Source organism: Phyllobates terribilis, unplaced genomic scaffold (genome assembly GCF_046119375.1).
Source record: "Phyllobates terribilis strain yellow unplaced genomic scaffold, ASM4611937v1 Scaffold_5__5_contigs__length_657084704, whole genome shotgun sequence".
NCBI classification, from domain to species: domain Eukaryota; kingdom Metazoa; phylum Chordata; class Amphibia; order Anura; family Dendrobatidae; genus Phyllobates; species Phyllobates terribilis.
In genome coordinates, this window is record NW_027362765.1 from 355,483,258 (window position 1) to 355,555,346 (window position 72,089).

Consider the following 72,089-nt stretch of genomic DNA (forward strand, 5'->3'; position numbering starts at 1 on the left):
CTACATACAGATTTATACAGTCACCACTAGGGGGAGATCACTACATACATATTTATACAGCCACCACTAGGGGGAGCTCACTACATACAGATTTATACAGTCACCACTAGGGGGAGATCACTACATACAGATTTATACAGCCACTACTAGGGGGAGATCACTACATCCAGATTTATACAGCCACCACTAGGGGGAGCTCACTACATACAGATTTATACAGTCACCACTAGGGGTAGATCACTACATACAGATTTATACAGTCACCTCTAGGGGGAGATCACTACATACAGATTTATACAGTCACCACTAGGGGGAGATCACTACATACAGATTTATACCGCCACCACTAGGGAGAGATCACTACATACAGATTTATACAGTCACCACTAGGGGGAGATCACTACATACAGATTTATACAGTCACCACTAGGGGGAGATCACTACATACAGATTTATACAGCCACCACTAGGGGGAGCTCACTACATACAGATTTATACAGTCACCACTAGGGGGAGATCACTACCTACAGATTTATACAGCCACTACTAGGGGGAGATCACTACATACAGATTTATACAGCCACCACTAGGGGGAGCTCACTACATACAGATTTATACAGTCACCACTAGGGGTAGATCACTACATACAGATTTATACAGCCACTACTAGGGGGAGCTCACTACATACAGATTTATACTGTCACCACAAGGGAGAGATCACTACATACAGATTTATACAGTCACCACTAGAGGTAGCTCACTACATACAGATTTATACAGTCACCTCTAGGGGGAGCTCACTACATACAGATTTATACAGTCACCACTAGGGGGAGATCACTACATACAGATTTATACCGCCACCACTAGGGAGAGATCACTACATACAGATTTATACAGTCACCACTAGGGGGAGATCACTACATACAGATTTATACAGTCACCACTAGGGGGAGATCACTACATACAGATTTATACAGCCACCACTAGGGGGAGCTCACTACATACAGATTTATACAGTCACCACTAGGGGGAGATCACTACCTACAGATTTATACAGCCACTACTAGGGGGAGATCACTAAATACAGATTTATACAGCCACCACTAGGGGGAGCTCACTACATACAGATTTATAGTCACCACTAGGGGTAGATCACTACATACAGATTTATACAGCCACTACTAGGGGGAGCTCACTTCATACAGATTTATACTGTCACCACAAGGGAGAGATCACTACATACAGATTTATACAGTCACCACTAGGGGGAGCTCACTACATACAGATTTATACTGTCACCACAAGGGAGAGATCACTACATACAAATTTATACAGTCACCACTAGGGGGAGCTCACTACATACAGATTTATACTGTCTCCTCAAGGGAGAGCTCACTACATACAGATTTATACAGCCACCACTAGGGGGAGCTGAGTACATACAGATTTATACAGTCACCACTAATAGGAGCTCACTACATACAGATTTATACAGCCACCACTAGGGGGAGCTCACTACATTCAGATTTATACAGTCACCACTAGGGGGAGCTCACTACATACAGATTTATACAGCCACCACTAGGGGGAGCTCACTACAAACAGATTTATACAGTCACCACTAATAGGAGCTCACTACATACAGATTTATACAGCAACCACTAGGGGGAGCTCATTACATACAGATTTATACAGTCACCACTAGGGGGAGCTCACTACATACTGATTTATACAGCCACCACTAGGGGGAGCTCACTACATACAGATTTATACTGTCACCACAAGGGAGAGATCACTACATACAGATTTATACAGTCACCACTAGGAGGAGCTCACTACATACAGATTTATACTGTCACCACAAGGGAGAGATCACTACATACAGATTTATACAGTCACCACTAGGGGGAGCTCACTACATACAGATTTATACAGCCACCACTAGGGGGAGCTCACTACATACAGATTTATACAGTCACCACTAATAGGAGCTCACTACATACAGATTTATACAGCCACCACTAGGGGGAGCTCACTACATACAGATTTATACAGTCACCACTAATAGGAGCTCACTACATACAGATTTATACAGCCACCACTAGGGGGAGCTCACTACATACAGATTTATATAGCCGCCACTAGGGGGAGCTCACTACATACAGATTTATACAGCCACCACTAGGGGGAGCTCACTGCATACAGATTTATACAGCCACCACTAGGGGGAGCTCACTACATACAGATTTATACAGCCACCACTAGGGAGAGATCACTAGATACAGATTTATACAGTCACCACTAATAGGAGCTCACTACATACAGATTTATACAGCCACCACTAGGGGGAGCTCACTACATACAGATTTAACAGTCACCACTAATAGGAGCTCACTACATACAGATTTATACAGCCACCACTAGGGGGAGATCACTGCATACAGATTTATACAGTCACCACTAATAGGAGCTCGCTGTATGTAGTTTTATACAGCCACCACTAGAGTAAGTTCCATTTCAGAGATGCTCACTAGTGATGAGTAAGCACTAAAATGCTCGTTACTCGGGTTGAGTAAATCGTAATGCTCAGGTGCTCAATCCGAGTAATGAGCCCAATGTAAGTCAATGGGAAACCCGAGCATTTTTCCCGCGGCTTCCCTCCGGAGGTCTGGAGGGGCCCTAAAAATTGGTCAAATCGATGTAAACCGTGCTGAAATGACTGACATGGGAACAGCATGGGGAAGACCCCTGGAAGCATCTCTGACTCCCAGGTCACTGCTGCTGTGAACAATGTTGTTACACCACTTTTACTGTCCGACCATAAAACATACAAAAACGAAGCTAAAATTAATTTTCCTGGAAAAAAATGTTAAGGAACATTCTTTCCAGGGTAATGACGTGTATATAATGCAAAATAACCAAAGATAAAAATGCTTCTCCACACTTTGGGCTATGTTCACACGTAGTGTTTTTACACTATTGCGTTGCTTTCAACAGTGAAAAATACATTCACCAGTAAATGTAATTTTAACATTTTACTACCTTATCTGGCGATATGGTGTGTGAGTCATGATCAGACACATCTAGAATGAACACTCATTTCCAGCTGATAATACAATCTAGCACCTGTCCCTATTTTAAAAGCCGCTAACAGCGTTATCAATAGGGAATAGAATTTTTTTTCAGCTCGGAGTATAATACAATAATCCCTGACTAGATGCCTGTAAGACGCTATCCCAACTACTATAGGTCACCTGTACACGAATCTCAGATAAGAGAGCTAATAAAGAACGATAAAAAATAGAATTTAACTGGCTCCAAAGAGGTTTTTTTGATACTATGCACCACCAAACTGTGAAGGAGCGCAAGCAACCCTGTCTGCTTTCATCAATTTCTAATTACAGTATACCGTTAAAAATTATGAATTGCTAAACAAGTGCATGGAAAAAATCAATCAAGGTATGCACTGTGGAAGATAGGTATGTGACCAGAATATGAACATTTATTTCCAGCTGATGATACCTAGCACCTGTCCCTATTCTAAAAGCAGCTAACAGCGTTATCAGTAGGGAATAGATTTGTTTGCTTGCAGCAGCAATAATCCCTGCCTGGATGCGTGTAATATGGTATCCATAGTGTGATAGCTCACCTGTACACAAATTTCAGATAAGAGTTAATATTGGAGAATATAGAATTTATTTGAATTGTCCTTCCCATTATTTAGAAGTGGTTCTCCTATACTGTTACTGTGTATACAGGAAGTTCAAGAGCTGCCAAAAATTAGGACGCACTCCAATACCAATTTGAAGAGATGTAGTGGAGGGCCTCAGTAAAAAATATGTTTTCCATTATTAAGGAGTCGGTCTTCTAGACTGGTAATGTCCATGCATGGGCTGAAAACATTTAGCCCCGGGGGGGTATACATATATATTATATAGAATGTTAGAGGTAGGCCTCTAAAAAAAAGTTCCTACAGGCATCGTAAACAACCTTAAAAAAATTATGTGGGCGTTGCATGATGGTCACCCTGGTGATATGGAGGAGGACGACATAAAATAGAAGAAATCCTGAAGCGTATACCCATGTGTGGGTGTGAAGAGGTGCATGGGAATACACCTCCCAAGAAAAGACACTGGATTGGAGTACTGGTATGCATGGCACCTCTTGATTCCCCCATCCTGGTATGCATGGCACCCCTTGATCCTGGTATGCTTGGCACCCCTTGATTCCCCCATCCTGATATGCATAGCACCCCTTGATTCCCCCATCCTGGTATGCATGGCACCCCTTGATCCTGGTATGCTTGGCACCCCTTGATTCCCCCATCCTGGTATGCATGGCTCCCCAATCCTCCATCCTGGTGTGCATGGCACCCCTTGATCCTGGTACGCTTGGCACCCCTTGATCCCCCCCCCATCCGGTTATGCATGGCTCCTCTTTATTCCCCCATCCTGGTATGCATGGCACCCCTTGATTCCCCCATCCTGATATGAATAGCACCCCTTGATTCCCCCATCCTGATATGCATAGCACCCCTTGATTCCCCCGTCCTGGTATGCATAGCACCCCTTGATTCCCCCATCCTGGTATGCATGACACCTCTTGATTTCCCCCATCCTGGTATGCATGGCACCCCTTGATTCCCCCATCCTGGTATGCATGGCACCCATTGATTCCCCCATCCTGGTATGCATGGCACCCCTTGATCCTGGTATGCTTGGCACCCCTTGATTCCCCCATCCTGGTATGCATGGCTCCCCAATCCTCCATCCTGGTGTGCATGGCACCCCTTGATCCTGGTACGCTTGGCACCCCTTGATCCCCCCCCATCCGGTTATGCATGGCTCCTCTTTATTCCCCCATCCTGGTATGAATAGCACCCCTTGATTCCCCCATCCTGATATGCATAGCACCCCTTGATTCCCCCGTCCTGGTATGCATAGCACCCCTTGATTCCCCCATCCTGGTATGCATGACACCCCTTGATTTCCCCCATCCTGGTATGCATGGCACCCCTTGATTCCCCCATCCTGATATGCATAGCACCCCTTGATTCCCCCATCCTGGTATGCATGGCACCCATTGATTCCCCCATGCTGGTATGCATGGCACCCCTTGAGCCCCCATCCTGGTATGCATGGCACCCCTTGAGCCCCCATCCTGGTATGCATGGCACCCTCTGAGCCCCCATCCTGGTATGCATGCCCCCTTTGATTCCCCCATCCTGGTATGCATGGCACCCTCTGAGCCCCATCACGCTGCCCACAAAAAAAATAAACAATCATACTCACCTCCTCTCTCCAGCGCTGTCCCACTCTGCTGCCGACACTCACTGTGTGAGCCGCACATGGCGTCCCTGCCATGCGCCCTCACACAGTGAAGTGCTGTGCTGGAATAGTCTCTGCTCCCTGCTCCGGGACTGTGTGCATGGGGAGCAGTGACCATTCCGTCTCTTCAATAGCCGGCACACTGTAGCCGCAGCACGGCTCCTGCTGCCGCTCTGCGGTCAGTGTGCCCTTTATTAAAGACCATGAATATTCACTACAACCCATGTGAATGGGTTGTAGTGAATATTCATGTACTTTAATAGCGGGCACACAGACCGCAGAGCGGCAGCAGGAGCCGCGCTGCGGCTACAGTGTGCCAGCTATTAAGGAAAATGAATATTCCTTGCTCTCCACGCCCATGGGCGTGGGGAGCAGGAAATATTCATTTTCTTTAGCAGCGGGCACAGGGTAGGCTGCAGCAGGTGGCTGCTGCCTCATGTGCCCCGCTCATCCCCCGCTGCCGCTCCCCCCCAGCACCACCCACAGCCGAACATATGTTCGGACTATAAGACGCACCCCCCACTTTCCTCCAAAATTTTGGTGGAAAAAAGTGCGTCTTATAGTCTGAAAAATACGGTATAAGGCACAGAGGAATCACAGAGGACTTTGGTACGGTCGGCAGGGTACTCCTGCATCTTCCAAAACTTTTCCCTCCTTGTGAGAGTACCCCACGCCTCAGGGCCTGGGTGCTGGAAGGGTCTGAGAAAACTGTCCCAGAACTTTGACAGTGTTCCCCTGCCTCTGCTGGATTGGAGTTGTTTCTCTCTCGCCTGTACTCCTTGGTTGTCCAACGAAGTGTGCCCTCTGCCGCCAGCGTTTTCAGATGGGAATTTTTTTAATAGTTCCGCAACAAGGGCCTTCTGGTACTGCCCCATTTTATTAGACCTGTCCGCCTCAGGAATAAGAGATATAAAGTTCTCCTTGTAGCGTGGGTCTAGAAGTGTCACCAACCAGTAATGACTGTCACCCAAAATGTGTACAACGCGAGGGTCACGGGAAAGGCAGCGTAACATAAATTCAGCCATGTGTGCCAGACTGCTAACAGGCTAGACTTCCCTGTTCCCACCTAGAGGACGACTGACCAAGCTCTGGTCCTCGTCCTCCGCATCTTCAGGCCATCCACGCTGACCAGTATGAATGTGGTGTGGGTAGTACCTTCTGTAGCGCAGGAAACCAGCTCCTGTTCCTCCTCTTCCTCCTCATCATTGTCACCCAATTCATGTTGGGATGAGATGAGGCTTGGCTGTGTGTAATCACCCGGTATGGTTCCTTGCTCCATCTCATCGTGCTCCGCCTGCAATGCATCCTCTTTGATTGTGAGCAGAGAGCGTTTCAGAAGAAAGAGAAGCGGGATGGTAACGCTAATTATGGCGTCATCGCCGCTCACCATCTTGGTGGAGTCCTCAAAGTTTTGGAGGATGGTACAGATGTCTGACATCCATGTCCACTCCTGAGGTCTTATTTGTGGAGTCTGACCTGAATACCGGCGGCCTTGTTGATGCTGGTACTCAACAACTGCCCTCTGCTGCTCACAAATCCTTCCTGACATATGCAACGATGAGTTCCAACGCGTGGGGACATCACACACCAATCGGTTAGCTTGAAGCTGCAAATGCTGCTGAAGCACGGCAAAGGCGGCGGAAGATGTAGTTGATTTTCTAAAATGGGCACACACGCTGCATACTTTGACAAGCAGATCCGGCAGATCCATGTAGGTTTTGAGAAACCGCTGAACCACTAGGTTGAGCACATGGGCAGCCATTGTACGTGTGCGAGCTTGCCTCGCTTCAGAGCCGCCACCAGGTTCCGGCCATTGTCACACATGACCATGTCTGGCTGTAGGTTCAATGGTGAGAGCCACAGATCTTCCTGCTCTTTCAGAGCTGTCCACAACTCTTCAGCGGTGTGCGGTTTGTCACCTAAGCAAATTAGCTTCAGCACGTCCTGTTGCTGCTTGACCGAGGCAGTGCTGCAGTGCTTCCAGCTTGTGACTGATGTGGTCATTTTGGAGATGGAGGCTGAAGAGGAGGAGGAGGTGCTGGAGCTGTAGAATGTGGGGGCAACCCTGATTGACCCAGGGCTCACAATCCTTGGCGTCGGGAGGACGTGTTCCGTCCCAAGGTCCGACTGGGTCCCGGCTTCCACTATATTAATCCAGTGTGCCGTCAGCGAGATGTACCGTCCCTGCTCACAGGCACTTATCCACATGTCCGTGGTTAGGTGGACCTTCCCAGTAACTGCATTGGTGAGGGCACGGATAATGTTCTGGGACACGTGCTTGTCTAATGCGGGGACGGCACACCGGGAGAAATGGTGGCGGCTGGGGACAGAGTACCAAGGGACGACCGCCGCCATGAGGTTGCGAGAAGCTTCCGTCTCCACGAAATTAAAAGGCGATATTTCAAGAGCAAGCATTCTTGAAATGTGTGAGTTTAGTATTGTGGCCTATGGGTGGCTGGCTGCATATTTGCGCTTGGGTTTCAAGGACTGGTGTAGGGACAACTGAACGCTGCGCTGGGACAAGGATGTGTACGTGGTTGCTGACGGTGATGGTTGCAAGTGTGCAACGACAGGCGGAGGGCGGGAGGCATGTTCACCTGCATCATGGACGGAGGTTTGGCGTGCACGCACAACCGGTGAAGAAGCAGTGGTGTCACCCACAGACACTGTTTCTGGACCCTGGCGTTAGGCCCAACTAGTCGGGTGCTTTGCTGTCATGTGTCTGATCATGCTGATGGTGGTTAGGCTGCTAGTTTTGCTATCCCTGCTGATGGTGCAATTGGCCTTTTTGGGGTTATCTGGACAGTCTTTAAAAAACAGCTAGACTCAGGAAGACCTAACAGTTGTACTGGCAACTTCCCTCGTATTGGTGTTTTGGGGAACTCTTTCCCACCTTGTGTCTGCGGCCACCACACTGCTTCTTCCTGCCTGTTGGGGTGCTCTGCCTCCCTCCCCCTCTGTGCTGCTGTCCTCGCTCTGCATGTCCTCCTGCCAGGTTGGGTCAGTGACTTTATCGTCCACCACCTCGTCTTCCACTTCCCCGTACGCACCCTGGTCCTCCTCCTGACTTCCTAGCAATTGTGTCTCATCATCATCATCATCCACCTCTTGCGATAGTAATTGCACTTTCCCACCATTGTGTGACCGTGTCTGCTCAAATATTTGGGTATCGCTATACGTGTTCTCCTCTTGACCCTCTTGAAGCTGGCCGGGCGAGAGGCCCAAATCTACAAATGGAAAAGTGAACAGCTCTTCTGAGTGTCCAAGTGTGGGATCAGTTGTCTCTGGGTACTCGGCATGGAGGGAGGAAGGAGGATCAGGGTGAGGAATATGCGGTCCAGACTCACGGCTACTGAGACTTGACCGTGTGGAAGACAGGGTGGTGGTGGTGGTGGTGGTGGCGGCTAAGTGACTGGAAGCATTATCCGCTATCCAACCAACAACCTTTTCACACTGCTCTGGGTTCAATAGTGGTGTGCTGTGGTCCCCTAGATATTTGGACAGGAAGGTCGGGCGACAAGATGTGGGTGTTTGTAGTGGCACAATTTCAGCTTGCCCACGGCCTCGGCTTCTGCATGCACCATCACGTCCACTTCCCCGTCCCTTACCACATGCCTTGCCCATTTAAAATGGAGGATAATCTTTTACAACTTGCAAAAAAAAAAATCAGGATTAATATCGCAGTATTTGACCACGTCTGCTGACCAATTCTTTTGGGCAGTACCGGTATAGTAATGCTATTGGTCAGCGAACAAGTGTAAATATATTTTTGACACACAAGTAGCCGACTTTAAATGGAGTGTAATATTTTGCAGCTTCCCCAAAAAATCTGAATGAATACTGCAGTAATATGTGACCACCTGAGATGATGGACAAGTTTCTCTGCTTCCACAATACAGCAATGCTAGTCAAATCAACCAAATCTGGCTGTATGCTGCTAACAATCAAATGGAGCTGTAAAAATGGTGTATTATATTGCTTTTCACCAAAATTAACAGGATTAACAGCCAAAAGAATATTATTATTAGCCCTGATATCTAGAGCTATTGCTAGAAGTTCCAGCAGCAGAAAGAACCTGCAATGGACCCTATTCTGTACTATACTAGGTCTCCACAAACTCTGCCTAACTAGTTGTATCAGCAGGATTAATATTCATCAGAATTAGTCCTTACAAGGACTGTTAGAGTAGATTTATAATAATGGGGTGGAATCTCTGTTTAAAAGAACAGTCAATTCTCTCCCTCGCTCAGCAGCAGCTCTCCCTACACTGTCTGATCCGGAGTGACTGTGACGAGCATGGCGGCGCCAGGTCTGATATAGACCTGATGACGCTGTGCGGCCAGCCAATCACTGCAATGCCCACAACCAACATGGCTACGGCATTACAATGATTGTCACACAATCTCGGCATGGTAATTGGCAAATATGTGCCCAACATGCAGGGCGGGGACCCAAGCTCCCGCCCGAACATTCAAAAAATACTCGCCGAGTAACGAGCATTTCGAGCAGTGTGATGCTCGGGCGAGTAACGAGTAGTGACGAGCATGCTCGCTCATCACTGTAACATACCTGGCGGCGTCCTTGCATAGTGGTCCATCTCCCACTGTGCAAGAGCGCGCACTTGATCTCCAGTCCAGAATGTCTCTCTGGCTTCCCTCCATGCTGTCTGTTTGTGTCTGTTTCTGCTGCTTAAGGGCGGCGCCCGATCACTTCCTGCTTTTTGTACCTGCTGTGGGTCACACCCCTTGTGCGTCCTCAGCCTATTGCTGTCTGTCACCTGGTATATAACCCAGCTGCTCCAATCAATCCCTGCCTGAGCATTGTGCTTCATTCAGTGTGTGCTTGCACTCTGAAGGTGCCAGGTCCCGTTCTGTGTTTCTCTTGTCTGCCTATCCTGGAGGCTGTATTTCCAGGCCTGTTTGAACACGCTCCTAGCCTGTTCCCCCCGCCTTCTAGGGGCTGATTACCTAGACCCGCTCCTGTATCTTGTCTGTCCTGTCTGAACACGCTCCTAGCCTGTTCCTCCCGCCTTCTAGGGGCCGATTACCTAGACCCGCTCCTGTATCTTGTCTGTCCTGTCTGAACACGCTCCTTGCCTGTTCGTCCTGCCTCTCTGGGGGCCGTATTCCCAGACCCGCTCCTGTATTCCGCTGCAGTCGGTCTCCTCCGTATACTCAGTTCCAGTCTGTACTCTCTCCTATCCTTTACCTGTTTTGCCTCTATGTCCGTTCCCTTCCTTTTTCTGCAGAGTCTGAACTCGTACCTAACTCCTGCTTGTTGTCTCTGTACTCCCGTTTGTGGTCCACTCGCTACTTCACTGCAAGTACCCTGTGGGTATCTGGCTCTGCCTTTCCCTTCCTGTCTGTTCCGTGTGAACAGAGCCCTGTCCCCCCTGCTCAGCCTAGCCTGCTCTGACTCCTTTGCTCACCGCTCCGGCGGTTCTAGCCTGCTCTGACTCCTTTGCTCACCGCTCCGGCGGTTCTAGCCTGCTTTGACTCCTTTGCTCACCGCTCCGGCGGTTCTAGCCTGCTCTGACTCCTTTGCTCACCGCTCCGGCGGTTCTAGCCTGCTCTGACTCCTTTGCTCACCGCTCCGGCGGTTCTAGCCTGCTCTGACTCCTTTGCTCACCGCTCCGGTGGTTCTAGCCTGCTCTGACTCCTTTGCTCACCGCTCCGGCGGTTCTAGCCTGCTCTGACTCCTTTGCTCACCGCTCCGGCGGTTCTAGCCTGCTCTGACTCCTTTGCTCACCGCTCCGGCGGTTCTAGCCTGCTCTGACTCCTTTGCTCACCGCTCCGGCGGTTCTAGCCTGCTCTGACTCCTTTGCTTACCGTTCCGGCAGTTCTAGCCTGCTCTGACTCCTTTGCTCGCTGCTCCGGCAGCCTTGCTCCGCTCTGATCCTTTTGCTCACTGCTCCGGCAGTCTCGCTCCGCTCTTATCCTTTTGCTCACTGCTCCGGCAGTCTTGCTCCACTCTTGCTCACCGCTCCAGGCGGTCTCGTCCTGCTTTACTCTGGCTCACTGCTCCGGCAGTCTCGCTCAGCTCTGACCCTTTGCTCACCGCTCCTGGCGGCCTTGTCCTGCTCTACTCTTGCTCACCGCTCCAGGCGGCCTTGTCCTGCCCTGTTCTCGCTCACCTCTCTGGGCGGCCTCACTCTGCTGTGTTTGTCCGCCACATCTGTGGTTCTGTTCCTGAGTCCCAGTGTGTACTGGGTCCTATCCCGCCTGTGTTCCTACCTGCTAGTGTCTCCTTGTCTGCACTCTAGCTGTGCTTGCCTGTACCCCTCTGCCTGTATTGTTCCTGAGTCCCAGTGTGTACTGGGTCCTATCCCGCCAGTGTTCCTACCTGCTAGTGCCTCCCTGTCTGCACTCTAGCTGTGCTTGCCTGTACCCCCCTGCCTGCATACCCGCCTGCCTGCATACCAGTCGTGCCTGCCTATACCCACCACTCTGTGCGCCAGCCTAACCAGCCTGTTCCTGTATTCCCCTGTGTGGGTCAACAGCCGTGTCCGGGGTCTGTCCTGGAGTAGCACCTGGTCCCTCTGCTCGGTTCCTCCTTGGTGCACTGGCGTCGTATGCCGTCGTGCGACCCTGGTCGGATCGGGTGAATACCTAGTTACGCCCCTCCAGGCATTCACTCTCCGGCACGGTCCAGTGGAATCACACGCACACGCCGCTCAGCCCGGGCGTGTGCATTACAGCATGCTCAGGCCATGGTTCCCGTTGAGCCCCACGGCCTTCGCTCTCTGAGAAGTTTTCCAGCGAATACATGCATTAAAATAAATAAATACATATTTTTTTTCCCTTTAGCTGAGTTCCAGGCGAATTACGCACCCGTCCAGATGGATCTATCTGCTCTCGTTCCTGCGGATCCGCTACGTTATTATGGGGATCCAAGACAAAGTCGTGCATTTGTGGAGCAATGCATGCTACACTTCAAGTTCTACCCTCTATGTTTTCCCACCGATCGAGTTAAGGTGGCATTCATTATGTCTTACCTGGCGGGTGATGCCTTGGAATGGATCAACCCCCTATATGAAACACAGGATCCGATCCTCCTGGACCTAATGGCCTTCCTGGTGGCCTTTCTAATGGTCTTCGATGATCCTAACCCGGAGGCTCCTGCTGAAGCTTCACTTCCCAATATCCCGGAGCAGCCCCAATGGGTAATGTGTGTGGGTAGCGCAATAGTCCTCCAGCCCAATGAGACTACTGCCCACCCAGAATCCTCACAGGGTGACTACGCTTTCCGGAATACTTCTCCCAACCTCAAGAGGCAGTCCAGACATGCTAGACGTAGAGGCAAGCCGTCACGCCAGGGTCTGTCCTCCCTGAGACCTCCTGACCCCAACCTTGAAGTCCCTACTGAAGCTTCATCTCCCTGTATCCCGGAGAAGCCCCAACGGGTAATGTGCGTGGGTAGTGCACCAGTTCTCCTGCCCGAAGAGACTTCTGCCCATCCAGACTCCACACAGGGGAACTTCCTGCACCCGGCATCAGATGCTTCACCCACTTTAACCGGTGTGCATGTCCAAGGATGCTCCAAAGCTGTGGTTACCTCAGAGTCTGTGCACCTCTACTACCTGGCGGAGGACCCCCTGTTGCCTCCTGAATCCTCCGGGATACCACTCGATGACAAATGGAGAGAGACTTCTCTACACCCGGTACTCGATACTTTGTCCGCTTCGTCCTGTGAGCCTGACAATGGGTACCCCAAAGTGGTAGCTACCCCCGAGTCTCTACACCCCTCCGACCAGGCGGAGGACCTCCAGTTGTCTCCAGAACCCTTCGGGGTGTTACCTGGTAGCGAAAGGACAGAGACTCTCCTATACTCTGTACCTGATACCTCGCTTGCTTCGTCCAGTGAGTCCGACCTAGTGTACTCTGAAGCAGAGGTTACCCGTGAGTCTCTACACCCCTCTGACCAGGCGGAGGACTGCCAGTTGTCTCCAGAACCCTTCGGGGTGCCACCTGGTGGTGAATGGACAGAGACTTTCCTATACTCGGTACCCGATACCTCGCCTGCTTCGTCCAGTGAGTCCGACCTAGTGTACTCTGAAGCAGATGTTTTCTCTGAGCCTCTGCACTCTTCTGACCCGGCGGAGGACCTCCAGTTGTTTCCTGAATCCTCCGGGGTACCACCAGATAACAAAGAGACAGTGACTTTTCCTCACCCTGTACCTGATAACCCGTCTATTTCTTCCTGTGAGCTTGACAAGATGTACCTCGAAGCAGAGATTACCCCCAAGTCTCTGTCCCCCTCCAACCCGGTGGAGGACTTCCAGTTGTCTCCTGTACCCTCTGGGGTGCCACCTGAAAATATGTGGAGAGAGACTTCCTTGTGTGCTGTTCCTGGTACTCCACCCGTTTCGTCTGTTGCTAAGGGTGGCTGGATGGGAGGTAGCATCCTAGCTACCCAGAGGAGACCAGTTTTTCCGGTGGACAGTGGAAGTGATCTCTTCGAAGTGAAGAATTGGCCCTCGAATTCCCTGCGGAAGATTCTGGCAGGCCTGAAGAAGAGGGGGCGTAAGGGGGGGGGGTACTGTAACATACCTGGCGGCGTCCTTGCATAGTGGTCCATCTCCCACTGTGCAAGAGCGCGCACTTGATCTCCTGTCCAGAATGTCTCTCTGGCTTCCCTCCATGCTGTCTGTTTGTGTCTGTTTCTGCTGCTTAAGGGCGGCGCCCGATCACTTCCTGCTTTTTGTACCTGCTGTGGGTCACACCCCTTGTGCGTCCTCAGCCTATTGCTGTCTGTCACCTGGTATATAACCCAGCTGCTCCAATCAATCCCTGCCTGAGCATTGTGCTTCATTCAGTGTGTGCTTGCACTCTGAAGGTGCCAGGTCCCGTTCTGTGTTCTCTTGTCTGCCTATCCTGGAGGCTGTATTTCCAGGCCTGTCTGAACACGCTCCTAGCCTGTTCCTCCTGCCTTCTAGGGGCCGATTACCTAGACCCGCTCCTGTATCTTGTCTGTCCTGTCTGAACACGCTCCTTGCCTGTTCGTCCTGCCTCTCTGGGGGCCGTATTCCCAGACCCGCTCCTGTATTCCGCTGCAGTGTCGGTCTCCTCCGTACACTCAGTTCCAGTCTGAACTCTCTCCTATCCTTTACCTGTTTTGCCTCTAAGTCCGTTCCCTTCCTTTTTCTGCAGAGTCTGAACTCGTACCTAACTCCTGCTTGTTGTCTCTGTACTCCCGTTTGTGAGTTTGTGGTCCACTCGCTACTTCACTGCAAGTACCCTGTGGGTATCTGGCTCTGCCTTTCCCTTCCTGTCTGTTCCGTGTGAACAGAGCCCTGTCCCCCCTGCTCAGCCTAGCCTGCTCTGACTCCTTTGCTCACCGCTCCAGCGGTTCTAGCCTGCTCTGACTCCTTTGCTCACCGCTCCGGCGGTTCTAGCCTGCTCTGACTCCTTTGCTCACCGCTCCGGCGGTTCTAGCCTGCTCTGACTCCTTTGCTCACCGCTCCGGCGGTTCTAGCCTGCTCTGACTCCTTTGCTCACCGCTCCGGCGGTTCTAGCCTGCTCTGACTCCTTTGCTCACCGCTCCGGCGGTTCTAGCCTGCTCTGACTCCTTTGCTCACCGCTCCGGCGGTTCTAGCCTGCTCTGACTCCTTTGCTCACCGCTCCGGCGGTTCTAGCCTGCTCTGACTCCTTTGCTCACCGCTCCGGCGGTTCTAGCCTGCTCTGACTCCTTTGCTTACCGCTCCAGCGGTTCTAGCCTGCTCTGACTCCTTTGCTCGCTGCTCCGGCAGCCTTGCTCCGCTCTGACCCTTTTGCTCACTGCTCCGGCAGTCTCGCTCCGCTCTTATCCTTTTGCTCACTGCTCCGGCAGTCTTGCTCCACTCTTGCTCACCGCTCCAGGCGGTCTCGTCCTGCTTTACTCTTGCTCACTGCTCCGGCAGTCTCGCTCAGCTCTGACCCTTTGCTCACCGCTCCTGGCGGCCTTGTCCTGCTCTACTCTTGCTCACCGCTCCAGGCGGCCTTGTCCTGCCCTGTTCTCGCTCACCTCTCTGGGCGGCCTCACTCTGCTGTGTTTGTCCGCCACATCTGTGGTTCTATTCCTGAGTCCCAGTGTGTACTGGGTCCTATCCCGCCTGTGTTCCTACCTGCTAGTGCCTTCCTGTCTGCACTCTAGCTGTGCTTGCCTGTACCCCTCTGCCTGTATTGTTCCTGAGTCCCAGTGTGTACTGGGTCCTATCCCGCCAGTGTTCCTACCTGCTAGTGCCTCCCTGTCTGCACTCTAGCTGTGCTTGCCTGTACCCCCCTGCCTGCATACCCGCCTGCCTGCATCCCAGTCGTGCCTGCCTATACCCACCAGTCTGTGCGCCAGCCTAACCAGCCTGTTCCTGTATTCCCCTGTGTGGGTCAACAGCCGTGTCCGGGGTCTGTCCTGGAGTAGCACCTGGTCCCTCTGCTCGGTTCCTCCTTGGTGCACTGGCGTCGTATGCCGTTATGCGACCCTGGTCGGATCGGGTGAATACCTAGTTACGCCCCTCCAGGCATTCACTCTCCGGCACGGTCCAGTGGAATCACACGCACACGCCGCTCAGCCCGGGCGTGTGCATTACAATCACTAATGCTCACCTTTGTTTCTTCAGGAGTGCATTCTCTGCTCAGAGACAGATGAGCTGTGATTTACCAAGACTCGGAGGGAGAGGTGAAAGCGCACGCCCCCAGAAAAGACTGAAAAAACTCCTAGTTGGTCTGCTAGCAGAGATTTCACATACTGCGCTCCTGAAGAAACAAATGTGAATGTCTCTTGCAATGGAGCAACTCCGCGGAAAACAGAAAACAGCGGCAGAATCGGGTTGGTCAAGGTATTAAAACTAAAGTGTGAATGAGGCCTTAAGAGGTGCGTGTGTTATGTGTTTTCTGCAGATTTGGGCTTTCCATGTGCCATAACATGAAATGTTTTTGTGACCAGGGCTCATTTATGGCTGAAAAAGTTGCAAATTATCACAAAGTGCAAACTGAGAGACCGATGTCTTGGAATTGAAGGCGTCTTACATGATTGAGAAAGCGAAGCGCTGTTCAGTGCTCCTCGGAGAGACGGTGTATGGGCTCATACAATGTATGTGACCCCGTAAGCCTCCTCTTCCGTCCGGGTAGTGATTGGTGGAAGTCTGAACCAGAGATCAAAGTCTCTGAAAAGTCTCTATGATCCTGATTCGTTATTGCTTTGTCCCTTTTTTCTCTAGTTTCTTTGCGCTGTTTTATTTGTCTTTTATTCTTCTATATTTGTGTTTTCCTCTGGATGTTTTTTTCATGTTCGTCATTGTGGTAGCAATTTGGAGTTTCCGGATGTTTTTTGAGTTGATTCATTAATTGCAATTTTTTTTTAAAAAAAAGTCGCACATTTTTTTGCACATTGTACTCTAATCCACTGAGCGGAAATTTTGTCACATTTTACAGAACCTGCGACTTCTTGCAGATTAAAGGTGCAAAAAAGGTAAAAAAGTAAAAAAGCAAAAAATAAAGAGCATTGGAAAAGTCATGAACCATGTGCAAAATTTTGAAGAATTGGGTGCAAGAAAAGTCAATGAATACCACAAGACAAAAAAAGAAAAGGGATCAGTCCCTCGGGGTCCTGAATCGGAGGTACAGGATCAGCGGCTGCCATATGGCTTTGTTGCTGGTTATATTTTGGGGGTGCAGAGGAGGCTCCGAGCTGCTGTCACTTCTGCTCCTTCCTCCCGATGCATTTTCCCACGTTCACCAGAAGTTGTTTGGCCCAAAAGTTTTTTTTTATGTACGACAGTATTTTTTTTTTTTTTTTTTTACATACGATGCACAAAATTGTTGTCCCTTGGCTCAGAGACCGGGCGATGCACAGTTGATTTAAATAGGTGCATGTAGGAAGAGGACGGCATCTATGGTTGTCTGGCGTCATCTAGTGGACAGAGGCCAAACTTCACTTTACAAAGTTCCTTTATTTGCAAAATTATTTACTGTACAATAGATAAATAATATACAATATAACAATTTACAGCCACATCCTGGATACAGATGTATGTAATGGATCCTTTACACGAGAGTGGCCTATACCTTTCTATCACTCTTCTGTAGTAGAGAATATTTGATAATCCAGCACCCTCAATGTTCTGTTATTCTGGATTAAAGGGATTTTATGTGTGTCTATTTGCTTGTAGCAGTGTTCCCCAATCTGTGGGGGCAACTCTCATTTTATCATCTGATAATCCAGCACTGAAAAGGAGTTTAACAAGTCCCATTGTGCCCCGATGGCCTGCGTCATCTGATAATCCAGCATCCATAAGGATTTGTTAATGCTGGATTGTCCTAGTTATCTTGTTCCCCAATATATAGCGTTACAGCAGATGTAAAAATACAACTCTTATCGTCCCAGCGTCTGATTTGACGCTGAGTCGCTATTTTTTATAGTAAATTACTTTTATTCAGATCAATGGGACCAGATTCTAGACCATCAGATGGCTATAGAAATCAATATATATTTTCTGGATTGTTGGATGGCAGATTTCAAGTGTCCCACACCCTTATCACATATATAATATATTCTAGCAGGCTGCCCATCACTAGCCTTTACTATCGGCCGCAGAATGGTGCTGGATACATTGTAACATTCTATGCCATACATGGATATGTAACTGGTGACGGACGCAGGTGCCCGGTTCTGTATCTGTGCCCATCGTGTCCCACGCCCTTATCACATATATAATACATTCTAGCAGGCTGCCCATCACTAGCCTTTACTATCGGCCGCAGAATGGTGCTGGATACATTGTAACATTGTATACACATTCTATGCCATACCTGGGTATGTACTGGTGACGGACGCAGGTGCCCGGTTCTGTATCTGTGCCCATCGTGTCCCACGCCCTTATCACATATATAATACATTCTAGCAGGCTGCCCATCACTAGCCTTTACTATCGGCCGCAGAATGGTGCTGGATTCATTGTAACATTGTATACACATTCTATGCCATACCTGGGTATGTACTGGTGACGGACGCAGGTGCCCGGTTCTGTATCTGTCTGTGCTCATCGTGTCCCACGCCCTTATCACATATATAATACATTCTAGCAGGCTGCCCATCACTGGTCATTACTATCGGCCGCAGAATGGTGCTGGATACATTGTAACATTCTATACACATTCTATGCCATACATGGGTATGTACTGGTGAGGGACGCAGGTGCCCGGTTCTGTATCTGTGCCCATCGTGTCCCACGCCCTTATCACATATATAATACATTCTAGCAGGGTGCCCATCACTAGCCTTTACTATCGGCCGCAGAATGGTGCTGGATACATTGTAACATTGTATACACATTCTATGCCATACCTGGGTATGTACTGGTGACGGACGCAGGTGCCCGGTTCTGTATCTGTCTGTGCTCATCGTGTCCCACGCCCTTATCACATATATAATACATTCTAGCAGGGTGCTCATCACTGGTCATTACTATCGGCCGCAGGATGGTGCTGGATACATTGTAACATTCTATGCCATACATGGGTATGTACTGGTGACGGACGCAGGGGCTTGGTTCTGTATCTGTGCTCATGGCGTCTCATGCCCTTATCACATATATAATATATTCTAGCAGGGTGCCCATTACTGGTCATTACTATTGGCCGCAGGATGGTGCTGGATACATTGTAACATTCTATGCCATACATGGGTATGTACTGGTGACGGACGCAGGTGCCCGGTTCTGTATCTGTGCTCATGGCGTCTCATGCCCTTATCACATATATAATACATTCTAGCAGGGTGCCCATCACTGGTCATTACTATCGGCCGCAGGATGGTGCTGGATACATTGTAACATTCTATGCCATACATGGGTATGTACTGGTGACGGACGCAGGGGCTTGGTTCTGTATCTGTGCTCATGGCGTCTCATGCCCTTATCACATATATAATACATTCTAGCAGGGTGCCCATCACTGGCCTTTACTATCGGCCGCAGAATGGTGCTGGATTCATTGTAACATTGTATACACATTCTATGCCATACCTGGGTATGTACTGGTGACGGACGCAGGTGCCTGGTTCTGTATCTGTCTGTGCTCATCGTGTCCCACGCCCTTATCACATATATAATACATTCTAGCAGGCTGCCCATCACTGGTCATTACTATCGGCCGCAGAATGGTGCTGGATACATTGTAACATTCTATACACATTCTATGCCATACATGGGTATGTACTGGTGACGGACGCAGGTGCCCGGTTCTGTATCTGTGCCCATCGTGTCCCACGCCCTTATCACATATATAATACATTCTAGCAGGGTGCCCATCACTAGCCTTTACTATCGGCCGCAGAATGGTGCTGGATACATTGTAACATTGTATACACATTCTATGCCATACCTGGGTATGTACTGGTGACGGACGCAGGTGCCCGGTTCTGTATCTGTCTGTGCTCATCGTGTCCCACGCCCTTATCACATATATAATACATTCTAGCAGGGTGCTCATCACTGGTCATTACTATCGGCCGCAGGATGGTGCTGGATACATTGTAACATTCTATGCCATACATGGGTATGTACTGGTGACGGACGCAGGGGCTTGGTTCTGTATCTGTGCTCATGGCGTCTCATGCCCTTATCACATATATAATATATTCTAGCAGGGTGCCCATTACTGGTCATTACTATCGGCCGCAGAATGGTGCTGGATACATTGTAACATTCTATGCCATACATGGGTATGTAGTGGTGACGGACGCAGGTGCCCGGTTCTGTATCTGTGCTCATGGCGTCTCATGCCCTTATCACATATATAATACATTCTAGCAGGGTGCCCATCACTGGTCATTACTATCGGCCGCAGGATGGTGCTGGATACATTGTAACATTCTATGCCATACATGGGTATGTACTGGTGACGGACGCAGGGGCTTGGTTCTGTATCTGTGCTCATGGCGTCTCATGCCCTTATCACATATATAATACATTCTAGCAGGGTGCCCATCACTGGCCTTTACTATCGGCCGCAGGATGGTGCTGGATACATTGTAACATTCTATGCCATACATGGGTATGTACTGGTGACGGACGCAGGTGCCCGGTTCTGTATCTGTGCTCATCGTGTTTCTTGCTCGTGATCACAGGTAGATACATTGATTTGGCCATTACAATTGACCTTACAGACGGCCGCAGCGAGCGCGACTCTGAACCTAACAAGCCGTATACTATATAAGGTGCACGTGACACCTTTCTGCGCTGAGATTCTCTGCATCATCTTCTTTCTATGGCAGTGATTCGTCCACTGGGATTTTTGTGATCAAACCCCTAAAAACACAAAAAGAATCAATGAACATTGGCAAAATCTCTCTTTACATAGTAAAAGCTGTGAGATGACAAATACCGGGTTTATCAATGTGTAAAAGAGTCTGAAAGGCATGTGGCTGCTCATTCTACCTCCATCACTCGCTGTAGGTTGCAGTTTCGTGCTTGCTCTGGGGTTGCCATAGTAGCATCAGCTGTCTCTGTTCCGTGCAGGGTCATGTGACCTTCAATCACAAATGTATTGTTGAAAGTAGAGGTCACATGACAGGAGGTTCTATGAATCAGGGTTGGAGGAACCATGGCAACCCCAGAGCAAGCGGAATAGCATCCCCGCAGCGAGGAGATCCGGAGAAAGCGAGAAAGTAGCCCCAGGCCTTACACCGTCTACTGAGTGTGTGCAAGCGGTGACCAACACTTAGGGCAGACTATGGAGCAGTGCGCAGCAGTCACAACACCTGGTGGAAACATAGTCCTCCCCCCATTATTATCTCCTGCAGTAAATCCCGCTGCCGCCGAGTGAATATTCCTTCTATAGAAAGATGGAACTATCCATGGAGAGCGACTTTGCACCTTTCTTCCTGCAGGAGACGCTGTCATCACGAGCTGTCACAAGTGCAACCTTCCTGGTGAAAAACGGGGGTCTTCTTGTCCCGGATCAGCCTCAGATTCACCTGGAAGAGCAGAACGCGTCAGTGAATGTGGAGTAAAGGGCTCGTCTGATAATGGAGGGGCCGGAACTGAATCTGGGGCCATTTGTGCGGCGTGCAGTGAAACGGGCTCCTCTCTACATAAGTTGGCGCAGTTGGACCTGACGGTCGACACGAGACGTCTGTGCCGGTTACAGCAGGTGGAAATCAGCAGTAAAATAAAAAATATTGTGTAAAACTTCAAGTCTGCAGAACGTTGTGCTGAGAGGACGAGCGCTGGGATGTGTGAAGGGTAAAGGCACAGACGACCATAAATCCAGGGCGTCTGCCTCTGCTGGGGTCAGCGAATGGGAAGATGCTTATAGAATGCAACGCTGCGCTCACAGCTGAGGGTTTGTTACAGTGTATCAGTGAAGATGATCTTGGATCTCTGCAGCGTCTCCCATCCTAACACCACACACACACACACATATATATATATATATATATATATATATATATATATACACAATAGACCCCTGCAATTGCCAGAATAGGGGATCAGGATGGTGGTCGACAAAGTCGAGGTGGTGCCAGACTAGTCCGGGGGCTGGAGCCGTCACATGAGCCACGAGGGGCCGCAATTTACTGCAGGTCTCACCTCACTGGAAATGGAGAGACGCAACATCTGGAAGAACAAGTCCCCGCTGTCCGTGCGGAGCTCGTTAATGGACTGGATGACATCTCCATGATGAAACAAGCAGCCGATGTGCGCAGGACCCTTCCACTTTGACACCCTGTGGATGAGCATTACACGAGGTCAGACACTGGGGGCGCCGCAGAGCAGCTATATGTATCGTTATGTAAGAAACATGGCGGGTGATAGTAACGGCCGCATGTCCTAATAATGAACTACATCCCCGCCTGGTGTATAACCTCCGGATCCTCACCCCCTGGTGTATAACATCTGGCCCTCCGGACTCCCACCTCCGATATATAACCTCCGGCCCCCGCCCCAGGTGTATAACCTCCAGCACCCCGCCCTAGATGTATAACCTCCGGCCCCTGTCCCAGGTATATAATATCCGGACTCCCACCCCGATTTATAACCTGTGTCCCCTGCCCCAGGTGTATAACATCCGGACTCCCACTCCCGGCGTATGACCGGCCGCTCATTTACTTTCTCGTTGATCCTCACCTCAGTCGTTCTCCGATCTCCTCCAGTCCCAGGTATTTCTCCAGGTGATCTGTCGGCACCGAGACGCTTATCGATACTTGGTCGCTGCCATTGTGCGATTCACTGAGAAAATAAAAGCAGAAAGAAGAAAGAAGACATTAACACAAGTAAGATGTCCGAATATTCCCCTCAGACCCTGATACTTTCTTACTGCACATTAGGATAACACCACGACTGCATAGTATTAACTTTACAGCAGACGCCTGACTCTGAGCAGACGGGCACAATGCTGGCACTGCTGTGCTGGCACTATGCCACTCTGGACTGTAGGGGGCGGAGTGACGCCTCCACTAATGCTCCAGAGACCCCCGCTTCCTGCCAGCTGACCCCTGTAGCAGTATGTCATTGGTACGACTCGGAGGTTGTAGTCAGACATACTTACTACATCAGCTTCAGTATCTGAGCTTTCTTCAGGCGGCTTCCCTGGGTGTTGGTGTACCTGCTAATCGGCGGAAGATTGAAGCTGCGCGGCGGCTTCTGTGGCGAATTAATGGCCCTCACTCTGAAAACAAAAATAGGATTCATCAGTGGCGTCATCACTAGAGATCAGCGGCGACATCACCAGAGATCAGCGGCGACATCACTACAGATCAGCGGCGACATCACCACAGATCAGCGGCGACATCACTACAAATCAGCGGCGACATCACCACAGATCAGCGGCGACATCACCAGAGATCAGCGGTGACATCACTACAGATCAGCGGCGACATCACCACAGATCAGCGGTGACATCACTGAGACTCCGCCATGTAATGCAGTAGGGAGGAGGCCGGGGAGCAGCACGAGTCCCTTCCTTACATGGATTGCATGTCCTCGTACACATCGTCCCCGCTGCTGTCGTCGTCTGATTCGCTCGTTTCCTCTTGTTCGACTGCGGAGTCCTGAGATCCGGATTTATTCTACAGAGAAGAAAGGAGATGAGACTTGTGGGAGAAACAGTCTGCGCTGTGTGACCTATGACCAATGGGGGGGTATCCTAACGAGGACCGCTGCAACCCCTGTGACCCCTGCTCAGTAATGTCAGGCAGATGTATAGGAATACCCCTTTAAGTCTGACCAGTGAAGGGCACAGGGTGATTTCTGGAGGTATTTACCAGGCTGACGGGTCGGGGGACGTCATACACAGACTCGGTGTCAGACTTAGACTCAGATTCAGGCTCGGACTCCGGCTCCGGCTCCGATTCAGGCTCCGGCTCCGGCTCGCTGACATACGCGCGGTCTGTCAGGTCATCACTGGACCTGTTGTCCTCTGCATCACACTGAGAACAGAATATGGAAGAGATGAGCGATGAGATAAGTAACATTATAGGAGAACTGTACATGCTATCTTCAACTTCTAAGATCAGACATTTACTTCTTAACTCCTTAGAGATCAGTTTATCTGATACAAAGCTTTAAATCCTCTGCATGACACAGTTCTGGCAGAAGCCACTAGGGGGAGCTGACTATGTATCATCGTATCCATACTCAATATATAAAGTGTGTAGTATGAGCTCCCCCTAGTGGTGACTACAGACAGAATCTTATCATGTATCTCTGTATACAGGGAGCTCCCCCTAGCGGTGGCTGCAGACAGGTCTTATCATGTATCTCTGCATACAGGGAGCTCCCCTAGTGGTGGCTGCAGACAGAATCTTCTCATGTATCTGTGTATACAGGGAGCTCCCCCTAGTGGTGGCTGCAGACAGGATCTTATCATGTATCTCTGTATACAGAGAGCTCCCCCTAGTGGTGGCTGCAGACAGAATCTTATCATGTATCTCTGTATGCAGGGAGCTCCCCCTAGTGGTGGCTGCAGACAGAATCTTATCATGTATCTCTGTATACAGGGAGCTCCCCCTAGTGGTGGCTGCAGACAATCTTATCATGTATCTCTCTGTATACAGGGAGCTCCCCCTAGTGGTGGCTGCAGACAGGATCTTATCATGTGTCTCTGTATACAGGGAGCTCCCCGTAGTGGTGGCTGCAGACAGAATCTTATCATGTATCTCTGTATACAGGGAGCTCCCCCTAGTGGTGGATGCAGACAAGATCTTATCATGTATCTCTGTATACAGTGAGCTCCCCCTAGTGGTGGGTGCAGACAGAATCTTATCATGTATCTCTGTATACAGGGAGCTCCCCCTAGTGGTGGGTGCAGACAGAATCTTATCATGTATCTCTGTATACAGGGAGCTCCCCCTAGTGGTGGGTGCAGACAGAATCTTATCATGTATCTCTGTATACAGGGAGCTCCCCCTAGTGGTGGATGCAGACAAGATCTTATCATGTATCTCTGTATACAGGGAGCTCCCCCTAGTGGTGGCTGCAGACAGAATCTTATCATGTATCTCTGTATACAGGGAGCTCCCCCTAGTGGTGGCTGCAGACAGGATCTTATCATGTATCTCTGTATACAGGGAGCTCCCCCTAGTGGTGGCTGTAGGCCGAATCTTATCATGTATCTTTGTATACAGGGAGCTCCCCCTAGTGGTGGCTGTAGACAGGATCTTACCATGTATCTCTGTATACAGGGAGCTCCCCCTAGTGGTGGGTGCAGACAGAATCTTATCATGTATCTCTGTATACAGGGAGCTCCCCCTAGTGGTGGGTGCAGACAGAATCTTATCATGTATCTCTGTATACAGGGAGCTCCCCCTAGTGGTGGATGCAGACAAGATCTTATCATGTATCTCTGTATACAGGGAGCTCCCCCTAGTGGTGGCTGCAGACAGAATCTTATCATGTATCTCTGTATACAGGGAGCTCCCCCTAGTGGTGGCTGCAGACAGGATCTTATCATGTATCTCTGTGTACAGGGAGCTCACCCTAGTGGTGTCTGCAGACAGAATCTTCTGTATCTCTGTATACAGGGAGCTCCCCCTAGTGGTGACTGCAGACAGGATCTTATGTATCTCTGTATTCAGGGAGCTCCTCCTAGTGGTGGCTGCAGACAGGATCTCATCATGTATCTCTATATACAGGGAGCTCCCCCTAGTGGTGACTGCAGACAGGATCTTATCATGTATCTCTGTATACAGGGAGCTCCCCCTAATGCTGGCTGCAGACAGAATCTTATCATGTATCTGTATACAGGGAGCTCCCCCTAGTGGTGGCTGCAGACAGAATCTTATCATGTATCTCTGTATACAGGGAGCTCCCCCTAGTGGTGGCTGCAGACAGGATCTCATCATGTATCTCTATATACAGGGAGCTCCCCCTAGTGGTGACTGCAGACAGGATCTTATCATGTATCTCTGTATACAGGGAGCTCCCCCTAATGCTGGCTGCAGACAGGATCTTATCATGTATCTCTGTATACAGTGAGCTCCCCCTAGTGGTGGCTGCAGACAGAATCTTATCATGTATCTCTGTATACAGGGAGCTCCCCCTGGTGGTGGCTGCAGACAGGATCTTATCATGTATCTCTGTATACAGGGAGCTCCCCCTAGTGGTGGCTGCAGACAGAATCTTATCATGTATCTCTGTATACAGGGAGCTACCCCTAGTGGTGGCTGCAGACAGAATCTTATCATGTATCTCTGTATACAGGGAGCTCCCCCTAGTGGTGGCTGCAGACAGGATCTCATCATGTATCTCTATATACAGGGAGCTCCCCCTAGTGGTGACTGCAGACAGGATCTTATCATGTATCTCTGTATACAGGGAGCTCCTCCTAATGCTGGCTGCAGACAGGATCTTATCATGTATCTCTGTATACAGTGAGCTCCCCCTAGTGGTGGCTGCAGACAGAATCTTATCATGTATCTCTGTATACAGGGAGCTCCCCCTGGTGGTGGCTGCAGACAGGATCTTATCATGTATCTCTGTATACAGGGAGCTCCCTCTAGTGGTGGCTGCATTTAACCCTTGGTTTATGCAGGGGATTAGGAGCTGTGAATCAGATGGAGCTCTGCCTCTTCTGACTCCTATAAGGAATCTAATTAGCACAGACCTTTATCTTGAGTCTGGGTGTAGTTTTTACCTGTAGCGGCGCTGCTGATGAATGTCTTTTCGCTTTCTGATGATTGTTCTTGTCTGTTGGAATATGGCAGGGAGTTGACAGTGTGTTGCTGTGCTGCCGCTTGCAGGCTATGACCTGGATAAACACAGGACACAATTAGTGCTGCGTTATACGACTTTAGTTGTTAATTAGAATTCCAGCACCAATCTCATTAGAAGCTCAGGCTGCTGTTCTGCCTTTCCCCTATGCTTTACACTGCAGCTGAGCATGTTCAGAAGTAAGTCAGTGCGCCGCGAGCTGACGTTCTGTCCGCTGCTCTTACCTCCTCTATAGAAATAGTGTTTCTTGATTTTCTGCACTCGCTGGCGCTTTTCATGCTTCTCTTCAAGGTCACGGGGTCTGTGGCGGATCTCTGCCTGTTTGGATCCTGCAGACAAACATCACGGAGATTATAATTGGCGCCATCATCCGTCACCCGGGAGTTTATAAATCCATGCCAGGATTATTGGGAGGGCAAAAGGGGGCAAGTGATTCTGGGCCTCGGCCGTCCCGTCATCAGGGACTATGTGAAGCCTCGGTGCATCAAGTACGGTTACTTAATAAGTCCGGTATAGGGGTATTATTTATTCACTGTATTATTTGTATGCGGTTATTATTTTTGCAGTGTCTGATGATGATACTTTTATACAATGTAGCAGTATTAATAGCAGACTGTATGGCGGCATTATCTGTACATATTATGGCGGTATTATTTTTGTACTCTATGGAGATATTATTTGTGCAGGGTGCAGTGATGTTCTTCGGACGGCTTTTGATGTTATTAGTTGTTCGCTGTATGGTGCCATTTATTGTGAACTGTACAGTGGTAGTATTATTTTTGCATTGTATGGTGGTATTATTTGCATGCAGCTTATCTTATTCATTCATTGATCTATTATTTGTGCGCTGCTCGTTTATAGTTTGTTTGCTCAATTTTTTTTGTATTATTTGTGCACTATATGGTGGAAATATTCAGCCACCTTATAGCAGTATTATGTTTTAACTACTGTATTATGGGGTAATATTCGGTTTCTTTATTGTGGTATTATGTGTGCATTATATTGTGGAAATATTCAGTCTTTTTTTTTTTGCAGTATTATATGTGCACTCTATGGCGATAATATTTGTATGATGGACGTAATATCATTTATGTACTGTATGATTTCATTGCTTCATGGTGTTTGTAATATTATTTTTGCACCTTATAGTGGTATTATTTCTACACTGTTTGGTGGCAGTAATTGGTATTTGGCAGTATTTTTTTCTCACTGTATGGCGGGATTATTTTTGCAATATTTTCGGGTATCAGTTGTAAGCTCTGGGGCATAATTTTTGTTGCACTGTGTGGTGGTATTGCACAACACTATCATTTGTCTGGTATACTATGTACCGGCGTCTCGTTGGCGTCTCTTACCGCGTCTAACGCCGGCCCGGTGTGCAGACAATCTTCGGGATATGAGTACGGTCTCGCCGCCGCTTCTTTTTTTTTCTGCAGTAAATGAAGCAGGAATCATCAGTAAATGAGCAGCTCGGGCGTCAGTCACGTGCGACAGCCGGGATTTCCTGCTGCTGATCGGTCTCTTTTGATCAGTTTATGTCTTATTGCTCTAATGCATTAAGAATAAGTAATGAAGCCGCTCGGCAAACAGTTCTCACAAGAAAATCTCTTGCCGTTTTGTGTACACAGCTCTTCTGCAGAGCTCTACAAGCCTGTGATAACAGATCCTCTGTAGACAGATGTTGCAGTCACGTGCGGCTTCTCAAAAAGAGACAGAACAGGTAGATTTGACTACAGAGGGTAATTTGTAGTCTGTTACCGTGGAGACAGATAGGTCTGCATAGGAGCTGCATACACAAATCCAAAGTTGCTTTATTTTGATTTTATTTGCACTAGAGCAATAAACAATTAAGGCCTTTACACCCCTCATGTGATACGACGGATCTAATGTTCTGGCCCTGGAGAAGAGGTTGGAGAAATCCAGGACTGTGTGTACAGAGTCCAGCGGGTATAAACCACCGTCTGCGGCTTCTGTCATCTACCGCTGAGATAAGAGGGGAACGGCCACCATGGTGGTATCTAGACCCCAGGACATCCTGCACATTGTCGCTGGCAGCTCCTGTCATCAAGTCTCCAGCTTAATAATACCCTCCACTAGGGGGCGTCTCACCTGCTCCTGTACGAACTCCAGCAGGTTTGCAGATGGATTTGTAGGTTTTCCGATCTTAAAACAAAAATATGTAAAGTTACACATATGGGGACGTAGAGGTCTCATAGAGGCTGCGGATCTAGAGGTCATAGAGGCCGAGGACAGAGAGGCCATAGAGGCTGGAAACCTTGAGGTCATAGAGGCCAGGGACATAGAGGCTGCGGACCTAGAGGTCATGGAGGCTGTGAACCTAGTGGTCACAGAGGCTGAGGACGCAGAAGGTCACAGAGGCAGAGGAAAAAGAGGCCATAGAGGCTGCAGACCTAGAAGTCACAGAGGCTGAGGAAAAAGAGGTCATGGAGGCTGTGGACCTAGAGGTCACAGAGGCCGACAACAGAGAGGTCATAGAGGCTGAGAACACAGAGGCTATAGAGGCTGCAAACCTTGAGATCATAGAGGCTGCAGACCTAGAGGTCATAGAGGCTGTGAACCTAGAGGTCATAGAGGCTGAGAACACAGAGGCTATAGAGGCTGCAAACCTTGAGATCATAGAGGCCAGGCAGAGAGAGGCCATAGAGGCTGTAAAACCTTGAGGTCAAAGAGGCTGCAGACCTAGAGGTCATAGAGGCTGAGGACACAGAGGCCATAGAGGCTGCAGACCTAGAAGTCACAGAGGCTGAGGAAAAAGAGGTCATGGAGGCTGTGGACCTAGAGGTCACAGAGGCCGACAACAGAGAGGCCATAGAGGCTGTGGACCTAGAGGTCATAGAGGCTGAGAACACAGAGGCTATAGAGGCTGCAAACCTTGAGATCATAGAGGCCAGGCAGAGAGAGGCAATAGAGGCTGTAAAGCCTTGAGGTCAAAGAGGCTGCAGACCTAGAGGTCATAGAGGCTGAGGACACAGAGGCCATAGAGGCTGCAAACCTTGAGGTCATAGAGGCTGCAGACCTAGAGGTCATACAGGCTGAGGACACAGAGGCTATAGAGGCTGCAAACCTTGAGGTCATAGAGGCTGCGGACCTAGAGGTCATAGAGGCTGAGGACACAGAGGCTATAGAGGCTGAAAACCAAGAGTTCATAGAGGCCAGAGACAGAGAAGCCATAGAGACTGTGGACCTAGAGGTCATAGAGGCTGAGGACATAGAGGCCATAGAGGCTGCAAACCTTGAGGTCATAGAGGCTGCGGACATAGAGGCTGAGGACATAGAGGTCATAGAGGCTGAGGAAAAAGAGGCCATAGAGGCTGCAGACCTAGAGTTCATAGAGGCTGCAGACCTAGAAGTCACAGAGGCTGAGGAAAAAGAGGTCATGGAGGCTGTGGACCTAGAGGTCACAGAGGCCGACAACAGAGAGGCCATAGAGGCTGTGGACCTAGAGGTCATAGAGGCTGAGAACACAGAGGCTATAGAGGCTGCAAACCTTGAGATCATAGAGACCAGGCAGAGAGAGGCCATAGAGGCTGTAAAACCTTGAGGTCATAGAGGCTGCAGACCTAGAGGTCATACAGGCTGAGGACACAGAGGCCATAGAGGCTGCAAACCTTGAGGTCATAGAGGCTGAGGACCTAGAGGTCATAGAGGCTGAGGACACAGAGGCTATAGAGGCTGAAAACCAAGAGTTCATAGAGGCCAGAGACAGAGAAGCCATAGAGACTGTGGACCTAGAGGTCATAGAGGCTGAGGACATAGAGGCTGAGGACATAGAGGTCATAGAGGCTGAGGACAAAGAGGCCATGGAGACTGCGGACCTAGAGTTCATAGAGGCTGCGGACATAGAGGTCATAGAGGCTGAGGACATAGAGGCCATGGAGACTGCGGACCTAGAGTTCATAGAGGCTGAGGACATAGAGGTCATAGAGGCTGAGGACATAGAGGCCATGGAGACTGCGGACCTAGAGTTCATAGAGGCTGCGGACATAGAGGTCATAGAGGCCGAGAACATAGAGGCCATGGAGACTGCGGACCTAGAGTTCATAGAGGCTGCGGACATAGAGGTCATAGAGGCCGAGAACATAGAGGCCATGGAGACTGTGGACCTAGAGGTCATAGAGGCTGAGGACATAGAGGCCATGGAGACTGCGGACCTAGAGTTCATAGAGGCTGAGGACATAGAGGTCATAGAGGCCGAGGACATAGAGGCCATGGAGACTGCGGACCTAGAGTTCATAGAGGCTGCGGACATAGAGGTCATAGAGGCCGAGGACATAGAGGCCATGGAGACTGTGGACCTAGAGGTCATAGAGGCTGAGGACATAGAGGCCATGGAGACTGCGGACCTAGAGTTCATAGAGGCTGAGGACATAGAGGTCATAGAGGCCGAGGACATAGAGGCCATGGAGACTGCGGACCTAGAGTTCATAGAGGCTGCGGACATAGAGGTCATAGAGGCCGAGAACATAGAGGCCATGGAGACTGTGGACCTAGAGTTCATAGAGGCTGCGGACATAGAGGCTGAGGACATAGAGGCCATGGAGACTGCGGACCTAGAGTTCATAGAGGCTGCGGACATAGAGGTCATAGAGGCCGAGGACATAGAGGCCATGGAGACTGAGGACAGAGTGGTCATAGAGGCCAACGACAGAGAGGCTATAGAGGTTGGGGTCATTGAGGTCTGAGTGGAGATCATAGAGGTTACAGACCTAGAGGCCATAGAGGTCACATTAGGGGTCACTCACTGTAAGTTTCTGGTGGGCTTTCTCCCAGGCCTCCGTTATATATTTCTGCCACTCAGCGATGTTTTCTCTGTGTAATGAACAAGGGACACAACATAAGTCAGGGGCCCCGGGGTGCGACCCCCTCACACGTCACCGTGGGCCGGTGCCAGGGCAGGGTTACTCCGGAGAGATGGTAGTGATTAACATATAAAGAAAAGTTCTCCAACTTTCTGAGAGAGTTTCTGTGAAGACCTTCTGCTCACAGCTGAGGGTTTGGTCCAAGCGGTCTGGATACATTTTCCTGCACTAATACATTGTAGCAAACTATGACAACAGGAGAGATAATTGTGCGCTGCTGGGTTTAGTTTATATAGACTGGATGCAAAAGGAACAAACCCTCAGCTGTATGAGCAAGAGAAAAACTACAGCACAATAAAGGGTTCAAGAGCCACTAACCCCATAGTCTAGTGCACAACTTTGTGCCCCCTCAGGAGTGCCCCCCACTATCACCCCCTGTGTGATCACACTTACGTGCTGTCGTCCACCAGGTAGTAGTCGCGTCTGTCCGTCCTTATACACAGGATGTTGTCGGGGGAGTTGTTGAAGAGTCGGATGATCGGGAGGATTTTCTCCTTCAGGTCCTTTCCGATTTCTATCGATTTTATACTAGAAAAAGGTAAAAGTTGCAATATTTCAGTATATTTCTATCAAATCCAGACAGCAGCGCTCCCCTCCGGCACTGCTGTGGCCAAAGCTGCCATTCCGGATGCTGGGAAAGCTGGGTGACTGCAGCGATGAGAGCGATACATTGTCACCCAACTCTCCCAGAAACAGATGAAGGGGGAATAAAGGGGCTGACGTCTTCCCTATGTGATAATAAGGGATTATTGGGGGTCACACAGGACCTGAGGGGGCAGGTAATCTCTCTAAGACCACGGCCCCACTATCAGTATTCGGTCAGTATTCGGTCAGTATTTTTTCTCAGGAGCCAAAACCAGGTGAGGAACAATCAGAGAAAAGGTAGAATAGAAACAAGTCACCAATTCTGCATTTATCACCCACTCCTGGTTTTGGCTCCCACTCCTGAGAAAAAATACTGACCGAATACTGACCAAATACTGATAGCAGGGCCGTGGGCTATGACAGCTTTCCACAATGCAGGACCCTCCTTGCTGACCCCCGGGGATGAGATGCCAGACGCTCACTTGCTGATGAGGATGTCGCCCTTCCAGTGCTCGGTGACGCCATCGTACCCGTAGTAGCGCAGGATGAAGGAGCCCTGACTCGTTTTGCACAGCTTCAATAATCGCGCTTTCCAGGAGCCCTGAAATATGAAGCATCAGATCAGCGAGAATCCCGGACCCCCAAAGGGGCAGAGACAGAAATCTGTACATAGGAGCGAGGGAAAGATCTGCAATTTTTAAAAAAAAAATTCTCACTATTTTTAAGATCTCTTCTTGCTGTTAAAGAATAGAAATGGTCTGACAACACCACCCAAGTCCTGCTGATGAAGCTGCTCGGCTGAGGACGGGCACATTGGAATGATCTGGGTGACATCGGCCACCAATAAGCCCCCATTACAGCTCACTGAGGGGCTGTCACCCCCAATCATTACACAAGCTCTGCTTTTCGCTGCATTTTTGCTGCTTGTATTTGACACAAAACCTGAAGGGTTTCCTGATGCAGCAAAGTGAATGAGAATCCTAAAGCCTCGTGCACACATTGCTTATTTGTGACTTGCAGATTTGATGCCGATTTAAATCTTCAGCATCAATTATTTCAGTGTTTTCGCAAACTAATCAGTGGGGAAAAATCTGCAGCAAAAACACAAGTAAAAAACGCGGAGAAACGTGCGTATTTTGTGCTGCATTTTTCCTGCCAAGATAAGCAGAAATTTCTGCACCAAATACTTAAGGTGTGAACATAGCCTTAATAGGAAGCGAAACAGACTGAAACGCGGCCTGACCTCATCCTGCCAACGCAGCTGTAAGGATTTATACAGGACTGGAAGAACGGATACATTGTAACTATCTGTTTCCTGGGTGAGATCTCTCTTGTTTTGCACCTGCCTTTGGAAAGCTGGATGGCGCCCCCTATGGTAGCTGTACCAGACCCCATAGTAGTGGTCACCCAGCTTTCTCAGAAACAGATATAAGGGGCAATACGTGTCCAGGACCGGCAGCGGGTGATGACGGAGCAGCGATGTATGAGGAGGAGGACGTTACCTTCTTGTTAAAAACGTAGGACGGGGGAGACTTGATGAGACAGCCCTGTTTAATGATCTCCTCATCTGCAAAGAGAACACAATAATCATCGATCATCCCGATAAATCCCAAATATCCTCATCTACAGGGCAAATCTACATAGTATCTACCTCCAGGAACGGAGGCGGCGCCACAGCTACAGCTGTAGACAGGGATGATATGAGTGACACATATACTACAGCTGTAGACAGGGATGATGGGAGTGACACATATACTACAGCTGTAGACAGGGATGATGGGAGTGATACATATACTACAGCTGTAGACAGGGATGATGGGAGTGATACATATACTACGGCTGTAGACAGGGATGATGGGAGTGATACATATACTACAGCTGTAGACAGGGATGATGGGAGTGACACATATACTACAGCTGTAGACAGGGATGATGGGAGTGATACATATGCTACAGCTGTAGACAGGGATGATGGGAGTGATACATATGCTACAGCTGTAGACAGGGATGATGGGAGTGATACATATACTACGGCTGTAGACAGGGATGATGGGAGTGATACATATACTACAGCTGTAGACAGGGATGATGGGAGTGACACATATACTACAGCTGTAGACAGGGATGATGGGAGTGACACATATACTACAGCTGTAGACAGGGATGATGGGAGTGACACATATACTACAGCTGTAGACAGGGATGATGGGAGTGATACATATACTACGGCTGTAGACAGGGATGATGGGAGTGATACATATACTACAGCTGTAGACAGGGATGATGGGAGTGACACATATACTACAGCTGTAGACAGGGATGATGGGAGTGATACATATGCTACAGCTGTAGACAGGGATGATGGGAGTGATACATATGCTACAGCTGTAGACAGGGATGATGGGAGTGACACATATACTACAGCTGTAGACAGGGATGATGGGAGTGACACATATACTACAGCTGTAGACAGGGATGATGGGAGTGATACATATGCTACAGCTGTAGACAGGGATGATGGGAGTGACACATATACTACAGCTGTAGACAGGGATGATGGGAGTGATACATATACTACAGCTGTAGACAGGGATGATGGGAGTGACACATATACTACAGCTGTAGACAGGGATGATGGGAGTGATACATATGCTACAGCTGTAGACAGGGATGATGGGAGTGACACATATACTACAGCTGTAGACAGGGATGATGGGAGTGATACATATACTACAGCTGTAGACAGGGATGATGGGAGTGACACATATACTACAGCTGTAGACAGGGATGATGGGAGTGACACATATACTACAGCTGTAGACAGGGATGATGGGAGTGACACATATACTACAGCTGTAGACAGGGATGATGGGAGTGACACATATCAAGTCTGAGATCAGCTGTGACTCCATCTATTGACTTCTATGGGAGTGTAGTGGGCATGCTCTGTGATCTGTGCAGACATGAGGGGAGGGAAGGAGGTGAGCTGTGACATCACCTGTTGACTTCTATGGGAGTGTAGTGGGCATGCTCTGTGATCTGTGCAGGTGAGGGGAAGAGGAGAGCTGAGACATCAGCTATTTCTGTGTATCCTGTGTTACCTATATACAGGGGCCATGTAAACCTGTCTGTGATGATAATGAGTCAACTGCGGAGACGTTATTAATATTTACAGAACAGGATCTGTGACTCAGTGACCAGTAAAACAACGGGAAGATTTTAGGATTTTATGCAAATAATTCTAAATAGTGACATAGAAAATAAAATAAAACTTCCAACATTCTAAGAAACAATAATTTATTCTCAGAGGACACATTCCCTGTGAGGTCAGGGCTGGAAATAACTTCTCCGTCTGCAGGAATGTGCGGAGCGACACTATCAGGGCAAAAGTTTCAGCTCAAACTGGTAAAACTTGTACGACTGTGACCCCGTCACACAGTAATGGAGGCGCCACCTCCACAACTTTCCTAGAAATGCTGGACGGTGGAACCTAACAGCCAGACCTTACAATCCGCTCATACATTACCCCATAGGGATAGAGGACATTCTGGTTGGGTCTGATTCCTCTTACCTGTGATGGAGATCCTCCTCTTGGGGCTCATCGTGAACCCGGTCCTTCTGGCTATGAAGAGAAAATGCCATCGGTTATGGGGGGCTGAAACTTGACTTAGAAATCATGGGCATAGCTATAAGGGTGCAGAGGTAGCGGCGACACCTAGGGGTGCAGAGGTAGTGGTGACACCTAGGGGTGTAGCAATAAGGGGTGCAGAGGTGGCGGTGATACCTATGGGTATAGCAATAGGGGGTGAAGAGGTGGCGGCGACACCTAGGGGTGCAGAGGTAGTGGCAACACCTAGGGGTGTAGCAATAAGGGGTGCAGAGGTAGTGGTGACACCTAGGGGTGTAGCAATAAGGGGTGCAGAGGTAGTGGTGACACCTAGGGGTGTAGCAATAAGGGGTGCAGAGGTGGCGGTGATACCTAGGGGTGTAGCAATAGGGGGTGAAGAGGTGGCGGCGACACCTAGGGGTGCAGATGTAGTGGCAACACCTAGGGGTGTAGCAATAAGGGGTGCAGAGGTAGTGGTGACACCTAGGGGTGTAGCAATAAGGGGTGCAGAGGTAGTGGTGACACCTAGGGGTGTAGCAATAAGGGGTGCAGAGGTAGTGGTGACACCTAGGGGTGTAGCAATAAGGGGTGCAGAGGTAGTGGTGACACCTAGGGGTGTAGCAATAGGGGGTGCAGAGGTAGTGGTGACACCTGGGGGTGCAGCTATAGGTGGTGCAGCGGTAGCACCTAGGGGTGCAGAGGTGGCGGTGACACCTACGGATGTAGCACCTAGGGGTGCAGCTATAGTGTGTGCAGGGGTAGCACCTAGGGGTGCAGAGGTGGCGGTGACACCTAGGGGTGCAGCTATAGGTGGTGCAGCGGTAGCACCTAGGGGTGCAGAGGTGACGGTGACACCAAGCGGTGCAGTTATAGTGTGTGCAGGGGTAGCGGTGGCACCTAATGCCGGGCGCTGCTATAGTGGGTGCAGGGTAACAGTGGCCTTGACTCGAGACGAGGAAATGAAATAAACCAGTTTGATGCTGGATCTTTGTGAGCTTCACGCTTTGCCGACCGTTGTCTAACCAGTAAAGTGACTCTTTCTTCTCAGCCATATATTGGTGTAAAACAAACTAAAACATAAAGCACGGTATTCCTCGAGTACTACAACCCGCATTCTGCTTCTAGGAGCGAGAGGTTTCTAGGAGTTTTATGTAGCTCGCCCACATAGGAAATGTCGCTGAAGTCCTAGTGACTGACACCAGAGACTGAGGATTATATAGTGGACCCAGCACAGAACAACTGAGATACCAAAGAAATGAAGAGAAGGAAAAGGCAAAGAAGAATACAGAACTAGTGACTAAGAAATATTATAATAATATTAAAAAATTCTAAGTAATAAAAATAATGTCATCAGGAATGTGTCATAATGATAATAAAAATAGAGTGAAATTAGAAATTGTCAAAAGAAATAAAATAAATAACATAAATGAAAAAAAAAAAAAGAATCCTCTGTTTCTCTAGGATAGAAAAGACTGTTTATTTTAGCTGACGTCAGCGCTATTTCCAGAGCCCTCATTGTAGGGTGACAGGTGCGGCTGCAGCAGAACTGCATAGAACGTTCCGTCATCCACTTAGTGACAAGAAGTCAGAAGTCTGTAGGTTGCGGTAAATGTAGCAGCTGCCTGCGTTACGCTGCTGGTCTTATATTATCACATGCTGGAGACAGACTTCTCATAGGGAATTGCTATATATGCAGTTGCCAAGAACTGGACGTTTCCATTAGTTCACCCTTTGCTGCCATCAAACATCAGATTGAGGGACATAATTGAAAACAAAAATCTACTAAAGAAATAAAAACCCTGCACAAAGTCGAGGTCAATCAACTTCAAGTCCTAAAATCGCTTGTCCCCTAACGATAATTAAAGGGACCCATCACTTCTATCAATTTTTACCTCCTGTAGACTATATGGCAGCTCTCCTGCACAGTAATGTCCCCCCGTCCAGTAATGTCCCCGCTGTACAGTAATGTCCCCCCGTCCAGTAATGTTTCCCTGCACAGTAATGTCCCCACTGCACAGTAATGTTCCCCCTGCACAATAATGTCCCCCCGTCCAGTAATGCCCCTCCTGCACAGTAATGTTCCCCCTGCACAATAATGTCCCTCCTGTACAGTAATGCCCCTCCTGCACAGTAATGTCCCCCTGTCCAGTAATGTCTCCCTGCACAGTAATGTCCCTCCTGTACAGTAATGTCCCCCCTGCACAGTAATGTCCCCCTGGACAGAAATGTCCCCCCTGCACAGTAATGTCCCCCCCGCACAATAATGTCCCCCTGAACAGTAATGTCCCCCTGTCCAGTAATGTCCCCCCCGCACAGTAATGTCCCCCTGTCCAGTAATGTCTCCCTGCACAGTAATGTCCCCCCGTCCAGTAATGCTCCCCTGCACAGTAATGTCCCCATGCACAGTAATGTTCCCATGCACAGTAATGTTCCCATGCACAGTAATGTACCCCCTGCACAATAATGTCCCCCCGTCCAGTAATGCCCCTCCTGCACAGTAATGTCCCCCTGTCCAGTAATGTCCCCCCGCACAGTAATGTCCCCCTGTCCAGTAATGTCCCCCCGTCCAGTAATGCCTCTCCTGCACAGTAATGTCCCTCCTGTACAGTAATGTCCCCCCTGCACAGTAATGTCCCCCTGGACAGAAATGTCCCCCCTGCACAGTAATGTCCCCCCGCACAATAATGTCCCCCTGAACAGTAATGTCCCCCTGTCCAGTAATGTCCCCCCCGCACAGTAATGTCCCCCTGTCCAGTAATGTCTCCCTGCACAGTAATGTCCCCCCGTCCAGTAATGTTCCCCTGCACAGTAATGTCCCCATGCACAGTAATGTTCCCATGCACAGTAATGTTCCCATGCACAGTAATGTACCCCCTGCACAATAATGTCCCCCCGTCCACTAATGCCCCTCCTGCACAGTAATGTCCCCCTGTCCAGTAATGTCCCCCCGCACAGTAATGTCCCCCTGTCCAGTAATGTCCCCCCGTCCAGTAATGCCCCTCCTGCACAGTAATGTCCCTCCTGTACAGTAATGTCCCCCCTGCACAGTAATGTCCCCCTGGACAGAAATGTCCCCCCTGCACAGTAATGTCCCCCCGCACAATAATGTCCCCCTGAACAGTAATGTCCCCCTGTCCAGTAATGTCCCCCCCGCACAGTAATGTCCCCCTGTCCAGTAATGTCTCCCTGCACAGTAATGTCCCCCCGTCCAGTAATGTTCCCCTGCACAGTAATGTCCCCATGCACAGTAATGTTCCCATGCACAGTAATGTTCCCATGCACAGTAATGTACCCCCTGCACAATAATGTCCCCCCGTCCACTAATGCCCCTCCTGCACAGTAATGTCCCCCTGTCCAGTAATGTCCCCCCGCACAGTAATGTCCCCCTGTCCAGTAATGTCCCCCCGTCCAGTAATGCCCCTCCTGCACAGTAATGTCCCTCCTGTACAGTAATGTCCCCCCTGCACAGTAATGTCCCCCTGGACAGAAATGTCCCCCCTGCACAGTAATGTCCCCCCGCACAATAATGTCCCCCTGAACAGTAATGTTCCCCTGTCCAGTAATGTCCCCCCTGCACAGTAATGTCCCCCTGTCCAGTAATGTCTCCCTGCACAGTAATGTCCCCCCTGCACAGTAATGTCCCCCTTTCCAGTAATGTCCCCCCTGCACAGTAATGTCCCCCTGTCCAGTAATGTCTCCCTGCACAGTAATGTCCCCCCTGTCCAGTAATGTCCCCCTGTCCAGTAATGTCCCTCCTGTCCAGTAATGTCCCCCTGTCCAGTAATGTCCCCCCCGCACAGTAATGTCCCCCCCATACAGTAATGTCCCCCTGTCCAGTAATGTCCCCCTGCACAGTAATGTCCCTCCTGTACAGTAATGTCCCCCCTGCACAGTAATGTCCCCCTGGACAGAAATGTCCCCCCTGCACAGTAATGTCCCCCCCGCACAATAATGTCCCCCTGAACAGTAATGTCCCCCTGTCCAGTAATGTCCCCCCCGCACAGTAATGTCCCCCTGTCCAGTAATGTCTCCCTGCACAGTAATGTTCCCCCGTCCAGTAATGCTCCCCTGCACAGTAATGTCCCCATGCACAGTAATGTTCCCATGCACAGTAATGTTCCCATGCACAGTAATGTACCCCCTGCACAATAATGTCCCCCCGTCCAGTAATGCCCCTCCTGCACAGTAATGTCCCCCTGTCCAGTAATGTCCCCCCGCACAGTAATGTCCCCCTGTCCAGTAATGTCCCCCCGTCCAGTAATGCCTCTCCTGCACAGTAATGTCCCTCCTGTACAGTAATGTCCCCCCTGCACAGTAATGTCCCCCTGGACAGAAATGTCCCCCCTGCACAGTAATGTCCCCCCGCACAATAATGTCCCCCTGAACAGTAATGTCCCCCTGTCCAGTAATGTCCCCCCCGCACAGTAATGTCCCCCTGTCCAGTAATGTCTCCCTGCACAGTAATGTCCCCCCGTCCAGTAATGTTCCCCTGCACAGTAATGTCCCCATGCACAGTAATGTTCCCATGCACAGTAATGTTCCCATGCACAGTAATGTACCCCCTGCACAATAATGTCCCCCCGTCCACTAATGCCCCTCCTGCACAGTAATGTCCCCCTGTCCAGTAATGTCCCCCCGCACAGTAATGTCCCCCTGTCCAGTAATGCCCCTCCTGCACAGTAATGTCCCTCCTGTACAGTAATGTCCCCCCTGCACAGTAATGTCCCCCTGGACAGAAATGTCCCCCCTGCACAGTAATGTCCCCCCGCACAATAATGTCCCCCTGAACAGTAATGTTCCCCTGTCCAGTAATGTCCCCCCTGCACAGTAATGTCCCCCTGTCCAGTAATGTCTCCCTGCACAGTAATGTCCCCCCTGCACAGTAATGTCCCCCTTTCCAGTAATGTCCCCCCTGCACAGTAATGTCCCCCTGTCCAGTAATGTCTCCCTGCACAGTAATGTCCCCCCTGTCCAGTAATGTCCCCCTGTCCAGTAATGTCCCTCCTGTCCAGTAATGTCCCCCTGTCCAGTAATGTCCCCCCGCACAGTAATGTCCCCCTGTCCAGTAATGTCCCCCTGTCCAGTAATGTTCCCCCCTGCACAGTAATGCCCCCCCTGCACAGTAATGTCACCCTGTCCAGTAATGTCCACCCCGCAGCACAGTAATGTCCCCCCCGCACAGTAATGTCCCCCTGTCCAGTAATTTCTCCCTGCACAGTAATGTCCCCACTGCACAGTAATGTCCCCCTGTCCAGTAATGTTCCCCCCGTACAGTAATGTCCCCCTGCACAGTAATGTCCCCATGTCCAGTAATGTCCGCCCCTGCACAGTAATGTCCCCCTGTCCAGTAATTTCTCCCTGCACAGTAATGTCCCCCCGCACAGTAATGTCCCCACTGCACAGTAATGTCCCCATGTCCAGTAATGTCCGCCCCTGCACAGTAATGTCCCCCTGTCCAGTAATTTCTCCCTGCACAGTAATGTCCCCCCGCACAGTAATGTCCCCACTGCACAGTAATGTCCCCCTGCACAGGGGATTATAGCCGCACTGAAGGAACGCACCATACTATTCCAATGCCTACAGGAGCCTCAGACGCACTTAGCCGTGACTGTAACCCAGAGAAAGAGATCAGAACCCTCATCATCCTCTGCTGTGGTCAGGTATGGGGGGAGATTAGTCGCTGACTACCTGATCATTAGGACAATGCCCTGTAGACAGGCTCTTCCTCGATCACCTGGATGACATAGGTCCCCGCTGTCATCAGACCCCCACTGTTATCAGACCCCCACCCCACATTGTCGGCTACTTACAGGTGCTGCAGGTGAGCTGCGTCCAGGTGCTGCAGGTGAGCTGCGTCCAGGTGCTGCAGGTGAGCTGCGTACAGGTGCTGCAGGTGAGCTGCGTACAGGTTTTGCAGGTGAGCTGCGTACAGGTGCTGCAGGTGAGCTGCGTACAGGTTCTGCAGGTGAGCTGCGTACAGGTGCTGCAGGTGAGCTGCGTACAGGTTCTGCAGGTGAGCTGCGTACAGGTGCTGCAGGTGAGCTGCGTACAGGTTCTGCAGGTGAGCTGCGTACAGGTGCTGCAGGTGAGCTGCGTACAGGTTCTGCAGGTGAGCTGCGTACAGGTGTCGGCGCTCGTTCTGCCGCCTCCCCCCCGCAGCCTCCTATTTGTATGTGCGCAGAGGCTGAAATATGATCCGCCAGGAATTCCCCTCCTCAAGAACCTCGCTGGGTCCAGGGGATTTTTCTCATTTTTGTGCCCGAGACCCTTGTAGGGGGGGAAAATCCAAAATCCCAGCTTGTTTTGAGAGAATAAATTGAGTCTTTGGGAGGGATTTGGGCGTCCGCCACTTCCTGGAGATTAAATACGTTGAACCGTATGTCGTCCACCAGGAAAAGAGCCAGGTGAAAAACAAGGGAGAAGACGCACCGAAAACACAAAACAGGAAGGGAAAACAAAATCCAATGTGTTTGAAAACTTTTTTACACTGTGTCTGGAGAGTTTTGAAAGTGACGCAGCTAAAAGAAAGCGAACGATGCGCCAAAGTTATTCATGCTGAGCAAGAGTATGGGGTCCAAGTCCGGCCGCCATGTAAGGAGGAGACACATGCCAAGCGAGTTACAGCAGATTATGGAGAAATCTCTTGTAATATATTAAAAATTGTTACATTTCCGCTGTTTACATTGTATGAACTTGTAAATATTTACATTTCAGGAATATTTGTCCACAAGGTGGCGCAGTTATAGTTTCACCAGAGTATTCATTGCACTGGTGATAACGTTACATTCGTCTACTCATATACAGATATTTTATGGTTTTATAGCCACAAGGGGGCGCCGTAGCGCAGTGCAGTGTGTGATACTTCGCCGAGTCTGGTATTTTTCGTATCTGCTCTGAATGTCGATGAGTGATTGTTTAATAATAGCACAGAAACATCAATCGTACAGATGGAAACACTTTAGGGCACGTTGGCTGGAAAGTCACCGCCAGCTTCTTAAAGGGTTATCCCCATCGTAGCAAGTTATCACCCGTCCATCTCTGTGACACATGGAAATCATTGCAGCCGGACTTAAATTTTTAGGTTTTGAGTGGAAAATATTGTAAAAGAAGAAATTAAAGCCGGACATCAGGACATGGCTGATAAAACAAGGAAAAGAGGAAAAGAATGGGAAGCGTCCCTTTAATTGCCCGTATCTCTGTCTTATTGGCTTAGGTGTAGTTGTTATACTTCACTTATCTCCACACTGAATGATAATGCTTGTGGGGCGGCGCGGTCTGGAGTCATGGGGACTCGGTCTTGCAGCATGGGTGCTGTGAGGCACCGGGCCGCCCGCCCTGCTGGTGCATTGTCGCTGTGGCGGTGGTTGGCACAAGGCTCCGCTCCCGTTCAGGTAGGAAATGTTAGGACCCACTGCGAGGTTTGCCGTGACGTGGTAGGGGGCTTCATACAGTCTGATCAGAATGTTAAACTAAGAACCTCATGTTCAGTTATATATATATTTTTGCAGAGATGCATTAGATCAAATGTATGATTTTTGGTGGTGCGGTCCATGCTCCTTTTTCAGCTTAATATAACAAGAGACTTCTCCAAATTCACCACAAAATTCCACTTTTACTGACCGCTGCATTCTCAGAATTATTCACCCTTTCATAATCAGCATCTTTACTACTTAGTAGAGCCCCTCAGACTGTTATGACCTGCTGTCCCTATGGCTGTTATGACCTGCTGCCCCTATGGCTGATATAACCTGCTGCCCCTATGGCTGTTATGACCTGCTGGCCCTCAGGCTGTTTTGATCTGCTGCCCCTCTGGCTGCTATGATCTGCTGCCCCTATGGCTGTTATGACCTGTTGCCCCTCTAGCTGTTATGACCTGCTGCCCCTCTGGCTGTTTTTACCTGCTCTCCCTATGGCTGTTTTGACCTGCTACCTGTCTGGCTGTTATGACCTGCTGGCCCCCAGGCTGTTATAACTTTCTGCCCCTCTGGCTGTTATGCTGTCTCAGGGTGCTAGTGGTGACGTCATGAAGGTTACCACAGTTGATCGGCCGACTCACACTGAACTGACCATGTGAACATCTGGCTGTGACCTGCAGTGACCTCAATGACGCTCAGGTCAGTGTCTCCTGGATGCACAGGTCGCATCAGGCCACCGCTCAGCAATGCAATCCAGATGAAGTTTGGCTTTTCGCAGGACAAATGGATTGTCGTCTGACAGGTGAGGAATATAGTGCTTTATTATTTTTTATTTTAAAGTAACAAATGGGAAAAAGAGAGTGGGGAGTGTTTATTTCAAATTAAGGACTTTACTCTGCCTGTTTCTTTATTACATTGGGCTATGGGGTTATTAATGGGGGCGTCTTATAGTTGCCCTCCATTACTAACCCCTGGGCTTGATGTCAGCGGCTGTAAAACAGCTGACATCAATCCCAAGCCTATTACCCCACTTTCCGCCACAATAGGGCAAGTGGGAAGAGCGAGGCTAAGTGCCAGATTTGGCGCATCTCATTGATGCGCCATTTCTGGGGCCGCTGAGGGTTGATTTTCTTAACCTGAGGGAGGGGCCAATATCCATGGCCCCTTCCCTGTCTATTAATATTAGCCCACAGCTGTCTGTTTAGCCTTTGCTGGTTAGAAATTATAGTGGGACCCTACATCATTTTTTTTCTGGGGTCCCCAGTAAACTAGCCAGTTGAGGCTAACCAAACAGCTGTGAGCTGTTATTAATAGCCTGGGAGCCTTTAGGGATATTCTCTCTTTTCTCAGATTATTAACATCAGTCCCCAGCGGTCGGCTTTCCCTCTGCTGGTTTTGAAAATTACGCAGGAGCCCATGACATTTTTTAAAATTATTTATTTAATATATGATGTACACAGCGGGTGCTGAATACAACTCCCATCATTGTCGCCTGGTCGCGCTGATCTCAGGGAGACCAGACGACAATGATGAGAGCTGCCTTCAGAACCCGCCGCCTGGGAGCAGCGCAATCTGTACGGCTTTTCCCAGGCGCCGGTACGTGTCACACTGATGACACACAGATGTCATCCGTGTGTCATCAGTGTGCACGTGTGCGGCACACAGTTTGTCCGTGGTGCGTGGAAAAAACTGACATGTGCGCACCACCATTGACTACAATGGGTGTGCTCGTGTCCGTATTTGTGGACCTTAAAAAACGGACGTTTGAAGGGGGCCTTGGTCAGGTTCTTCAATGATGACCTTTATGTCTTCCAAAGCGATAGAGCACCAAGTCTCCTAAAAGAAGTTAAACGTTGAGTCAGCAAACGATACTGAAAATAACTCAAGAAACAACGTCTCTTTTATTTTCCTTTAAATAGAGAAACAGTTTTTCCAGGTTCTGAATCAATGTCTGCAGAAGGAATGTCATCCCCAAAACTCATTTTTGCAGTCTTCTCTTCCAGCCGACAAGTCTCTTTGGCTCTCAGTTAGAGGAAATTTTAAAATCTCTTAGCGAGAGTAAAGGAATCACCTTCCGAACCTTTTTCTAGACTTTTTTTGTATCTCATTTAGAAATTCTTCTAGGTTTACGGGAAGAAGACAATTCGTCTCCAAGAAAAACATTTCCTTTAAAGGGAGGCGCTCTAACCAGAAAACCAACAAGTCATGATGACGCCAAATTCACATTACCACCTGTGGGAGGAAGGTTGTCAGAGTTTTCTCTCGCCTGGTCCACCACATCGTCAGATGCTTGGGTTATCTCGGTCATAACGAGGGGCCACTCTCTAGAGCTCAATCAATCTCCTCCGGACAGGAGGGAAAATCCGATAGTATGAATTTGTGAATGAGCTGGTAAACTCAAAGGGGCCCTGGAGCCGATCCGCTTCATCAACAGTTGGAGGGAGTGTATTCCAGCGTGTTCGCTGTTCCAAAACTGGGGTGGAAATGGCAAAAAATCAACCTCACCTATCTTCTGATCCAGTTTCTACAGAAGAAGTTCAAGACGGAGACTATCCGCGCCGTAGTTTCTCTTCTACAACAAAATGATTTTTATGGCTACCATAGACCTTTGCGATGCCTATCTCCACATCCTCGTCCTTACGGTCCACAGGAAGTATCTCAGAGTGGTGGGAATTCGTATGAATTCCCTAGAATTACTGCAGATCTCCAATTTACATGCCTGCCATTCGGCATTTCGGTTGCCCCTCGCGTCTTCACGAAGGTTGCTGTGGTCCTTACAGCCGCCCTCAGTCTCTAGGGCATCTTCATTATTCCTTACCTCAATGACTGGTTCTTCCAAGCCGTCTCAGAGGAGGAACTCCAGCTTCATCTTCCAGTAACATTGCAAGTTCTTCACGGACACAAATTTACTCATGAATAAAGGAAAATCCCAACTCTCTCCAAGCAGAGAGCCGAAATTTCTAGGTTTTATAATCAACTCCTAGAATATGGTACCAAGGTTATCGGTAGACAGAATTTACAAGATCTTGGCGGGGGTTGAACTTCTAACTTCCAGCCAACAAATATCAGTCAGGACGGCCATGAAAGTCCTAGGTGCTCTGACTTCTTCTCTGGAGGCAGTACCAATGGCCGGAGTCCACGTCAGATCTCTCCAACTCATCCTGTCGGCCTGAGACAAGAGATGCCATTCTCTGAACAAGCGGATTTCCATTCAATGTACTACCGACAGGACTTGAAGTGTTGGATGTCTTCAGGTCGTCTCAAAAATGGCAAGTCTGGTGTCTCAGCCGCTTATAACCATCACAACAGATGCGTCAAGTTCCGGTTGGGATGCATATTTACAAGAGTAATGGGTCCAGGGCAAGTGGTCCCCTTTGGAGAAAACCTTTCCCTCCAAACTTAGAGAGACGTCAACTGTCAGATTGGCTTTGGCTCACTTTACGGATCTCTGTTTCTTCAGGATGTTTTAGTCCATTCGGAAAAGCTAGCAACACTATTTTATATCAACAAGCAAGGCAGGACAAGGAGCCCTTCTCTGGCCAGGGAATGTAGTGTAATCTTTACCTGGGCAGAACCAGTCCTCAGGAACCTATTGACGCGCCCCCTGGGACATATTCCTTTTTGAGGGGAATACCCGGCACCGGATCAGATGGGGGGGTTGGTTGTAGTCTCCGAGCGGCTGTGACCCGGTCCCGTGCCCAGGGCGTCAAGCTTAGTGTTATGTGGCAGCTTTACAGATGTTACTAAAGTTCTTTTATGTCGACTACGCCACCCGTTGTGATGCGGTCACTGTGGCCGCCGCTGCAGCAGGGTCCGCTGAGGCTGATGGTGGATGCGCAGCTTGGTGGGATAACCCCCAACGGGAGGGGTATAGCCTCAGAGGGGACAGGCGCAGAGGATGGGGGTTGTGGTGGTGCGGTGCAGCCGGCAATGAAGACAGACTCGGGTTGTGCAGTTAAGGGTGTTTACTTACTGCAGATGTTGTACTGGTCACTCCAGCTGCTAGTGACCACCCGAGCCGTGCTGCGTCCACCAGGTCCTGGATCCAGCCAACCCCCAAACAAGTCCGGAGCGTGGCCCTGAGCTCTCCCTCTGTCCTTTCTTCAGCCGTCCCCACCAGTGATTCACCTAGGTCCAGCTCCCTCGGGCCTTCTGTTGGGACACCCTTGGCCCTGGGTTCCCTGACCCTTCATGTGGTGTGCCTTCGGGGTGAATGTGGTGGGTGACCGTGGCAAACGCTGCCCACGATCTCCGGTCTCTGGCTAGGGATTGTTTTTGCCCCCACCAGCTTGGGTTCCGGTACCCTGATGCTGACTCCTCACCCGGTGCTCTAATTTGGGTTCTTGGGTCCCTTCAGTCTTCCCCCTCTGGGTCTTTCTCTGCTCCACTCTCTCTCCAGGGCTGCTGTTTCCTTCTCTCTGCATCTGACTCTCTGCGTCTGACCCTGATTCTAGTTGGTGCCCACCTTATATACACCCTCTATGTGTGAGCTCAGGTGACCAGCACCCAATGAGCTCCTATCTTTACCCAGGCTGCTCCCCCTATCTGCCCCTACACTACATGGGATGTACCACCCCCCTCCCACTCCAGCCAGGAACAGGCTCGGTTGTACCTGCACATTTCTAAGTGGGAGTACCGTCGGCCTGCTCCTCTGAAATGGGATGTATGTAGTGCATGCAGTCTATCTGAGCTCAGTTCCACACTCCCTCCTTACCCGGGAGTGGAATATCACACCTCTGGGTTGAGGTGCAATACCCCTGTAGCAGCCGAATCCTCAGGGTGCTACATTCCCCCCTGGTAAATCACAGCACGTCCTCGGGCTGTAAGACATAAAACACCAAAACATACAAATTTTTCATATAAACATATAAAACATATAAGACATTATATATATAACATATCTTATCAGATAAAACTTTCTCGTAGACTTCTCTTGTCTCTGGTTCCTCCTCCGGACACTGCGCAACGTGTGTCCGGGAAAAGTGCGACAGTCTCTTAGAAAATCTGGTTTTCTTATAAAACCGGTAGGGGGCGCTTTAGGACGCGCAACTATATACAGGGAAGTTGGAAGTTGGCCGCTCTCAGTCCTCGGCCAGGTAGAGGGAAGGGAATGGCTGCTCACAGTCCTCAGCCTGCAGGATGAAGGGGTTAACGGGTAAAACAGTTCACTGGTCCCAACGGGGACTATTTTAGCAGCAACAACAGTTCCAGTTCCTTTATACCCTGATTGGGTAACTATTTACAACACCTGCTCTGCCGCACTCAACGGCGTCTTCCTCCTGCTCTTTGCTTATAGCTGGTTGTTACTTCAGACCCGTCCGGGTCCTCTTGCTCCTCCTCTCCGTACCGCAACTCCTCCTCTGTCAAGCGGTGTACGTGGAGGGCGTAAGGTCCTTTGGCACACTTGTGCCGGGTGAAGGTGACCTCGTCTCTGTTGCCGCCCCAGCTCATGGTATCCTTCGGGCCAGATGAAGGGCCGCCCGTCCGGCCATGTGAGCTGGCTGAACAAGTCCTCCCCCAGGTGTGGCACCCTTGGTATTGCGGGCGCGGGCGCGGTGGTGGTGGCGCCCGGGTTGCCCAGGCCTTGCGGCCAGGCCTGGGGCACCTGGAAGGTGAAGGGCACCGTTAGGACGGCGGCGCCCTGGGCTACCTGGCCTTGCGGCCAGGCCGGAGGCTCCGCGGAGGTAGGGGGCGCTGTTGGTGGTGCGGCGCCCGGGGGTACTAGGCCTTGCGACCAGGCTGGTGGTACTTCCTGCTTGGTCACGCTCGGGGTCGAGGCGTGTGACGTCACAGGGGTCGCGGCGGCGGCTTCCGGTTGGGGCCTAGTCTGCGTCGGTGACATGGCGTTTTCGGGCACAGCAGGGGGACTTTCGGGCTCTGCGACGGGGAGCTGGGGCAGGTAAGCGGTGTCACGGCTTGGGGTATAGGCGTCCCCTTTACCTGCCTCCATGCGTTCGGCCCCCTCCTCAGCGCCGTCTCCGGCCTTGGGTCCTCCCGCGCCATCCTCAGAGGCGGTCTGCTTCCTCATCTCGGCTGGCGTGCTCCGGGTCTTGGTTTGCTGGGCCATCTCACGGCTCCACTCCGCCAATGTCTCGCGCTGTACCCGGGCCATCCTCCGTGCGAGGCCCTCCAGGGCAGTCTGTGCACACTCCCGGTCTCGGGGGAGCTGTGCAAGGACCTCCACTAGGCCTAGCGGGGTTGTGGACTCTAGCAGGCTCCTGACCATCGGGTCGGTGCTGCTCTGCTCGGCTTCCGGCAGGCTCCTGGCCAGCGGGCCGGTGCTGCTCTGCCCTCCTTCCTCGGTCTCTAGCAGACTCCTGGCCAGCGGGCCGGTGCTGTTCTGCTTCCTCTCCATCTCCGGGTAAGCTCCTCCGCTACACCTTGTTAGACCTCTTGCCTCCGGGTGCGCTCGCTCCAGACTGCTCCAAGCGACACCCATCTTTTCTCTTCTCTTTCGTCTCCTCCCACTTCGAGGGCGGTCCCGGGGCAACTCGGTGACTGTCAGCTCCAGGGGTAGTTCTTTCACGCTGACAGACACCTCCAGCATCACAGTCTCTGTTGGTGGGGGCGGTTTCCACTTTTGGCGCCATTTTCTGTCCTGGCCCACGATGGGAGGTGGCCTCCTGCCCTCCTTTGGCACGCCCATAATGGCGTCCGCTGCTCTTCCAAGGCGGGAAATCTTCGGATTTGGCGGGAAGCGTCGCCCAGTGGCGGGAAACTCTGCAGATGGCGGGAACAAGCTGGAAATGGCGGACAATCGGCGGGAAACGACCTGTGATGGGGTCCGATGGCGTGGACCCTCCGGAACCGGCGGGAGACTTCTTTCTGAGGTAAACTTGCACTTTTCTTCAGGCACGCAGTACCCGGGTGTTGCGGGCACGTAATCCTGCCGACTACGCCAAAGTTGACGCGCCCCCTGGGACATATTCCTTTTTGAGGGGAATACCCGGCACCGGATCAGATGGGGGGGTTGGTTGTAGTCTCCGAGCGGCTGTGACCCGGTCCCGTGCCCAGGGCGTCAAGCTTAGTGTTATGTGGCAGCTTTACAGATGTTACTAAAGTTCTTTTATGTCGACTACGCCACCCGTTGTGATGCGGTCACTGTGGCCGCCGCTGCAGCAGGGTCCGCTGAGGCTGATGGTGGATGCGCAGCTTGGTGGGATAACCCCCAACGGGAGGGGTATAGCCTCAGAGGGGACAGGCGCAGAGGATGGGGGTTGTGGTGGTGCGGTGCAGCCGGCAATGAAGACAGACTCGGGTTGTGCAGTTAAGGGTGTTTACTTACTGCAGATGTTGTACTGGTCACTCCAGCTGCTAGTGACCACCCGAGCCGTGCTGCGTCCACCAGGTCCTGGATCCAGCCAACCCCCAAACAAGTCCGGAGCGTGGCCCTGAGCTCTCCCTCTGTCCTTTCTTCAGCCGTCCCCACCAGTGATTCACCTAGGTCCAGCTCCCTCGGGCCTTCTGTTGGGACACCCTTGGCCCTGGGTTCCCTGACCCTTCATGTGGTGTGCCTTCGGGGTGAATGTGGTGGGTGACCGTGGCAAACGCTGCCCACGATCTCCGGTCTCTGGCTAGGGATTGTTTTTGCCCCCACCAGCTTGGGTTCCGGTACCCTGATGCTGACTCCTCACCCGGTGCTCTAATTTGGGTTCTTGGGTCCCTTCAGTCTTCCCCCTCTGGGTCTTTCTCTGCTCCACTCTCTCTCCAGGGCTGCTGTTTCCTTCTCTCTGCATCTGACTCTCTGCGTCTGACCCTGATTCTAGTTGGTGCCCACCTTATATACACCCTCTATGTGTGAGCTCAGGTGACCAGCACCCAATGAGCTCCTATCTTTACCCAGGCTGCTCCCCCTATCTGCCCCTACACTACATGGGATGTACCACCCCCCTCCCACTCCAGCCAGGAACAGGCTCGGTTGTACCTGCACATTTCTAAGTGGGAGTACCGTCGGCCTGCTCCTCTGAAATGGGATGTATGTAGTGCATGCAGTCTATCTGAGCTCAGTTCCACACTCCCTCCTTACCCGGGAGTGGAATATCACACCTCTGGGTTGAGGTGCAATACCCCTGTAGCAGCCGAATCCTCAGGGTGCTACACTATCATCGGTCTGTTGAGAGAGGGCACCAACGTCCCTTCACGGTTGACCAAGTGAGTGTCAAATTATTATGTTGATTGCGCAATCCAACAGAAAACCAGACGGAGGCACTGCTCTGTATGGGAGGATTCAGAGAATCTCTAATATCATTTATTTCTATTTAGCATTTTATATTGTTTTGAGTATATCAATAGCCAATCACCTACAGCCATACTACAGGCTTGAACCAATGTTAGTACAATTATTACGGAAATACACATATGGTCATATTATCGTTAGTTCGGTGGAAGGTGGAAATTTACAAGGTTATACACATCCCGGCTCAGACCAGTTAGTTACCAGGAGCAGAGTGTCTCACAGAATGTTCTTGTGAGAAAAGGTTAGTGTGGGAAAGTTGCATGAGAAAAGAAGGAAAGAATGTATGTTATGCAAGGAGTATAATAACATGATTTTAAAGCAAGCAGACAAAATGGAGTTGCTCTAGCATGAGTATCAATATGTCCTTTACACTTGGATAGCATGAATATCAATATGTCCTTTACAGGTCCACATCTAAGGGTCTGGCAACAGAAGAGTCGTTTGGTTGAGCAAGAATCAGATTCATCCAGGGGAATGAAGTCTCTGCCAGGAAACTTTCTGCCAGATTTGTGACAGGATGGGAATATCAGAGGTCGATGTGATGGCCATCAGGTTGAATGCCAAGGTTCGGAAATTCTGCTCCCTTCAGAGAATCAATCATCCTTGGGCAATAGATGGTCTCTCGAGATGCTGGAGGAGGGTGTTTGTCTACTTCTTTTCTTCCTTTCAATAATCATGAAGGTTCTCAAGAAGATCAGAGAGGATCAGGTGTAAGCCATTGATATAATTCCAGGGCCAGGTTCCCCCTTGTTCTAGCATTATTCAAGGACAGATATTGGAAGCTAACTGTTTTCCCCAATCTACTGTCCCAAGGGGACTTTCTCCATCTGAGCCTTCACAAGCTCCACCTAACAGTATGGAGAAGTGGAAAGATTTGAACAATCAAGGTCTTTGAGAAGAGGTAATCTCTACTTTATTATCCTATAGAGACCATCTACAGTCAAAAGTTATTCTACAGTCTGGAGAAGTTTTAACTCCTGGTGCACCGCCCAAGAACATCCAGCCTCTTCGTTATCATCTATTCTTCAATTCCTTCAAGAAGGGTTTGACAAAGGCCTAAGATTAAACACTCTAAAATCTCAATTCTTAGGCATAAATGCTCATTTAAACAGTACATTCCCTGACAACGCTCTAGTCTGAAGATACTTCCGGGCAGTTAAGAATCTCAGGCCCTTGTTCCACTCTCCGATTCCTTGATGAGACTTATCCTTGGTCCTGAACTTTCTTACCAATTCTCCTTTAGAACCATAGACATGACCTCTACGAAACATGTCTCATACAAAACGCCTCTTCTTAGTTTCCGTCACTTCAGCCAAGCGAATCAGTGAGCTCCAGACGATCTCGTCTAAGGAACCATGTTGACGCCATATGGTGGATCATCTGCTCTTAAGGCTTATGCCAGGTTTTATTCCAAAGGTCAACGACACCGCTCAGAACATTAATCAGGTTTGTTTTATTCAAATCCTAAAAATGACGAAGAAAAGAAGCTTCAAATACTAGATGCAAGGAGAATGGTCCTCCATTACCCCCAGGAATCCCAGGACAAAACACTGGAAACAAATCTCACAAGGCGTCAAACCAGAGTACAGCGCCGCAGTATAGGTGCCCGGTCAGTTATCTGTGGTGTTACATAGGACTGCAGGTGACATCTACTACATTATCTGTACTCAGAGAGTTATCACTGTGTTATCTGTGGTGTTACATAGGACTGCAGGTGACATCTACTACATTATCTGTACTCAGAGAGTTATCACTGTGTTATCTGTGGTGTTACATAGGACTGCAGGTGACATCTACTACATTATCTGTACTCAGAGAGCTATCACTGTGTTATCTGTGGTGTTACATAGGACTGCAGGTGACATCTACTACATTATCTGTACTCAGAGAGCTATCACTGTGTTATCTGTGGTGTTACATAGGACTGCAGGTGACATCTACTACATTATCTGTACTCAGAGAGTTATCACTGTGTTATCTGTGGTGTTACATAGGACTGCAGGTGACATCTACTACATTATCTGTACTCAGAGAGCTATCACTGTGTTATCTGTGGTGTTACATAGGACTGCAGGTGACATCTACTACATTATCTGTACTCAGAGAGCTATCACTGTGTTATCTGTGGTGTTACATAGGACTGCAGGTGACATCTACTACATTATCTGTACTCAGAGAGTTATCACTGTGTTATCTGTGGTGTTACATAGGACTGCAGGTGACATCTACTACATTATCTGTACTCAGAGAGTTATCACTGTGTTATCTGTGGTGTTACATAGGACTGCAGGTGACATCTACTACATTATCTATACTCAGAGAGATATCACTGTGTTATCTGTGGTGTTACATAGGACTGCAGGTGACATCTACTACATTAACATAGTAACATAGTTTGTAAAGCCGAATAAAGACTTGCGTCCATCAAGTTCGACCTGTTAGTTCTGTAATTGCTAAAGTTGATCCAGAGGAGGCAAAAACCCCAAATGATTTAGCCAATCTTCTCCTGAGGAAAAATTCCCTCCCGACTCTGAAACCAGCAGTCAGAATAAATCCCTGTATCAACCTACTATTTTATTTTATTTTTAAGTATACGCTGAAATCTGCCTGGTATCTAGAAATGCATCCAGTCCCCGCTTGAACTGGTGTAGTGAATCCGACATTACCGTCTCCTCACTCAGTGAATTCCATATTCTCACTGCTCTTACCGTAAAGAACCCCTTCCTATGCTGGTGCTGAAACCTTTTCTCTTCCAGTCTTAGTGAGTGCCCTCTTGTTACCGTAATATCCCTCCTTTTGAACAAATCCCGGGCAAGATCTCTATACTGTCCCCTAACATATTTGTACACATTTATTATGTCCCCCCTCAACCTTCTCTTTTCCAGGCTGAATAGTCCTAGTTTTGCCAACCTCTCTGGGTATTGCAGTCCCTCCATTCCCTTTATTAATTTTGTTGCCCTCCTTTGTACCTTTTCAAGCTCATTTCTATCCTTTCTATATATTGGGGCCCATAACTGAGCACAGTATTCCAAGTGTGGTCTGACCAGTGCTTTGTACAGTGGAAGAACAATGTTCTCCTCCTTTGCAGCTATACCTCTTCTGATACATCCCATTACCCTGTTTGCCCTTACAGCAGCCGCCTGACTTTGGGCACTCCAATTTAGTTTGCTATCAATCAAGATGCCCAAGTCCTTCTCCATCTCTGAATTCCCCAATGATTTCCCATTCAGTGAGTACTGGTGACTTCCATTTTTCCTTCCCATATGTATGACCTTACATTTCTCCTCGTTAAACCTCATTTGCCATTTAATGCTCCACCTACCCAGCTTATCCAAATCCCTCTGTAGGTCTGCACTGTCCTCTTTTGTATTAATTGTTTTACATAACTTTGTGTCATCTGCAAATATTGATATTTTACTATTTATCCCGTTGACTATGTCGTTAATAAAGATATTAAATAACATTGGGCCTAGTACAGACCCCTGTGGTACCCCACTAGTGACGCTTACCCAATCTGAGTATATTCCATTTATAACCACCCTCTGCCTTCTATCCTTTAGCCAGTTAGCTACCCACTTGCAGACATTTTCCCCCAGCCCCATCATTCTCATTTTGTATACCAACCTATTATGTGGCACGCTATCGAACGCTTTTGAGAAGTCGAGATACACGACATCCACTGGTTCCCCCTGATCTACTCGAGAGCTCACCTCCTCGTAGAAGTCAACCAGGTTTGTTTGGCAGGAGCGATTCCTCATGAATCCATGTTGGTTCGGGGTTAATAGATTATTAGCATCAAGATGCTCCATGATTGCCTCATTAATAAAGCCTTCAAAAATTTTGCCCACAACGGACGTCAGACTCACCGGCCGATAGTTTCCGGCGTCACTTTTCGCTCCCTTTTTGAATATTGGCACTACATTCGCCTGTCGCCAATCAAGTGGTACAGACCCAGTCTCAACAGAGTCCTTAAATATAAGATATAACGGTCTGTCTATCACATTACTTAGTTCCCTTAGTACCCGTGGGTGTATGCCATCAGGTCCTGGTGATTTGTTTATTTTAATGTTACTGAGGCGTTTCTGTACCCCAGCTTGGGTTAGATTTGTCATACTTAGTGGAGGATTAAGTTTGTCACTTCTCATTTCGCCTGTTAGTTCTATTTCCTTTGTGAAAGTTGTCGAAAAAAATTTATTTAATAGATTAGCTTTATCCTCATCTTTCTCTATGATTTTGCCTTCCTCACTTTTTATCGGTCCAATATTATCCGATTTAATCCTTTTACTATTTATATACGTAAAGAACAGTTTGGGATTTGATCTACTTTCCCTAGCAATACGTCTCTCTGTTTCCTCCTTCGCTATTTTTATTTGTTTTTTGCAGGTTCTCGTTTTTTCCTTGTAACACATTAGTGCCTCCTTGCTGTTTTCCTGTTTTAATCTCTTGAATGCCTCTTTTTTGCTATTTAACGCCCCTTTTACGTTCTTATTCAACCATATTGGTTTCCTCTTATTTCGGGCCCTTTTATTCCCATACGGTATATACCTCTCGCACTGAGTATTCAGAATTCTTTTGAAGGTTTCCCATTTACTATTCGTATTTCCTTGATTAAGAACTTTGTCCCAGTCAATAAGTTGAAGGTTTTCTTTCAGCTGATCAAACTTCGCCCTCCTAAAGTTTAATGTTTTTGTTGTTCCCTTATTGATAACCCTACTGAAGGGCATTTTGAAGTCGATAATATTATGGTCGCTATTACCTAGGTGCCCCCCTATCTGTACCTCAGTTATTCTATCAGGCCTATTAGTTAATATTAAGTCCAACACGGCCTTCCCTCTCGTTGGTTCCTGCACTAGTTGGGAGAGATAATTATCCTTAATATTTGTCAAGAACCTTTTTCCTTTCTGAGATCTACAGGTTTCTGTTTCCCAGTCAATATCCGGGTAGTTGAAGTCCCCCATTACAATCACTTCATTATGTTTTGCTACTTTGTCTATTTGTCCTAATAGCAGATTCTCATTCTCCTCTGTTATATTGGGTGGCTTATAGCAGACCCCCAGTAATATTTTATTATTATTTTTTGCCCCCTCTATCTCTACCCACATGGACTCGACCCCCTCTTCTCCCTCTCCTATATCTTCCCTTAGTCTGGGTTTTAGACGTGACCTTACATATAAGCAGACTCCTCCGCCCTTCCCCTGTTTCCGGTCCCCTCTAAATAAACTATAATCTAATAAATTTACCGCCCAGTCGTAGCTATCGTCTAGCCAAGTCTCTGTTATACCTACGATGTCATACCTCTCCTCCGATATAAGCGCCCGCAGCTCATCCGCCTTATTGGTCAGGCTTCTTGCGTTGGTCAGCATGCAAGATAAAACTTTGGGGTTATTTAGCATCCTATTCTTCTCTAACGATCTAACTGTACTATCCCCACCCCCCTCTCCACCCTCATTATATTCACTTCTCCCCTTGCTTGCCTCACATCCCACCTATTTCCTTGGTCCCCCCCCCCCGTCTCTAGTTTAAAAACTCCTCCAACCTATTAGCCATTATCTGTACTCAGAGAGTTATCACTGTGTTATCTGTGGTGTTACATAGGACTGCAGGTGATATCTACTACATTATCTGTACTCAGAGAGATATCACTGTGTTATCTGTGCTGTTACATAGGACTGCAGGTGACATCTACTACATTATCTGTACTCAGAGAGCTATCACTGTGTTATCTGTGGTGTTACATAGGACTGCAGGTGACATCTACTACATTATCTGTACTCAGAGAGTTATCACTGTGTTATCTGTGGTGTTACATAGGACTGCAGGTGAGATCTACTACATTATCTGTACTCAGAGAGGTATCACTGTGCTATCTGTGGTGTTACATAGGACTGCATGTGACATCTACTACATTATCTGTACTCAGAGAGGTATCACTGTGTTATCTGTGGTGTTACATAGGACTGCAGGTGACATCTACTACATTATCTGTCCTCAGAGACTTATCACTGTGTTATCTGTGGTGTTACATAGGACTGCAGGTGAAATCTACTACATTATCTGTACTCAGAGACTTATCACTGTGTTATCTGTGGTGTTACATAGGACTGCAGGTGACATCTACTACATTATCTGTCCTCAGAGACTTATCACTGTGTTATCTGTGGTGTTACATAGGACTGCAGGTGACATCTACTACATTTTCTGTACTCAGAGAGTTATCACTGTGTTATCTGTGGTGTTACATAGGACTGCACGTGACATCTACTGCATTATCTGTACTCAGAGATATCACTGTGTTGTCTGTGGTGTTACATAGGACTGCAGGTGACATCTACTACATTATCTGTACTCAGAGATATCACTGTGTTGTCTGTGGTGTTACATAGGACTGCAGGTGACATCTACTACATTATCTGTACTCAGAGATATCACTGTGTTGTCTGTGGTGTTACATAGGACTGCAGGTGACATCTACTACATTATCTGTCCTCAGAGACTTATCACTGTGTTGTCTGTGGTGTTACATAGGACTGCAGGTGACATCTACTACATTATCTGTACTCAGAGATATCACTGTTGTCTGTGGTGTTACATAGGACTGCAGGTGACATCCACTACATTATCTGTACTCAGAGAGTTAACACTGTGTTATCTGTGGTGTTACATAGGACTGCAGGTGATATCTACTACATTATCTGTACTCAGAGAGTTATCACTGTGTTATCTGTGGTGTTACATAGGACTGCAGGTGACATCTACTACATTATCTGTCCTCAGAGACTTATCACTGTGTTATCTGTGGTGTTACATAGGACTGCAGGTGACATCTACTACATTATCTGTACTCAGAGAGTTATCACTGTGTTATCTGTGGTGTTACATAGGACTGCAGGTGACAACTACTACATTATCTGTACTCAGAGAGTTATCACTGTGTTATCTATGGTGTTACATAGGACTGCAGGTGGCATCTACCACATTATCTCTGCTCGGTGAGATATCACTGTGTTATCTGTGGTGTTACATAGGACTGCAGGTGACATCTACTACATTATCTGTATTCAGAGAGTTATCACTGTGTTATCTGTGGTGTTACATAGGACTGCAGGTGACATCTACTTCATTATCTGTACTCAGAGAGTTATCACTGTATTATCTGTGGTGTTACATAGGACTGCAGGTGACATCTACTACATTATCTGTACTCAGAGAGTTATCACTGTGTTATCTATGGTGTTACATAGGACTGCAGGTGACATCTACTACATTTTCTGTACTCAGAGAGTTATCACTGTGTTATCTGTGATGTTACATAGGACTGCAGGTGACATCTACTACATTATCTGTACTCAGAGATATCACTCTGTTGTCTGTGGTGTTACATAGGACTGCAGGTGACATCCACTACATTATCTGTACTCAGAGAGTTAACACTGTGTTATCTGTGGTGTTACATAGGACTGCAGGTGATATCTACTACATTATCTGTCCTCAGAGACTTATCACTGTGTTATCTGTGGTGTTACATAGGACTGCAGGTGACATCTACTACATTATCTGTACTCAGAGAGTTATCACTGTGTTATCTGTGGTGTTACATAGGACTGCAGGTGACAACTACTACATTATCTGTACTCAGAGAGTTATCACTGTGTTATCTATGGTGTTACATAGGACTGCAGGTGGCATCTACCACATTATCTCTGCTCGGTGAGATATCACTGTGTTATCTGTGGTGTTACATAGGACTGCAGGTGACATCTACTACATTATCTGTACTCAGAGACTTATCACTGTGCTATCTGTGGTGTTACATAGGACTGCAGGTGACATCTACTACATTATCTGTACTCAGAGAGGTATCACTGTGCTATCTGTGGTGTTACATAGGACTGCAGGTGACATCTACTACATTATCTGTACGCAGAGAGTTATCACTGTGCTATCTGTGGTGTTACATAGGACTGCAGGTGACATCTACTACATTATCTGTACTCAGAGAATTATCAGTGTGTTATCTGTGGTGTTACATAGGACTGCAGGTGACATCTACTACATTATCTGTACTCAGAGAGTTATCACTGTGTTATCTGTGGTGTTACATAGGACTGCAGGAGACATCTACTACATTATCTGTACTCAGAGAGTTATCACTGTGCTATCTGTGGTGTTACATAGGACTGCAGGTGACATCTACTACATTATCTGTACGCAGAGAGTTATCACTGTGCTATCTGTGGTGTTACATAGGACTGCAGGTGACATCTACTACTTTATCTGTACTCAGAGAGTTATCACTGTGTTATCTGTGTTGTTACATAGGACTGCAGGAGACATCTACTACATTATCTGTACTCAGAGAGTTATCACTGTGCTATCTGTGGTGTTACATAGGACTGCAGGTGACATCTACTACATTATCTGTACTCAGAGAGTTATCACTGTGTTATCTGTGGTGTTACATAGGACTGCAGGTGACATCTACTACATTATCTGTACTCAGAGAGGTATCACTGTGCTATCTGTGGTGTTACATAGGACTGCAGGTGACATCTACTACATTATCTGTACTCAGAGACTTATCACTGTGCTATCTGTGGTGTTACATAGGACTGCAGGTGACATCTACTACATTATCTGTACTCAGAGAGTTATCACTGTGCTATCTGTGGTGTTACATAGGACTGCAGGTGACATCTACTACGTTATCTGTACTCAGAGAGTTATCACTGTGTTATCTGTGGTGTTACATAGGACTGCAGGAGACATCTACTACATTATCTGTACTCAGAGAGTTATCACTGTGCTATCTGTGGTGTTACATAGGACTGCAGGTGACATCTACTACATTATCTGTACTCAGAGAGTTATCACTGTGCTATCTGTGGTGTTACATAGGACTGCAGGTGACATCTACTACATTATCTGTACGCAGAGAGTTATCACTGTGCTATCTGTGGTGTTACATAGGACTGCAGGTGACATCTACTACTTTATCTGTACTCAGAGAGTTATCACTGTGTTATCTGTGGTGTTACATAGGACTGCAGGAGACATCTACTACATTATCTGTACTCAGAGAGTTATCACTGTGCTATCTGTGGTGTTACATAGGACTGCAGGTGACATCTACTACATTATCTGTACTCAGAGAGTTATCACTGTGCTATCTGTGGTGTTACATAGGACTGCAGGTGACATCTACTACATTATCTGTACGCAGAGAGTTATCACTGTGTTATCTGTGGTGTTACATAGGACTGCAGGTGATATCTACTACATTATCTGTACTCAGAGTTATCACTGTGTTATCTGTGGTGTTACATAGGACTGCAGGTGACATCTACTACATTATCTGTACTCAGAGTTATCACTGTGTTATCTGTGGTGTTACATAGGACTGCAGGTGACATCTACTACATTATCTGTACTCAGAGATATCACTGTGTTGTCTGTGGTGTTACATAGGACTGCAGGTGACATCTACTACATTATCTGTCCTCAGAGACTTATCACTGTGTTGTCTGTGGTGTTACATAGGACTGCAGGTGACATCTACTACATTATCTGTACTCAGAGATATCACTGTTGTCTGTGGTGTTACATAGGACTGCAGGTGACATCCACTACATTATCTGTACTCAGAGAGTTAACACTGTGTTATCTGTGGTGTTACATAGGACTGCAGGTGATATCTACTACATTATCTGTACTCAGAGAGTTATCACTGTGTTATCTGTGGTGTTACATAGGACTGCAGGTGACATCTACTACATTATCTGTCCTCAGAGACTTATCACTGTGTTATCTGTGGTGTTACATAGGACTGCAGGTGACATCTACTACATTATCTGTACTCAGAGAGTTATCACTGTGTTATCTGTGGTGTTACATAGGACTGCAGGTGACAACTACTACATTATCTGTACTCAGAGAGTTATCACTGTGTTATCTATGGTGTTACATAGGACTGCAGGTGGCATCTACCACATTATCTCTGCTCGGTGAGATATCACTGTGTTATCTGTGGTGTTACATAGGACTGCAGGTGACATCTACTACATTATCTGTATTCAGAGAGTTATCACTGTGTTATCTGTGGTGTTACATAGGACTGCAGGTGACATCTACTTCATTATCTGTACTCAGAGAGTTATCACTGTATTATCTGTGGTGTTACATAGGACTGCAGGTGACATCTACTACATTATCTGTACTCAGAGAGTTATCACTGTGTTATCTATGGTGTTACATAGGACTGCAGGTGACATCTACTACATTTTCTGTACTCAGAGAGTTATCACTGTGTTATCTGTGATGTTACATAGGACTGCAGGTGACATCTACTACATTATCTGTACTCAGAGATATCACTCTGTTGTCTGTGGTGTTACATAGGACTGCAGGTGACATCCACTACATTATCTGTACTCAGAGAGTTAACACTGTGTTATCTGTGGTGTTACATAGGACTGCAGGTGATATCTACTACATTATCTGTCCTCAGAGACTTATCACTGTGTTATCTGTGGTGTTACATAGGACTGCAGGTGACATCTACTACATTATCTGTACTCAGAGAGTTATCACTGTGTTATCTGTGGTGTTACATAGGACTGCAGGTGACAACTACTACATTATCTGTACTCAGAGAGTTATCACTGTGTTATCTGTGGTGTTACATAGGACTGCAGGTGACATCTACTACATTATCTGTACTCAGAGACTTATCACTGTGCTATCTGTGGTGTTACATAGGACTGCAGGTGACATCTACTACATTATCTGTACTCAGAGAGGTATCACTGTGCTATCTGTGGTGTTACATAGGACTGCAGGTGACATCTACTACATTATCTGTACGCAGAGAGTTATCACTGTGCTATCTGTGGTGTTACATAGGACTGCAGGTGACATCTACTACATTATCTGTACTCAGAGAATTATCAGTGTGTTATCTGTGGTGTTACATAGGACTGCAGGTGACATCTACTACATTATCTGTACTCAGAGAGTTATCACTGTGTTATCTGTGGTGTTACATAGGACTGCAGGAGACATCTACTACATTATCTGTACTCAGAGAGTTATCACTGTGCTATCTGTGGTGTTACATAGGACTGCAGGTGACATCTACTACATTATCTGTACGCAGAGAGTTATCACTGTGCTATCTGTGGTGTTACATAGGACTGCAGGTGACATCTACTACTTTATCTGTACTCAGAGAGTTATCACTGTGTTATCTGTGTTGTTACATAGGACTGCAGGAGACATCTACTACATTATCTGTACTCAGAGAGTTATCACTGTGCTATCTGTGGTGTTACATAGGACTGCAGGTGACATCTACTACATTATCTGTACTCAGAGAGTTATCACTGTGTTATCTGTGGTGTTACATAGGACTGCAGGTGACATCTACTACATTATCTGTACTCAGAGAGGTATCACTGTGCTATCTGTGGTGTTACATAGGACTGCAGGTGACATCTACTACATTATCTGTACTCAGAGACTTATCACTGTGCTATCTGTGGTGTTACATAGGACTGCAGGTGACATCTACTACATTATCTGTACTCAGAGAGTTATCACTGTGCTATCTGTGGTGTTACATAGGACTGCAGGTGACATCTACTACGTTATCTGTACTCAGAGAGTTATCACTGTGTTATCTGTGGTGTTACATAGGACTGCAGGAGACATCTACTACATTATCTGTACTCAGAGAGTTATCACTGTGCTATCTGTGGTGTTACATAGGACTGCAGGTGACATCTACTACATTATCTGTACTCAGAGAGTTATCACTGTGCTATCTGTGGTGTTACATAGGACTGCAGGTGACATCTACTACATTATCTGTACGCAGAGAGTTATCACTGTGCTATCTGTGGTGTTACATAGGACTGCAGGTGACATCTACTACTTTATCTGTACTCAGAGAGTTATCACTGTGTTATCTGTGGTGTTACATAGGACTGCAGGAGACATCTACTACATTATCTGTACTCAGAGAGTTATCACTGTGCTATCTGTGGTGTTACATAGGACTGCAGGTGACATCTACTACATTATCTGTACGCAGAGAGTTATCACTGTGTTATCTGTGGTGTTACATAGGACTGCAGGTGATATCTACTACATTATCTGTACTCAGAGTTATCACTGTGTTATCTGTGGTGTTACATAGGACTGCAGGTGACATCTACTACATTATCTGTACTCAGAGTTATCACTGTGTTATCTGTGGTGTTACATAGGACTGCAGGTGACATCTACTACATTATCTGTACTCAGAGAATTATCAGTGTGTTATCTGTGGTGTTACATAGGACTGCAGGTGACATCTACTACATTATCTGTACTCAGAGTTATCACTGTGTTATCTGTGGTGTTACATAGGACTGCAGGTGACATCTACTACATTATCTGTACTCAGAGAGTTATCACTGTGCTATCTGTGGTGTTACATAGGACTGCAGGTGACATCTACTACATTATCTGTACTCAGAGAGTTATCACTGTGTTATCTGTGGTGTTACATAGGACTGCAGGAGACATCTACTACATTATCTGTACTCAGAGAGGTATCACTGTGCTATCTGTGGTGTTACATAGGACTGCAGGTGACATCTACTACATTATCTGTACTCAGAGAGTTATCACTGTGCTATCTGTGGTGTTACATAGGACTGCAGGTGACATCTACTACATTATCTGTACTCAGAGAGTTATCACTGTGTTATCTGTGGTGTTACATAGGACTGCAGGTGATATCTACTACATTATCTGTACTCAGAGTTATCACTGTGTTATCTGTGGTGTTACATAGGACTGCAGGTGACATCTACTACATTATCTGTACGCAGAGAGTTATCACTGTGTTATCTGTGGTGTTACATAGGACTGCAGGTGACATCTACTACATTATCTGTACTCAGAGTTATCACTGTGTTATCTGTGGTGTTACATAGGACTGCAGGTGACATCTACTACATTATCTGTACTCAGAGTTATCACTGTGCTATCTGTGGTGTTACATAGGACTGCAGGTGACATCTACTACATTATCTGTACGCAGAGAGTTATCACTGTGCTATCTGTGGTGTTACATAGGACTGCAGGAGACATCTACTACATTATCTGTACTCAGAGAGTTATCACTGTGTTATCTGTGGTGTTACATAGGACTGAATGAGACATCTACAACATTATCTGTACGCAGAGAGGTATCACTGTGCTATCTGTGGTGTTACATAGGACTGCAGGTGACATCTACTACATTATCTGTACTCAGAGAGGTATCACTGTGCTATCTGTGGTGTTACATAGGACTGCAGGTGACATATACTACATTATCTGTACTCAGAGAGGTATCACTGTGCTATCTGTGGTGTTACATAGGACTGCAGGTGACATCTACTACATTATCTGTACTCAGAGAGATATCACTGTGTTATCTGTGGTGTTACATAGGACTGCAGGTGACATCTACTACATTATCTGTACTCAGAGAGGTATCACTGTGTTATCTGTGGTGTTACATAGGACTGCAGGTGACATCTACTACATTATCTGTACTCAGAGAGGTATCACTGTGCTATCTGTGGTGTTACATAGGACTACAGGTGACATCTACTACATTATCTGTACTCAGAGAGGTATCACTGTGCTATCTGTGGTGTTACATAGGACTGCAGGTAACATCTACTACATTATCTGTACTCAGAGTTATCACTGTGCTATCTGTGGTGTTACATAGGACTGCAGGTGACATCTACTACATTATCTGTACTCAGAGAGTTATCACTGTGTTATCTGTGGTGTTACATAGGACTGCAGATGACATCTACTACATTATCTGTACTCAGAGAGTTATCACTGTGTTATCTGTGGTGTTACATAGGACTGCAGGTAACATCTACTACATTATCTGTACTCAGAGTTATCACTGTGCTATCTGTGGTGTTACATAGGACTGCAGGTGACATCTACTACATTATCTGTCCTCAGAGACTTATCACTGTGTTATCTGTGGTGTTACATAGGACTGCAGGTGACATCTACTACATTATCTGTACTCAGACAGTTAACACTGTTATCTGTGGTGTTACATAGGACTGCAGGTGACATCTACTACATTATCTGTACTCAGAGATATCACTGTGTTGTCTGTGGTGTTACATAGGACTGCAGGTGACATCTACTACATTATCTGTACTCAGAGATATCACTGTGTTGTCTGTGGTGTTACATAGGACTGCAGGTGACATCTACTACATTATCTGTCCTCAGAGACTTATCACTGTGTTGTCTGTGGTGTTACATAGGACTGCAGGTGACATCTACTACATTATCTATACTCAGAGATATCACTGTGTTGTCTGTGGTGTTACATAGGACTGCAGGTGACATCTACTACATTATCTGTACTCAGAGAGTTATCACTGTGTTATCTGTGGTGTTACATAGGACTGCAGGTGACATCCACTACATTATCTGTACTCAGAGAGTTATCACTGTGTTATCTGTGGTGTTACATAGGACTGCAGGTGACATCTACTACATTATCTGTACTCAGAGAGGTATCACTGTGCTATCTGTGGTGTTACATAGGACTGCAGGTGACATCTACTACATTATCTGTACTCAGAGAGTTATCACTGTGTTATCTGTGGTGTTACATAGGACTGCAGGTGACATCTACTACATTATCTGTACTCAGAGAGTTATCACTGTGTTATCTGTGGTGTTACATAGGACTGCAGGTGAGATCTACTACATTATCTGTACTCAGAGAGGTATCACTGTGCTATCTGTGGTGTTACATAGGACTGTAGGTGACATCTACTACATTATCTGTACTCAGAGAGGTATCACTGTGCTATCTGTGGTGTTACATAGGACTGCAGGTGACATCTACTACATTATCTGTCCTCAGAGACTTATCACTGTGTTATCTGTGGTGTTACATAGGACTGCAGGTGACATCTACTACATTTTCTGTACTCAGAGAGTTATCACTGTGTTATCTGTGATGTTACATAGGACTGCAGGTGACATCTACTACATTATCTGTACTCAGAGATATCACTGTTGTCTGTGGTGTTACGTAGGACTGCAGGTGACATCTACTACATTATCTGTACTCAGAGATATCACTGTGTTGTCTGTGGTGTTACATAGGACTGCAGGTGACATCTACTACATTATCTGTACTCAGAGATATCACTGTGTTGTCTGTGGTGTTACATAGGACTGCAGGTGACATCTACTACATTATCTGTCCTCAGAGACTTATCACTGTGTTGTCTGTGGTGTTACATAGGACTGCAGGTGACATCTACTACATTATCTGTACTCAGAGATATCACTGTTGTCTGTGGTGTTACGTAGGACTGCAGGTGACATCCACTACATTATCTGTACTCAGAGAGGTATCACTGTGTTATCTGTGGTGTTACATAGGACTGCAGGTGATATCTACTACATTATCTGTACTCAGAGAGTTATCACTGTGTTATCTGTGGTGTTACATAGGACTGCAGGTGACATCTACTACATTATCTGTCCTCAGAGACTTATCACTGTGTTATCTGTGGTGTTACATAGGACTGCAGGTGACATCTACTACATTATCTGTACTCAGAGAGTTATCACTGTGTTATCTGTGGTGTTACATAGGACTGCAGGTGACATCTACTACATTATCTGTACTCAGAGAGTTATCACTGTGTTATCTATGGTGTTACATAGGACTGCAGGTGGCATCTACCACATTATCTCTGCTCGGTGAGATATCACTGTGTTATCTGTGGTGTTACATAGGACTGCAGGTGACATCTACTACATTATCTGTACTCAGAGAGTTATCACTGTGTTATCTGTGGTGTTACATAGGACTGCAGGTGACATCTACTTCATTATCTGTACTCAGAGAGTTATCACTGTGTTATCTATGGTGTTACATAGGACTGCAGGTGACATCTACCACATTATCTCTGCTCGGTGAGATATCACTGTGTTATCTGTGGTGTTACATAGGACTGCAGGTGACATCTACTACATTATCTGTATTCAGAGAGTTATCACTGTGTTATCTGTGGTGTTACATAGGACTGCAGATGACAACTACTACATTATCTGTACTCAGAGAGTTATCACTGTGTTATCTATGGTGTTACATAGGACTGCAGGTGGCATCTACCACATTATCTCTGCTCGGTGAGATATCACTGTGTTATCTGTGGTGTTACATAGGACTGCAGGTGACATCTACTACATTATCTGTATTCAGAGAGTTATCACTGTGTTATCTGTGGTGTTACATAGGACTGCAGGTGACAACTACTACATTATCTGTACTCAGAGAGTTATCACTGTGTTATCTGTGGTGTTACATAGGACTGCAGGTGACATCTACTTCATTATCTGTACTCAGAGAGTTATCACTGTGTTATCTGTGGTGTTACATAGGACTGCAGGTGACATCTACTACATTATCTGTACTCAGAGAGTTATCACTGTGTTATCTGTGGTGTTACATAGGACTGCAGGTGACAACTACTACATTATCTGTACTCAGAGAGTTATCACTGTGTTATCTGTGGTGTTACATAGGACTGCAGGTAACATCTACTACATTATCTGTACTCAGAGTTATCACTGTGTTATCTGTGGTGTTACATAGGACTGCAGGTGACATCTACTACATTATCTGTACTCAGAGAGTTATCACTGTGTTATCTATGGTGTTACATAGGACTGCAGGTGGCATCTACCACATTATCTCTGCTCGGTGAGATATCACTGTGTTATCTGTGGTGTTACATAGGACTGCAGGTGACATCTACTACATTATCTGTCCTCAGAGACTTATCACTGTGTTATCTGTGGTGTTACATAGGACTGCAGGTGACATCTACTACATTTTCTGTACTCAGAGACTTATCACTGTGTTATCTGTGGTGTTACATAGGACTGCAGGTGACATCTACTACATTATCTGTCCTCAGAGACTTATCACTGTGTTATCTGTGGTGTTACATAGGACTGCAGGTGACATCTACTACATTTTCTGTACTCAGAGAGTTATCACTGTGTTATCTGTGATGTTACATAGGACTGCAGGTGACATCTACTACATTATCTGTACTCAGAGATATCACTGTTGTCTGTGGTGTTACGTAGGACTGCAGGTGACATCTACTACATTATCTGTACTCAGAGATATCACTGTGTTGTCTGTGGTGTTACATAGGACTGCAGGTGACATCTACTACATTATCTGTACTCAGAGATATCACTGTGTTGTCTGTGGTGTTACATAGGACTGCAGGTGACATCTACTACATTATCTGTCCTCAGAGACTTATCACTGTGTTGTCTGTGGTGTTACATAGGACTGCAGGTGACATCTACTACATTATCTGTACTCAGAGATATCACTGTTGTCTGTGGTGTTACGTAGGACTGCAGGTGACATCCACTACATTATCTGTACTCAGAGAGTTAACACTGTGTTATCTGTGGTGTTACATAGGACTGCAGGTGATATCTACTACATTATCTGTACTCAGAGAGTTATCACTGTGTTATCTGTGGTGTTACATAGGACTGCAGGTGACATCTACTACATTATCTGTCCTCAGAGACTTATCACTGTGTTATCTGTGGTGTTACATAGGACTGCAGGTGACATCTACTACATTATCTGTACTCAGAGAGTTATCACTGTGTTATCTGTGGTGTTACATAGGACTGCAGGTGACATCTACTACATTATCTGTACTCAGAGAGTTATCACTGTGTTATCTATGGTGTTACATAGGACTGCAGGTGGCATCTACCACATTATCTCTGCTCGGTGAGATATCACTGTGTTATCTGTGGTGTTACATAGGACTGCAGGTGACATCTACTACATTATCTGTACTCAGAGAGTTATCACTGTGTTATCTGTGGTGTTACATAGGACTGCAGGTGACATCTACTTCATTATCTGTACTCAGAGAGTTATCACTGTGTTATCTATGGTGTTACATAGGACTGCAGGTGGCATCTACCACATTATCTCTGCTCGGTGAGATATCACTGTGTTATCTGTGGTGTTACATAGGACTGCAGGTGACATCTACTACATTATCTGTATTCAGAGAGTTATCACTGTGTTATCTGTGGTGTTACATAGGACTGCAGGTGACAACTACTACATTATCTGTACTCAGAGAGTTATCACTGTGTTATCTATGGTGTTACATAGGACTGCAGGTGGCATCTACCACATTATCTCTGCTCGGTGAGATATCACTGTGTTATCTGTGGTGTTACATAGGACTGCAGGTGACATCTACTACATTATCTGTATTCAGAGAGTTATCACTGTGTTATCTGTGGTGTTACATAGGACTGCAGGTGACATCTACTTCATTATCTGTACTCAGAGAGTTATCACTGTGTTATCTGTGGTGTTACATAGGACTGCAGGTGACATCTACTACATTATCTGTACTCAGAGAGTTATCACTGTGTTATCTGTGGTGTTACATAGGACTGCAGGTGACAACTACTACATTATCTGTACTCAGAGAGTTATCACTGTGTTATCTGTGGTGTTACATAGGACTGCAGGTAACATCTACTACATTATCTATACTCAGAGTTATCACTGTGTTATCTGTGGTGTTACATAGGACTGCAGGTGACATCTACTACATTATCTGTACTCAGAGAGTTATCACTGTGTTATCTATGGTGTTACATAGGACTGCAGGTGGCATCTACCACATTATCTCTGCTCGGTGAGATATCACTGTGTTATCTGTGGTGTTACATAGGACTGCAGGTGACATCTACTACATTATCTGTCCTCAGAGACTTATCACTGTGTTATCTGTGGTGTTACATAGGACTGCAGGTGACATCTACTACATTTTCTGTACTCAGAGACTTATCACTGTGTTATCTGTGGTGTTACATAGGACTGCAGGTGACATCTACTACATTATCTGTCCTCAGAGACTTATCACTGTGTTATCTGTGGTGTTACATAGGACTGCAGGTGACATCTACTACATTTTCTGTACTCAGAGAGTTATCACTGTGTTATCTGTGATGTTACATAGGACTGCAGGTGACATCTACTACATTATCTGTACTCAGAGATATCACTGTTGTCTGTGGTGTTACGTAGGACTGCAGGTGACATCTACTACATTATCTGTACTCAGAGATATCACTGTGTTGTCTGTGGTGTTACATAGGACTGCAGGTGACATCTACTACATTATCTGTACTCAGAGATATCACTGTGTTGTCTGTGGTGTTACATAGGACTGCAGGTGACATCTACTACATTATCTGTACTCAGAGATATCACTGTGTTATCTGTGGTGTTACATAGGACTGCAGGTGACATCTACTACATTATCTGTACTCAGAGAGTTATCACTGTGTTATCTGTGGTGTTACATAGGACTGCAGGTGACATCTACTACATTTTCTGTACTCAGAGAGTTATCACTGTGTTATCTGTGATGTTACATAGGACTGCAGGTGACATCTACTACATTATCTGTACTCAGAGATATCACTGTTGTCTGTGGTGTTACATAGGACTGCAGGTGACATCTACTACATTATCTGTACTCAGAGATATCACTGTGTTGTCTGTGGTGTTACATAGGACTGCAGGTGACATCTACTACATTATCTGTACTCAGAGATATCACTGTGTTGTCTGTGGTGTTACATAGGACTGCAGGTGACATCTACTACATTATCTGTCCTCAGAGACTTATCACTGTGTTGTCTGTGGTGTTACATAGGACTGCAGGAGACATCTACTACATTATCTGTACTCAGAGATATCACTGTTGTCTGTGGTGTTACGTAGGACTGCAGGTGACATCCACTACATTATCTGTACTCAGAGAGTTAACATTGTGTTATCTGTGGTGTTACATAGGACTGCAGGTGATATCTACTACATTATCTGTACTCAGAGAGTTATCACTGTGTTATCTGTGGTGTTACATAGGACTGCAGGTGGCATCTACTACATTATCTGTCCTCAGAGACTTATCACTGTGTTATCTGTGGTGTTACATAGGACTGCAGGTGACATCTACTACATTATCTGTACTCAGAGAGTTATCACTGTGTTATCTGTGGTGTTACATAGGACTGCAGGTGACATCTACTACATTATCTGTACTCAGAGAGTTATCACTGTGTTATCTATGGTGTTACATAGGACTGCAGGTGGCATCTACCACATTATCTCTGCTCGGTGAGATATCACTGTGTTATCTGTGGTGTTACATAGGACTGCAGGTGACATCTACTACATTATCTGTACTCAGAGAGTTATCACTGTGTTATCTGTGGTGTTACATAGGACTGCAGGTGACATCTACTTCATTATCTGTACTCAGAGAGTTATCACTGTGTTATCTATGGTGTTACATAGGACTGCAGGTGGCATCTACCACATTATCTCTGCTCGGTGAGATATCACTGTGTTATCTGTGGTGTTACATAGGACTGCAGGTGACATCTACTACATTATCTGTATTCAGAGAGTTATCACTGTGTTATCTGTGGTGTTACATAGGACTGCAGGTGACATCTACTACATTATCTGTACTCAGAGAGTTATCACTGTGTTATCTGTGGTGTTACATAGGACTGCAGGTGACAACTACTACATTATCTGTACTCAGAGAGTTATCACTGTGTTATCTATGGTGTTACATAGGACTGCAGGTGGCATCTACCACATTATCTCTGCTCGGTGAGATATCACTGTGTTATCTGTGGTGTTACATAGGACTGCAGGTGACATC

General features: G+C 47.6%; 1 protein-coding gene across 2 annotated transcripts; it reads right to left on the minus strand.

Annotated features, from left to right (window-relative positions):
- Positions 1-17,989: 17,989 nt before the first annotated feature.
- PLEKHS1 (pleckstrin homology domain containing S1) lies at positions 17,990-41,924 on the minus strand. Of its 2 annotated transcripts, none has more exons than XM_073684669.1 (17): positions 41,400-41,924; positions 35,554-35,604; positions 33,485-33,549; positions 32,465-32,583; positions 31,791-31,925; positions 31,281-31,347; positions 28,627-28,680; positions 27,873-27,947; positions 26,742-26,846; positions 26,441-26,554; positions 23,571-23,735; positions 23,275-23,375; positions 22,913-22,975; positions 22,435-22,536; positions 21,898-22,033; positions 21,181-21,281; positions 17,990-20,613 (listed from the first exon to the last, which is right to left on the minus strand). In XM_073684669.1, exons 2-16 carry the CDS (start codon positions 35,582-35,584, stop codon positions 21,207-21,209), a joined length of 1,407 nt encoding a protein of 468 aa, XP_073540770.1. In that variant the 5' UTR covers positions 35,585-35,604; positions 41,400-41,924; the 3' UTR covers positions 17,990-20,613; positions 21,181-21,206. The 2 variants fall into 2 exon arrangements, with proteins under 2 accessions (XP_073540770.1, XP_073540768.1); XM_073684667.1 differs by having other exon boundaries at positions 22,856-22,975; positions 41,400-41,923.
- Between the last annotated feature and the right edge of the window lie 30,165 nt (positions 41,925-72,089).

What these genes read in the sequence shown, in the direction of transcription:
- PLEKHS1 (XM_073684667.1), bottom strand. Translation starts at nt 35,584, where the DNA reads ATGAGCCCCAAGAGGAGGATCTCCATCACAG. An exon ending in CATCAGCAGCGCCGCTACAG is followed by an intron (nt 23,736 to 26,440) that starts GTAAAAACTACA and finishes TTCTGTTCTCAG; the next exon opens with TGTGATGCAGAGGACAACAG. An exon ending in GTCTCTCCATTTCCAGTGAG is followed by an intron (nt 21,282 to 21,897) that starts GTGAGACCTGCA and finishes CTGCTCTTCCAG; the next exon opens with GTGAATCTGAGGCTGATCCG.